This window comes from Lissotriton vulgaris, chromosome 6 (genome assembly GCF_964263255.1).
Source record: "Lissotriton vulgaris chromosome 6, aLisVul1.2, whole genome shotgun sequence".
NCBI classification, from domain to species: Eukaryota; Metazoa; Chordata; class Amphibia; order Caudata; family Salamandridae; genus Lissotriton; species Lissotriton vulgaris.
The window spans coordinates 1,368,434,203-1,368,506,291 of record NC_141694.1 but is presented as its reverse complement, the minus strand read 5'-3'; positions in this window follow the sequence as shown (position 1 = coordinate 1,368,506,291).

The following is a 72,089-nucleotide window of genomic DNA, read 5'->3' as shown; positions in this document are numbered from 1 at the left end:
CCGTGCTAAGATAATATTTTTACATAAAGCTGAGTGTCATCAGACATTGGACATTGAGACCTAGATAACCTAAATTTTCCTTTAGTGGTCCAAAGTATAGATTGAAAAGCTTGCAGCGTATATTCCATTGAGGGAAGGCAAAAAAGTGGATGGGTCTTTTCTATCTTTATAATGGTGAAACTGTCACTCAGGTAAAATGTAAGCTAATTAAAGGCATTTCTGTCAAACCTCATCACATTTTGAAGACGATTGAGTGAGTAATATGCCTACTGTGTCAAATGTTATTGGACTGTAGAGAAGGACTACGATGCAGGGTTCTTCCTTGTACATGATCTTAAATCACTGACAAAATATCGACGTTGAAAATATCGACCTACAGGAATATCGATGCAGAAATATCAAAGGCACGAATATCGACATCCTATCTACAACATGGTAAGTACAAAAATATCGAAAAAAAATATAGATGTTAAAAATATAGATGTTAAAAATATCATTGTTTTCTGTTAAAATATAAATGTAAAATAAAGAAAATACCACTAATAAATAAAATAAACATAGTTAAAAATATCTAATAATGTTTAAAATAATAAATAATACATATATAATAATAAAAATTAATTAAACATACAGAAAATATATAATATATACGCACTTCACAATAAGTTGTAATGATTTTTTTAATAATTTATAAATTAATAAAAAACTATTATAAATTACAAATACATTTACAAACATAAAACATAAACATAAATAAAAAGTAAAGAATTATGTGTAATATATTAAAAAATTAAATATACCTTTCATATTTTTAAAATTAGTTATATACTACATTATCTAAATTGATACAAAAAAATTAAATAACTTAATAAATAAAAATACTATTTAAAATCCATAAGTAAAAAAAAATGTATATAAATGTTGGATAGCATAGAACTTAAAATTACCATTCCCAATCCAGAGAGCACAATAGTAGAGAAATCAATGTATAAGTGTAGAGGTAAAAATTACTATTCCAACTCCAGGGAGAACAACAGTAGGGAAAACATTGGATAGCGGAGGGGTAAAAATTACTATTCAATCTCCAGAGAGTGCAACAGTAGGGAAAGCATTGGATAGAGTAGGGGTAAAAATTACTATTCCCACTCCAGAGAGTGCAACAGTAGGGAAAATGTTGGATAGCGTAGGGGTAAACATTACTATTCCAACTCCAGAGAGTGCAACAGTAGGGAAAGCATTGGATAGCGTGGGGTAAAAATTACTATTCCCACTGCAGAGAGTGCAACAGTAGGGAAACCGGTGGATAGCGTAGAGGTAAAAAATTACTATTCCCACTTCAGAGAGTAAAAAAGTAGGGAAAGCGTTGGATAGCGTAGAAGTTAAATATAACATACTTATAAATAATTGTTGTAAATAAAAAAAATTAAAATTAAAATTTTAAATAACTCTACATCATTTGCAAATTCCCATTAATAATTACAAAAACATAATTACAATTGATTAATTAATTAACAATAAATACCAATAAATATTATTTAAGAAATATAAACTACCATATAATAAATATTGAACACTAACATATTTCTCAAAACAAAAAACATATTAATCATAAAAAATTGATTAACAATTAAAACATTGTAAACTTTTTTTAAAGATTTGTAATGAAAAATTATTTACTAATTAATTAAATGAATTTTCAATTAATAAAAAGTAATTAACAAATAAATATATAAATTACCAATTAAAAAAAATTAATTACCAATTGAAAAATGTAATTACCAAATAAAAAATGTAATTACCAATAACAAACCTTAATTACCAATTAAAAAAATTAATTGCCAGTTAAAAAATGTAATTACCAATAACAAACCTTAATTACAATTAAAAAAATTAATTAGCAATTAAAATATGTCATTACCAATTAATATTTATTTATAAATAAAATAATTATCAATATCAATAAAAAATAAATAATTACTTAATTGCAATTAAATTACTTCCCACCCAATTCCCCTATAAACCCACAACCCGCTGCAGAACTTAAAAGCAAAAATGAATTAAAATTAATTTACAATTACTAAATATTAATAATTAATTTACTATAATTAAATTACTTCCCACCCTATTCCCCTATAAACCCACAACCTGCTCCAGTACTAAAACATAAAATTAAATTAAATATAACATTTCTAATATATAAAAAACAGTACACATATAATTTAAAACAAATAAAAACTTAACAAAAAACATATAACACATACATATAAAATACATATTAAAATACATAACAACAAACAAATATCGATATTAGTAACATCAAAATTAGTAACATCGATACAATTGGTATAGATATTACTAACTTCGATATTACTTACATCGACATAAAAAAATCGATATTACTTACCTTAGGGTCGATTTTCTGTCCAACGATATTCTTGACCTCGATATTCTTCACCTTCCATATTTTTAACTCAATATTAATGTTGGTCGATAATTTGGAATCAATATTTTGACTGTGCACCCATGATCTTAATGGCAGTATCAATCAAAGTTATATTTGATGTTGCTGTGCTGCAAATACAGCCAACATGGCTTTTCAGCAAGTCTGACTTTTTCCTTCCAGACTGGAGGGCAAGTGTTGATTTCATAGCAGAATCGGTTTCCATAACACAACCACATTTGTTAGAGGACCACAAAAGTACCAAGGTCCTAATTTAGTCATGCCCTCCAGCAGTGTGAGGCTGAGTGTAACAAATTCTGCAAGTGTTAATGTTGGTGCACATTTACATGATGGCAGCTTCCTGAAGCTGTATTGTTTTGAATCTAACTTTCTGTCCTAATTGATATCATCTTCAACTATTCTTCCAACATTTCCTAATGTTTTATCCATAAAGGTTAGTACAGTTACTGGTCTGAAGTTATTTATCTGTTCTATTTCACCAGAGTTTGTCTGTAGCAGAGGTTTCACCTGGCCACTTTTCAGACAGCAGGAGAGTATTCCTATTTTGATGGAGCAGTAGATGATCTCTGATTTTGAAAATTATGGTTCCATGGATTTTGTTGAAGAAGAGAATGTAATGTCCTCTTGATGCAAGGAAAGATTTATTTTTCCACGTTTGAGGTTAAATGTCTCCCATATCCATAAATATGTTCCTTATATATGTGGTTGGTATAAGCATCGCCAAGTTTGTTATGTATGTTGCCCCTTAGTCTTTGGGTTTTATATTGGACTGTTCAAAATATTCATATTTTTCATTTAATGTGACTGGAAAAGTGGATTGAGAAGGGTTAGCTATTTTGATGATCACCTGGAAAAGTTTACGTATTTGTATTCCCTTCTTTGTTCAGTTAATTCTGACAAACTTGGCTTTGACTTTTAATACGTTTTGTAGTTGCTTTGTCATTTTTAGTGTTCTTATAATTGGAATTGCTTTTTTCTCTCTTTCATCACAATAGAAGCTGTTTCATTTATGACAGGTGCTGTCATTAATTTGTAAGTAAGTGTTACTTGTGTTAAAAAAGAATATTCATTGAGTTAGAGTTAGTTGAGTTAGAGATTATTTAGCTTCTGCGTTTTCTCCCCAGGTTTTTCTCAATATTTTTAAAGATTCTAGATCTGATTATGGGCAGTTTATTGACTTATTTATGCCATTTTGATGAAAACCATATCAAAAAAATCAAACAGTGATCAGATTAGTCAACACTCACTGGGCCCTTCATAATTAGCTAGCCCTCTGTGATAATTAAAATATCTAGTGTAGCGCCATTTATATGAGTGTAGTAGGTAGAAAATTGAATCATATTATTACTCCCCAAGAATGATGCTGTGTCTTCTCAGTGAATATTGAATTCTAACAGTACATTGTCAGGGAATACCAGATTCTTAAATTCCTAACATGAGAAAATATCTCTAGTTCTTCTAGAAAATTATTATTCTGGCTTGGGCTGTGGGAATGATATTTGAATTGATTGGATTCATGATATTTGGTCTGATTTTTGTTATGAGGAATTGGAATTGTAAAATGTTGAGCAGAGGAATAAACCTGCAGTTGAGCGTGTCTGAGGGACAATTACCACTGTCCCCTGCCACTCTCCCTCTGTCCATTTGATGTATGGTATGCGGTAGCATGACATCAATTAGAGGTTTAAGTATCTGTTTAGTGAAGTTTCTGTGAGACCATCCAGAAGGCATATCTTTGCCAGGAGCATAGATTAAATTTTTCATTTGCTGTAAGGCTGATTTGTAGCTAATAGAGGGAATGTTGAAAATGTACAAGGCCAACTCTGTGTCCCCACTTCTTATAAAAGCGAGATTAGGGGGTTGTATCAACTCCCTTGTATTACAGACAGATGCAAATATGTTCTTAAGAACATGTTTATCCCTTCCACAAAGCTCTCCTTTGTTTATTATACAAGAGGAATTGGGCCAAGGGTATTTGTCAGATGTCTTGTACTTGCAGCCTTTGCTCCTATAGCTTGCTGTATGTCTGAAAACTGAAACTGGGCTCAATCGTCTTTTAAAATATTGGATGTTCTTGATTTTTTTACATAAAATTGTGTGGTTTGTTGTTGAAATATGTCAAATTATGCTTTGATACGCCGGGGTGCCCTGAGATCTTTGATCATCCTGAGATTATTGTTAAAGATGATTTTTTTGTACCAAAAACGCTTATCGCACTAAACATCCATCTCCTTAATTCAGGTCCCACACACAAGGCAGGACATTTACTAGATCCAATCCTAACAAACTTCTCACAACTTACCTGGAAAGACTCTACTCCGGTCGGTTGGTCCGACCATTTTTTAATCAGGTTCACTCTCTTACCACCTACTTCCTCTATTGATCATGAGATTGTACCGACTCAGCCCAAAATAAATTGGAAATGCTTAGATATTTCTAAATTAAACTCTGCACTTGGCTCATATCCGCCTAAAGAACACCACTATGGAGAGCATTGCTAATGCTACTCAATTATGGCTTACCAAGGCAGTAGAATCCTGTATATCCACTCCTAAGCACAAGGGCAAAGTACATCGCCCCCCCGCCCCATGGTACAATGATTCACTGAAAGGGGAAAAAGCTAAATGTAAAGCGCTTGAAAGAGCGTGGCGCAAGGATTTTGACCCTGACAAAAAAGACAAGTATAAGACTGCGAGGAACCTCTACCACACTGCATGTAGGAAAGCACGTGCTACATGCGTTGCTGAAACCATAATAGGAGCAGCAAACAAAGCCAAAACTTTGTTTAACACAGTCAAAGATCTGGCAGGTGGGCAGATTACTGCCCCATCACGCCCTCTTAATGAGAAGCAATGTCAAGATTTAGCTCAATTTTTCTCAGAGAAAATTGACAAACTTATCATTGAGATTGATAAGAACAACTGCAAGATCACCTCTACGGATAATTGGGAATACAACCCCAGTGCTAATCAAACTTTACAAAATTGGCCGCCCATTACAACCAATACCCTCACCTCCCTCCTGAAATCAATCAAATCTGGTTCTCCACGTGACCCCATTCCTGTCAATATATTAAAACTTCTTGAAACCCCGGCACTTAATATTATTGCAGATACCTTAAATTCATCTTTAGAGCTAGCCAGAGTTCCTCCCCTATGGAAACACGCCATAGTGACCCCTCTGTTGAAAAAACCTACAGCTGACCCGGAACAGCCAGCCAATTACAGACCCATATCACTCCTTCCTGTGTTCTCCAAATGTCTGGAAAGACATGTACAAACAGCCCTCACCCGTTTCTCTGACGACAATGCCCTCCTCCACCCCACCCAATCCGGTTTTCGAGCAGGTTTCTCCACGGAAACTGCTCTGTTAGGAATTTCCGAATCCATCAAAAAACTCCTCGACGACGGTCAAACGGTTGCGCTTATTTTACTAGACTTAAGCGCAGCCTATGACACTGTGTCGCACGAGAGACTACTTACCACACTGGAAAAGAATGGAATCGGTGGAATGGCACTGCAGTGGATCAGATCTTTCCTGAGCCAACGTACATACCAAATTGCATCCACCATCGCAAGCTCGGGAAACTTCAACTCCCCTCATGGGGTCCCACAGGGCTCCATTCTTAGTCCGCTTTTCTTCAATTTATATCTGAGACCCCTGGCAGATTTAGTGGAGAAAGCTGGACTTACTTTTATGACATACGCAGACGACTCACAAATTGTCTTTTCACTATCGGAACCCCAATCCTCATCGTCGTCTTCTCTCAAAAATGGTCTTCTGAACATCTTCAACTGGATGTCAACTAACCAGTTAAAATTTAATGGAGACAAGACGGAGATCCACCTTCTGGGCAAACAGCCTGAGCTCTGGAATATAACACACTGGTCTACACAGATGGGTGATCTTCCTACGCCAGTGACCCAGGCAAGAAACTTGGGAGTGATTCTAGACAATACTTTGTCTATGAAGCAACAGGCAAGTAAGGTATTGGGTCTCTGCTTCACCATTATCAAATGGCTCAAAAAGATTCTGTGGATGCTGCCGGTCCCCATGCAAAAAACAGTAGTCAATGCCTTAATCACATCCCGGCTTGACTACGGGAACATCTTGTATTTGGGGGCAAATAAAGCAGTCATAAAAAGACTACAACTAGTTCAAAACACGGCTGCCCGACTTCTCTGCCACATCCCCAAAAACTCTAGGGTGTCTCCTTACTTACGTGAACTGCATTGGTTGAAGGTGGAAAGTCGTATCAGATTTAAGGCTTTGAACTACATGTTTAAAATTAAATCAGGTACTGCCCCGGAATATCTTCAGGCACTGGCACTCCCCTATGTTCCTACAAAAAACCTAGGGTCCCTATCAGCTGAAAAGTTCTGCGTGCCAAGAGTCAGGCTCTCCAGGAGGGGAGGAAGATCCTTTTCCCACCTGGGCCCCACTATATGGAATTCCCTGCCAATTCACATAAGAAAGGAGGGAAATCTCTCAAATTTCCGTAAAGCGATAAAAACCTGGTTGTTCGATCAGTAACCTGAATGCGCCAGCTATACTCGTCCATCTTTGATGCTGTGTTATCAGGCGCCGGGAAACCCTTTTTGGGTAGCTGTTGCGCCATACAAGTTTTTAAAATAAATAAATAAATAAAATAAATCAGATGAGAGAGAATAATATACATTGAAGAAATTGTCAATAAGATCTTACTTTTTGTTAAAATCCTCTTTGTTCGTCAAATCATATCTATTGCACAACCACCAACGATTTCTATTAACTTGTTTTAGGGTGAATATAATTTTTTACTGGCTATTCTCAAGGGGAGATCAATTGATTTTAACCTTATACCATGTAAATGTGACTGTGTTTCTTTTCAGGACACTGTTCACTTTGCTGTGTTCTTCCCTTTATACAAAACCTTGTGGAAGTCTTTTATTCTTTCTCTGCTGGCTGACAGGCATTTTAAAATCAAGCAAGATCTGTGTTGTTGTACTTATAGTTATTATTCGATGTGAATGTTTGTTTTTATATGGCTCAATATTATCGTGGGCTTTCAGACTGAGGAATCAATTGCAAAGTATGTAATGATGTATTGTTTCAATTTTGTTGATGTCTGCTATGGTTTTGTTTGAAACAGAATGAAGATGAATTGAATTGAATTGATTTGAGTCAAGCTTAATAAGTGTCAGTGTGCCTCTAATTTTAATTATCAGTACTGCAATCAATCAACAATTATGTAACATACATTTCAGGGTAACTACTTTTTGTTTCTCTGTTGGTTGCCTGTTTATTTGAATGACTGTTTGGATGGTAAGAGTAGTAATTGGTTGAGGTCTCACTACAAATAATATGAAAGAGTTATAAATGTTAGAGAACATCTTCTGAAGTCCTGTGAATCTTTAAAGATGTTTTGCAAAACTTTAAATTCTCCAGAAAGTAAGCTACATAGATCCCTTTTAAGATTTTGCACAAGAGATCGCAGAATTAAATTTTTTTGAGAAGATAATGAATGCTTTGTTTGGCGAAGCTGTGTTGGATGCATTCCACGGAAAGAAGGCTTCCTTCAGAATATTTGTTCCATACAAGATGGAATTAAGTTTTCCTCTTCCATGATGTGGTAGACATTGTTAGTCTTAGAGGGTATCAAACTAGTCATGCCGATGCCTTTGTATTAGATAGAACCTCCCCACCGGAGAGAGTCTGAGTTGTAAATGTAAATAAATGTAAATGTGGGATTCTTGTAAAGCACACTGTTACTCTACCCGAGTGTCCTGGCACTGTAGACCGCTGGGGAATCTGTCCTGGTTTTCCCTGTGAGATGGTCACTTTCTGGGTATCTTCAGGATGAAACCAGGCATCCCCGGCGTCTGTGGGGTGCCGTTGTAGAGATGAGGCAAGCTTAATACCCAGAGTTACCAAGTGTGTTCCCTGGTTAGAGTAGGCACTGAGGCGAGAATTATCGAGTCAGTTGACTCCTGGTCCACAACCCTGCAGCGTTGGGAATTGAACCCTGGTCCCGGGCCGTTCTCTGCTTACAGGTCTGCCGCCTCTACCTAGTGAGCCACACCTCTCCACTCCAACATCAAGTTTCTGAACATTTAGAGGGCTCTCCTTTACTGCTGATAATGCGCATTCTGTATTAATAGATTTATAGAAGATCTAATTTGGGACTTCAATCTCTTTTTTGCTTGAGAGACTCTTCCTGACATCTGCCCCTGTGCATGTTGATCTTTGTGAGTTGTCATTATCAATGATGGTTAAATGCAGAGGTCATATTTTCTTAACTTCAGAGATACTCATAATGATTGTCTTCACTAAGCATGATGGTTGCTTGATAGTTTACTGGTTAATGTTTTCTTTTTGGAAAAGTTTCTGTTAATACACGAGAGCTTTAATCTCCTTAGCATAAGGGAGGCACTCATTAAATTCCATCCATGAGCATGACGATCTATCTGTGCTGTAATTCTTGCAGATGTCTGTTTGGGTGTTTAATTGCCCTATTTTGATGGTGAGACTCATTGTTTTCCTTCTCCCAGCATGACTATCTAGCAATGGGGTGAGATTTGAGGTTTCACTCTCTGTTGGGTGACTTTAATTGAGATCCTTCCTTGAGCACACTGTTTTTTTCATGTTGTTAATTGTGGATGCAGGACAGTCGAAAAACATTTGTATTTCACTATTTAGTGTGCTCCACAGCAATGTGACAGATTCTTAAGATGGTTTGTTTAGGGGTCTGGCTCCTGGCACATTTTGTGAGGTGTATGCCTTGTAGTGGCTTTCTGTGTTAGAGCCTCTGATGAGCATGATTTCTGAGCTGCTTCTTTAGTTCTAATGATACAATTAGTTTGCCAGATGCAGTGAAGCAATGAGGGAGCTAGGGGTAGACGGCATGCTAAAACCTTAATATGTGTCTTAACGTGAAAAAGTATGGTATGTTGATTAGCATGAAACTAGGTGAATTTTATTGACAGTAAGAGGAATGGATCGAGGCTACTTAAGGATGTGGGTGGGTCTTGCAGTACACCATTGGTAATGCACTGCCCTTGCATCACGAATGGTGTCACAAGGGCAGTGTGAAATTCGTTCTAGAAAGTTGTTCCTTCAATGGTCATAGATATCACTTAACAATATACATCGAATTATTTAAGAAAGGTGACAGAATTATGTAACAATGTTTACTTTATCATAGTTTTTATTTTCATTTAATGCAGTTTTTCATTTCTCTTTTTTATATAAAAAAGGCATAATTCATCATAAATACATTTTTCAAACGGATATTTTTTGCTTTTGAGAACAAACACAATTATTAACGCACCAGTGATTGAAAAATTATACAAAGTTATAGTACACAATTGATTTTTAAGAAAACCACCTGATATTAAATACTCAACTCAATTCACTGACATACACACATACATACCACAATCAACCCACACTACCAAAAAGGGAAAAAGGGAGAAACTAAGTATTAATTGACAGGTTCACAAATTGTCAAATACTAGGGTCTCAGAAGAGATTCGAGACCCCCGCACATGGTCGGTGTGATACTTAAGTCAGATTTACCATGAAACGCAAGGCCACGTTGTGTGAACCTGCATTGCTTGGTAAATATTGAGTAACACAAGGCAGCGCAAGTTGCTGCCTCGCATTATTCTGCCCTGGGAAGGCTTTCCATGGGTGTTCCCACACATCTACCCATGATTTTCGCCTCATGCCCATATTTATCAATACTGGTAAACCTGGAGATGTGGCAAAATGCAAAACCTTCTGAGGGGAGGCGCAACAGGGAGAAATATATCTTTATTGCATTTTGCAGCACACATGGAAAGAGTAAAAAGCCTCTATGAATTGTTTTTATGCAGGAAGGTGTCCCTTCCTGCAGAAAAACAGCCTGCATTAACACTAGGCAGTAGATTGTGCACCAGCACAGACAGAAACAGGAAGGAGCCATGTATTGGTGAATATGGCACATTCCTGCCCTTTCCTTTTCACACAGCACAGCACAAGTTGTCTTTCTGCATTGTGTTGTGTGAAATTACGATAAATCTGACACCAGGTATTTATTTTCTATATTTGGAGCAGTGATGGTGGCACCTTAGGATTGGTAGGAGGCTGGAGGTAGGTGTGGGGGAAGTTATAACTTTGCATTTGGTGAATGGTGGAATTGAGAGTTGCCTGACTCGTGGCTTCTGAATGGTGGTCCTAGCCACCTGTTGGAAGGGCCCCTTTTTCTCCCACCACCTGTATCTTTGAATGTTGCATGTTTAGCATTTTGCAAAGAGGGTGAGGATAAAATAAAACTAATAACATGAAGTTGTGCAAAACTTGTCTCCAAAACATTGCACACCACAAATCAGAAAGATGTTTCCTCTATGGGTCACTAAGTGTTTCTATCCGTTACCACAGCTCGGCCTTAGAATCACGTTGGAGGGGAGGTACATGAGTGGGGAATTCACAGTATTAACAAGCATTTGCAATGCAATAGGTCTCGCATTTGCAGAGTTTATGCTATTGGCTTTGTAAATGACAAAGCTTTTTTTTAATGTTTTTAAAAAAACACGTAAATAAAAGGCATTGTCATTTACATTGCCAATAGCTTACACTCTCGAAAATGTGAGACCTATTGAACTGCAAATGCTCATTTTACTTTGCATTCTGGAACTTGTAGTTCTGTTTAATTAGAACATTAGTGGTGCAAGAATGTAAAACAAATACATGGAATAGAAGACCTAATCATCTACGGGTAAGGAAATCTTGGTTGCTCTGCAACATTTTGTCTCGCCTACTGCTCGTGATAACGAGCTTCATAACTCGTGGTTAAAGTATGCCGTTCCAGGAGAAAGTAGATTAGTTGCTTGTGGATTCAAACTACGCAGATAGATTTGATCAGTTCCAAAAAGTGATGATTTCAATTTCACAAAATACCGAGGATGCAAGCAGTTACCTCGATTTTCTTTTTTAACTTGGTAAAAAATGCAGATTGCCCAGCTAGTTGGTTATTATGGGATGAGAAGAAATCTACAGCACAGAAAACCATAGACACAGAGGACAGACAACGCTTGGCGAAAAGTTCCATCGACGAAACGCCTGCGGAAAGACAAGCTATTACGGCGATCAACATTTTAAATCTTCAATATAATAGTAAGGAACGTAGAAAAATCAAATTCAAATGTTTAATGAAAAGAAAGATCGTGTCTACATCATCAATGGTGGCCGATGTAAATACTCGACTATATATTATTCACAAAGTAAACAAGTGAACAAAGTCCAGGGAAACATAGCAATACTGAAAAAAGCAATATTTCGCAACATCTGGACACTCAACCATGCCCATAAAGCATTACTGTCTTTTAATATAATGGTTGGGTGGGTCACTGATAAGGGGAACAGGTGGGTTGTACCTTTGAAAGGAGTCCGGTTTTCACCCTCCCCAGGGAGAGATTTACCCGTTACACCATTTCCTGCAACACATGATTCTTTACAATGCAAGGTGCTCTCCATTTGTTAAGCTGTACCCTCTCTCAACAATGCTGTGTGTATATCGGAACAAGAAGTGGATGCTCCTAACGCTATGCTTCCGTAAATACAATGTGCATGAGCGAATGATGTGCACCTCTGATAACTGCGCCAGTCATGAACAGAGGACAGTGGGATCCTCCTGCCACTGGGCTCAGTGGCAGTCCAGTATGTGTCCAAGGCCAGTACATGATTCCGAGGTCCATAACCCAGCAATGGGCTGACACACAGTGCTCACTAGGCAACCAGAGGCCGGGCTCTCCCGGGAGAAAGGAGAGGCCTTTCCAGGGCCGGACTGGGAACCACAACCGGCTCTGGCAAAGTGCTTGGCCGGCTGCCCCCCCTCCCCACTCGGCGGGGGGGTGGGGCGTTGGAGGGGCCGCCGAGCTCTTTGCCGGGGCCAGTTTTAGGCCAATTTTGGTACCTGGCCGATTTTGCAGCTATGCTGCAAAAACGGCCCTGTAACAAAATCGGCCCCCAGGGGCTCAAAACCGGCCCCCACTCTTGTGGCGCACCGGGGGATTGCCCCGTGCCCGCTATGCTGCAAAAACAGCCCTGTAATAAAATCGGCCCCAGGGGCTCAAAACCGGCCCCCACCCTTGCGGCGCACCGGGGGACTGCCCCGTGCCCCCTATGATCAGTCCGGACCTGGGCCTTTCCATGTGCCTAGGAGCTGCCATCCCATAATATCTTTTCGTTCATGCACCAGCATGACAGGCCCTTGGGATGGACAGTAGAGGGCAGGCAAAGGTTCACAAACTCAGGCTTGGATTCTAATGAGGCATGTTTGGGGAGATTATCGATCCCTTTAATCTGTTTGCCTTCCGATGACTAATCCATATTTACCTTCATAGATAGGGTAGAACAAGCCATCACTAATAAACAGCATTTGTGTGAATGTGCACTCATCTAGGGGGTACAGAACAGGGGACACTCCTCATAATCCAAATCCACTAGGCAGATCTGATATCCACCAAACGTCTCCTTAAAATGCGTGCAGTGAACAGGAAGGGGTGGGCAGTACCCGTCAGCTTATCTTTCTCCACAGAAGGGTGGATCGCCTCATGTCAGTGGCGCACTTGCAATTTAGCATTTTATGCACCACAAGCGGAATATACTGCGTATTGTCCTATGCAAGAGGTTGTGTGTCTACGCCTCCCACACTCAAGCAGCCCAGAAGAATTCACTGCTTCCAAGTAGACATAACGTACCAAGCTTGTCTTTCTCTTCGCGTGTTAAACAAAGAATGCAAAATATTGTTTTCATGAGGCACTTTTCATGCCGGTTCCCTTGCTACTGCCCTATGCCTCCTCCTCTTCCTCCTCCTCTTTAGAGTGCAGAGACTCTGACTGTCAGCAGCGGCTCTTCTACAATCTCCCAGCTGCATGTACAGTATGCACATAGCCTGCCAGCCCACTTCCTCCTCCTGGGGGGGCCTGGCTCCACCTCACGGGCACCTCCCCCTGCTCCATTTTGCGAGATGTCTCTGCTGGGCACCTGCTGAACTGTAAGTATTTGGTGGGGGATGCAGGAGGGGAGGGTCAGACTGGGAGAGGGTCTGCAAAGTATCTGCTGTCATTATGATGCTCTAAGGGGGTCTGGCGTGGCTTTGCTTTTTTTTATTTAAGTACATATGAAGAGGGGCCATGTGTGGCTTTCAAAACTAAATATTAGGCAGTGTGTATTGAGAGGGGTGTTCTACAGAGGGTCTACAAGGCATACACTGCCACCATAATCTTTCTGAAAAGCGGGACAGCTGCAGAGCTGCTTTTCCGAAGGAAATGTAAAGGAAGGGAGGGTTTGTTTATCAACGCGAAATAATAAAAGCCAGGGGATAGAAGTTGTGCTCATTTATGTGTGTCAAAGTAAATTTGAAAACCTGCCTGCCCTCACATTTGAGATCAATCTGTGGTAGCAATGTTTTTTTTTTTATCTATAGCCTGTGCGCCATGGCTGTCTGCTTCACAGCCCTTGTGAAGAATTTTCGTATCTGCTTGTTAAATAAGCAAATAAGAAAAGTGTTCACAACAGCCGTGAAGCACAAAGAGAAACAGAAACTCTTGCCATCTGTTTTCATTCAGCCGCTTGTATTTGCGTCTAGGCTGAGTGAAAACAGATGTGTTACTCGAGATGGACGTCATTCCAAAACTGCAAGGGTGGTAACAAAATGATGTCCATCCAATTATTAGCCAGAATTAAGCATAAATCAGGATGAGAGCGAATCATAAACGATTCGGACACGTGCGTGGATTGAAGTCCCCTTCTTTCTAGTGTTTACTATAGCTCTCGCAGGCAAGGAGCGCATGCGCGCTCCAATGCCAGGCCGAGACCTAAAAACTACAGGGTGGCTTCCAGCAGAGGGTGTTTTTCACTTTGTGGTTCTGAATAAAATCAAAATTGTTTCTTTAATGTCACTAATATTCGCACAGTAAAAAAACATTCCTATTGTTGATAGTTACCCATCTCCAAAATTATAGATAGAAGTCAGTGCTAAATGTTTTCAAAATATGTATTATATATCTGTAAAATGAGTTTAGCTTGCTAGCATTGTTTTGCCTTGATTTTTCAGAAGTTAGTCTAGGGCTTTGGAATTTCACACTTGAGGGTCCTTGTTGCCCTTTTTCTCAGCCCATACAATTTTAAAAATGGTTTTCTGTATTGCACTTATACAGTGGGGAAATTGTTTGACAGGATAACTTACTTCTACATTTCAGGAGTAAATCACCTGTATTCTTGTACATTTCCTGTTCTTTGTTAATAATGAAACGCGTTATTTCTCTTTTTAAATGTTATATTGTTTGGCTGTATTTCACACAACTGGTGAACATTAGGAAATTACTCTGTGGTATGAAGTATGAGATGTGCTTCAGTTCATGCAAAGTGAGCCTTTTGGAAATTCAGAATTGTTCAAGGAGATTTAACAAATCGTTGCGCGACAGAGTGGTAGCAGGAGAGCACCATGGGCCTCATTTATGAGCCCTTACGTCACTTTTATGCCGCCGGTGCGTCACTTTTTGTGACGCACCAGTGGCGTAAAAAACGCGCCTTTTGCGCCATATTTAAAAAGTGACGCATCTAGGTAGATGCGTCACTTTGTAAACCCCTGCGCCACATTATACCTGCGCCAGGTATAATGTATGCAAGGGGGGCGTATTGACGCATGGAAGGGTGGTAGAAGTGACGCAGTGAAATCTATGAGATTTCACTGCGTCACTTTTAGGACGCTGTTGCGTCAAAATCTTGCGCTTGCCTCACAGCAGGCGTAAGACTAACGCAAGCCCTTTCATATGGGGCTTGCCCCATGTGAAAGGACGCATTGCTGGAGTTGCGTCACTTTTGTGACACAATCCAGCAATGCGTCACTTTTGTGCTTACAGATACGTCTGAAATACTGACGTATCTGTAACTCCTTGCGACAATATGCGTCATACATTAAATATGACGCATCAGGAATGTCGCAAGGAGTGCGCACTGAGAAGTGACATATCGCTGCTTTCACGCAGCGATGCGTCATTTCTCATAAATGAGGCCCCATATTTTCTAAGATATGGCTCTCTCCACCCCTTTCTCTTGCGCCAGCGCTGATTACGGCTGCTGTGTGCCACACTCACACACCTTAGTGCTAAGGTGTGTGTGTGTGAGTCCAGCATATGTTTTGTACAGGAAGGCTACCCTTCAAGAACAACATACTATACCTAGACATGAGGGAAAGCTTTTCCCACTTTGCATCCATGCTGTACGGTGCAGCACGCATGCAAAGTCGGAAAAGGAAGGAGAAATGAAAGCATTTCTCCTTCCTATCGCCTACTTTAAAAGGGCAAACATTTTTTCATGCTAACCCCAATCTACTGTATTTAGTAAATTGGGTTTAGCATGAGAAACCTTGCGTTGTTGCATGGGAACGCCCATGGTGCAGAGTAATGCATTGCGCTGCTTTGCATTACTTTTACGTTATAATGGTAAACAAGTTTAGCGCTGAAAAGTATATTAGGATAAAAAGATTTCACGCCATTTTGCGTCTCTCGTGTGACAAAAACACGGTGCAAAAGTTTAGTAAATCTCCCCCTTCATGTGTATATTTCAGGCTCATGTTTGCTTTAATTATTTCCTTTGAATTAATATGTTTGTAGATGGTACTAATAAAATCAGTAAGTTGTGCTTTGCAGCTTTCACTATCACAGCACTGCATTTAATAAAATACCATTACCAATACTGATATTTTCAAGATGTCATAATGTACAGCACACTTTCCTGCCGGCAAATTATCTCCACAGAAGTTTAAAGTTGAATTATGTCAAAATATAAAATGTTTCGGACTATTTTGGAAACGAGTGCGAAAGTAACTGCAAACTATCCTGTTCGGGACTAGAGTGCGTGTCAGATTGAACGCATCCACTTGTAAATGTAAATTGATACTTGTATAGGCACTACTCACCCCCAAGGGTCTCAAGGCGCTTGTACGAATACCGCTGTAGAACCCATCCTGGCTTTCCCTGTGAGGTGTCCACTCCTGAGCACCCCCCAAGGTGGAGGGCAGGCATCCTCAGCATTGTGGGGACCGTTGTGGAGATTAAGCAAGCTATTGCCCAGAGTTGCAGAGTGGGACTCCATGATTGAAATAGGAACCGAGGCGAGAATTATCAGGTCCGTGGAATTTTGAGCCCAAGACCCGACGAGGCGGGGAATTGAAACCTGGTCCCGGGCTAGACCTCTGCAACAGGGTCTGCCGCTCTAACCGTTGAGCCACACTTCTCCACGTAGACAGTGATCGTGATGCAACAGTGTTTATCTGCATGAATTCTTCATTGATTTTATTTTATTGAAATAATGGCAGACAACAAAAGTTGATGCATGTTAAAAGCAGGCCATCGTGTTGGTTGGAAATAATGCCAAATAGAAATACATTATCATGACGTCAAAGGCAAATCATTTTTTTTTTTTAAAGGGTATTTATAATGTGAACACGGCGCCCAGAAAATGTAAGGAATAGTTCTATTAGTGCTCCTGGTACGGTATTGAGATACAGTCGAGCCATCCGAACTCCAACTTAATAGCGCAAAGGGTGAAGAAAAGGAAACACATTTTTGACAAATTATGAAAGTTACAGAGAGCTCGGTAGCTTTTTTATGTTGCTAAATATTTTCTTCCGGCAGAGTGTGTCTTAATTTGTGAAACACAGAAATCTGTTATTAGAATTTGACCCGGCTGCCTGGCATTGTCAAATGAAATAACGTATCTTTTAATAGTTTTATATCTAGTAAGGGTATACCATATCATTAGTTTAAGTGTATTTGCAAATTACCCCCACCAGGATATTTGTGAACGCTCATGTAAAATTGATGAAATCTTGACATGCTTAAGCACTGTTCATTTAACTGTACTCCTTATGTATAGAAAAACCGAATAAATAATTCCACAGGCACTCACGAGCTGCCACTAGGCATTTTCATATTATCCTCGAACTCAGTCTTGCCTTTAAGCCTTTGCATTTGGCAACCATCATGAGAAACAGTTTCAATAATACTTATTTTTCAACAGATATTCCAAATTATGCGTCCTTTTTATTGTCTCAGAAAGCGTTAATGGAAACATAGGGTCAGTTCTGTTGGTTTTTGCCTGTAAATGTTGATTCATGATTGGAGGTTGTATGGCAATTGCTATTCCATATTTTTACAACAAAAAAACTGACCTTTGACATTCCAATTATTTGCAATGAAACTGAATAACTCGTTTAAAACTGCTCTGTAAATTTAAAAATAATGGTGGGCGCATGGTCTTGTTCACTTCTGCGGGGCATATTATCAAGCACGTTATCGATACTTTTGCGGCACATGTCGCCCAAAAAGCGGCACATTTTTTACCACGAAATTAGGAAGGCCTCACTAACGCTTGTTTTCTTTCGATAGCAGCAGTATTTACATCGCATTGCCCGCCAGCGATTATTATCGCTAATGGCATGAAAAATAGGCGTTTCTGACCTAAACTGAAGTTAAAAAGTCGGTAAAACAACTTTGGCCTATTATCAATGTGGCCCCGGATCCACGAAACAAGACATGGAGGGGCATTTTATCAAGTAGGTTTAGCAGCAATTTTTTTATTGCAGCGCATCACCAGATTTTATCGCTGAGATAACGTGCTATTAGCAACGTTTATCTCAAAAGCGATGAAAATTCCGTGAATATTGCTGAGAATACAGCAATATTCACGCATTATCGCTAACAGGGTCTTAGCCATTATATCCATCTCCCATTGGATATAATGGCTAAGAACTGGTCTGAGCAGGCATTCGTTTTTGGAGATATTCGCGCTTAGCGCGAATATTTCCATCACTACGCCTGTGTTGGTAATAGGCAATAGCGATGTTAGCGACTGCTTTCCGTCGCTAACAGGTTGGGTACGCCCACTTTGCATGTCATTAGCGATAAATATCGCTGACATGCAAAGCGGGCCCCAAACCGCTCGCTATCGCCTACAAGCTGTCGCTAACTGCTGTTAGCGACAGCTTGCTAATAGGGCGATAGAATTATCGCCGCTTAGCGGCCGAAATAAGCCGCTAAAGCGGCGATAATTTCCTATCGCCCCCCCCTTGATAATATGTCCCAAAGTCCCGCTAAGCCCCCTTTAGCTCTGGAATTTAACTCATGATAAAAAACCTGACTTAACCATCTTTCCAATGGGAGGTGGATTGATGGGTTAAGTCCAAACTTGCCTATTAGCAACTTTTTTCTTATCGCAGCAAATTTATCGCATGATTTATGATGCTAATGTTCCTAATCTCCGTCTATCACTGGATTTGACATCGCCTCTGATCAAAGTGTTGCTAATAGGCCCCTAACTCGGCGATGTCAACCCGCGATGGACGGCTATAAGAGAAAACGCGCTAAGCGTGATTTGCGATAATTATCGCATTCTGTAGATAATATGCCCCTGCGTTTTTTCATAAGTATCAGTCTGTGGTTCAGATAAGTATCAGTCTGAACTACAAATTAGTAGACACCAGAGTTGAGGTGAGGAGTAGGCAAGAGAAGTTGTGGTTAGATTTGAACGTTTGTGAATGTCCGAGGTTGTTGACATTTACACCTCTCTTGGGGGCATATTATCAAGCACAGCGATAAAATTATCGCCGCTTTAGTGGCAGAAAAATGCCGCTATAAGCGGCGATAATGGGCTTGATGATATGCCCTTGAGAATTCCAATAGAAGCCCATGTTGACCCCAGAACATGGGATCTATTGGAATTCTCAAGGGCATATTATCAAGCCCATAATCGCCACTTTAGAGGCCGTTTTCTGCTGCTAAAGCGGCGATAATTTTAACGCCCGTCCTTGATAATGTGCCCCTTAGGGGCATACGTCTGATTCCATCTGAAAAGTTAACGCCGCCTAACCCTGATTATTATCGCCATGTTAGGGTAGTATGATCAAGCCAACGCTACATGGCGATAATAACAGGCAATGGTGGAGAAAACAGCCGATAACAATATCGCGTTAGCGTTAGCCGGCGCTACCGGGGGATCAGCACATCAGCGCCAGAAAAGTCCCATCTTCACTCCAGGTGATATTGCCTTGAGTATATGCCCCATTTATAGTTTTGGGTGCTCCCACAATAGTATTTGTAAGGAGATTAGATTTATTTTTTAGGTGATGATTTTTGTAAATCTGCAGCACACTCACGTATGCGTAAAATAAAACACACTCACTGCTGCTTCGTCGATCTTTAATCATAATTCTGTACACTCAAGCAAGCTGCACAAAATGTACTTGCAAGCAACATGTATGTAAAGACACATTGAAAACATAAGAAAGTCACACACACTTTGTGGAGTCTAGCGTAAGTCAGTGTTTAACTTGTAAAAGAATATGTCCTAGGGCTCAAACTTCAGAATGTGGCCGGAGCCATGGAACGTTGGGGTGACAAATGTAATATATGAACTGGCGTAGGCTCCCATTTGCACTTGCTTCACAATCATTTTTTAATCAGTGAATGTGTGCGCACACACTACTGCACAGCAATCCATGGACATACACACGTGTGCATGCAGAGTGCTTTGCAAACTTTACAAACTTTACAAAAACATAGTTGAAACAACTGCCTCCCTCACGTGCCGGAGTCCGCTTCGGCATGTATGGGAGTCCTCAATTAAGCATCAAAGTTCCCAGTGCCAAGAATGCTCTCTGCCTCACTTGTATTGCTGCTCAGTGGGAGGTGACGGCTGGTACTGTAATTTATCAGTGCAGGCCAGGTGGGCGGCCGGGTAGGAGCCAGCTGTTCATATGCACACAGACCCTCTAATGTTGCAGACTGGGAACCACAACCGGCCCTGACAAAGTGCTCGGCCGGCACCCCCTCCCCACTGGGGGGTTGGAGATGCCGCCAAGCTCTTTGCCGGGGCCGGTTTTCGGCCATTTTTGGTACAGGGCTGGTGTTGCAGCATGAAAAACGGCCCGGTAACAAAATCGTCCCCCAGGGGCCCAAAACCGGCCCCCACCCGTGTGGCGCACTGGGGGATTGCCCGGTGCCCGCTATGGCCAGTCCGGCCCTGCCACTCACGTAGCTCAGCAGTTAGGGTTGTGCTGGCTGTTGAACACTGCAGTGCAGCACATACCACCAATAGGCAGTGTGATCTGACCGGAATTGGTTGTGGGTCCCCGGCACAACGATGAGGGCAGACAATGGCCAGCTGGCTTTATTTCCAGCCAGTGAGGCATGCAAAATTATTTTCCTTTTCACGTGTAGTGCCTTGGCAGAAAACTTCGACCTGCATCTGCGCAGCTCTAGCCAACTTCACCCCTGCTTAGCCATGGGAGCCAAGAGGCAGGCCTCACACCCAGACAGCAGTGCTGACTTTACTAACGTGATGATGTACGGTCACCATGATGCCTGGACCAGAGTGGACGTGCCTGTTAAGACACACCAGGCACCCAACCTGAAGGTACATTTATTTTTATTAATTATCGTGCCCCACCACTCATGGAAGAAAAATGTTATAGCCACGGCCCTGTAAAATAAGTGACGGTGCTGAGCACCCTAAACCACCGGCACAAATTAAGCACTGGTGTAAGTGTCCACATGTGCGTTTTCAGTGTGTGCGAGCTCTCTGTTAGTGTGGTAAAGTGTGTGTTTTTGTCTGTGTTTTGTGTTTGCGCATGTGCTTGTCTGTGTAGTGTGCTTCTCTGTAGGTGTGCTTCTGTGTGATTCTGAGTAGGTTCATGATTGTGATTCTGTGCGTGTGTTTCTGTGTATGATTCTCTGTGCTTCTGTTTGTGGATTCCATGTGTGTGTATTTCTGGATGTGTTTGTGTGTGTGTGCGTGCACATCCACTGATAACCGGAGCAGATACTCGTAGCAGGAGAGATTTTATCATCTCTGTTTCTAAACAGTATCCCCTTTAAGCAGCTCCATTAGCCCGCGTGCGAATGTATCCGGCATGTGTCCAGATAGATTGCCTCTAATTGTCAACGGGTTGATTGTCAATTTTTAGGTCTCGCTAGAGCCAGCGCATGCACTGGTCTGGCAAGACATTTAGTGAGTGGCTTTTAAAAGTGCCACCAGAAGCTTTTGCTGGCCACCAGCTTGTGGTTACGCGTGAGAATTCGCAGCCGCCAGCTTTCAGCACCTGATCGCGATCAGTTTCACTTTTGCGCGCACACAGCTCCCGCTTCTCCCCCTCCCCCACCACAGATCGCCTCTCACATGGCCAATGCTTGTTCTTTCAGATACTTATAGTCGTCCCAGGGGAGCCCTGGCGTGTAGCGCTTTGACCGTGCTGGAAGCCTTCCTGGACTTGTTGGCCGGCCCATGGTGTTCCCTGACCCTCCTCGTCTTCCTGAAGTGTGCGGTTCTGCAGACCAGGATCAGCAGCAGCACGAGGGCGAGCATGCGCATCATGACATCCAGCTGGCCCGGCTCATGGCACGTGACAGCTGCAGCAGCGCAAGTGTTGCTTTGAGCCCGAGTTCACTCAGGCGAGGGTGGCTCTGTAGCGATGAGCCACAGCTGGGGCATGAGGAGTCCCTGCACAGGAAAAGAAGCAGGACAGTAAAGTCGAAGCAAGAAACCAAACATTCCCAACAGTTAATTATGTATAGCCGCTTCAACACGTGTGAACAACAAGCTGCCACGGTTCGAGTGTTTTTTAGCTGAGGAGGTCTTTTGCGCTCACCCGTAGCCCCCATGATTCAATTCTAGCTGGCAGACCAAGGTGTAAAACGTCTGCACAAACACAGGGTGTTTGCACTCACCTTGCAAACAGTGCAGTTCACAAAAGGTACTTGTGCATTTGGACATTACGATTGTCAGCATGTGTCTGTTTTGGGCCTCTGAATAGAATGTAGATAGGCACGTAGCACATTGCTGAGGGTTACAACAAGTAAGCCCCTGTGACTAGGAGCTATAACAAGGAGGAGGGAGGGTATGTACTGACCAGTTCGGCACCGACCAGAAGGGTTACAGTTGTGTTAGAACATGCCAGTCGTTGAGAACAGAATAGACGTACTGTTCTACTAATAACTGACAAGCATTGTCCTATTCTGAGGGCATTCACAGTGTATTTCTCTTCCTACAATGACTTTGATCCACCTTCTACATAAACCTCAGAGAGCACTCCGCCAGGAAAAACCCTACACAGCATGGTACCCGTTCTCCTTCCTGTAACAAAAACAAAACTCTGCCTTTCAATAACAATTTCGGAACAACAGTGCGAGGCCTGGTCTTCTCATATTTGGATGGAGGCAACGCTCTGATCGATGGCCTACCTAACAAATGCTGGTTTAAACCCAATGGTTGGCTGTATTCGCCACCTGTAGTTGCTGCTACATCATGTACATGCAATCTAGATCATAAGGATTCAAACACAGGACCATTAAATCGGGTCACTGCAGGAGCAAAACTTGTGTTGTCTTTCACTTTACAAGTTTATCCTTCTTTGTTCTTTTTTTTGCTATTAGTTGCTCAGAGCAGCATATGTTTACATTTTGCAGAGACGTTAAATTACATTTCTGTCCCCGGTACAATAACTAAGTATTTTTTCAATCTTCCTCAAAGTATTCTGAGATTGGAGCTAGAATAGTACATAATCTTTCTGGACTATTTGGGAGAAAGTTACACTTTCACCAATTTATCTAGGGCTGTAGTTAGAATAACAAACAACTTTCCCAGCGTCCTCGAAACATGAGCTGCCACAAGGGTGCAACTGATTAAAAAAAGCTTAAGACAGCGTTTGCTACTGCTCCTGATGTGTGCGCCCTGTGTTATACTGTCTGCTGTCTGGTTGTGGACTGAATGCAGGGTAAGCTCCTGTAGCTGCCTTGCAACTTACTTCCTTCTCTGTGTCACTGTCTGCCTCTCCTGTCTGTGGAAACAGACATACTGGCATAAAAAAATATTTCTTTCACCCAAATGAAAAGGCCCACATGCAGGTGTGACTCCTCCTACACCCTCTTGTAAGTGAACCCTACACACACCACCATTGTAGCCTTACATACAAATAAATGTTTGTACTCCTACAGCAATGGTTGTAGAAACCCGCCTCAACATCATGCGCACAAAACAGCACCAAATCCTTATTGTTGGCAAAGCGCTGGAAAGTCAACAACACCTCTGTGCAGCACACCATGCAAAAGAAGCATACTTATGCCACACTCTGATGCCAAAAGTCTTTGCATCACAAGAAGGCTCTCTGGTTTGTGATGTGTGAATCGATAGAACTGCGCTCTGATGCACAATTCCCAACTGACTCTTCTGAACCCCCAGCCTGTAGTACAGCATCACTGATTAGGCGCTAGACTTACCTCTTGGCGCACATTCCAGCTCTTGGATGTGCTTAACGTTCCCTTTAAATGTAACATAGGCGTGCACATGGGATTATTGTCCAGAACTGCAGATTACCTGTATAGTTTACCTGAAATCACTCAGGCAGCTGGAGGGCCGAGGCAGGGTTTCGAAAGCCCCTTCTGGTCATGCAGCCAATGAAACAACAAAACATTGCCACAGTTAAGAAAATATGAACAACCACACCTGGTGTAAAACCGAAAAAGCATTGGCAAAATGAATAGTTTTGGCGTTAACTGCCTCTGATCACCTTTGTTTTGTCATGTTTTTGTGTGAAACGTTATTGCTGGCCCATCTGCCGGGCCATTGCCAGTCTATACAAAAAATACATTGGCTAAAATCAGAAATATTTTTGGTCTTATAAAGCACACATTGCCATAATATAACCAAAAAGACAGATACTGTGTATGTGGGTATGCTCCTTGTGAAAGAGCAGAATACCATCCTATGCGCCTTAGCTTCAGCTTACAGCACAGGGTAGTAGGCCAGCCACCTTCAGCCCTGGGCTAACTTAACTGACAGGGATGACATTTTGCTTTTGCACATGTGCACATCCACCGAAAAGGCAATTTGGCATGGCAATTGGCATTTTTACGTTTTTCAATTCAGTTTACACTTTTTAATGTAATTGCATATGTTTTCAAAAGAAACAAGCATTGGCATTGCCAATAGGACTCGCTTTTGGGACCTTATAAGTATTTAGTTATGCAGCACAATATCCTTGGTGCAACAACATAAACTTTTGCATGGCTGAACAGGGTCGATCCCGATTCGGGAAAAAGCGCTCCAATTAGCTGTACGCAGCGGTTTTTTTTGTACGAATCGTACACCTTCAACGTCCCCATACGAACAAGCAAGTACGATCCGAACCCAAATCGCCACTCCGTACGACTCGCACCAAACACCATACAACTAGAAAGTACATACGGATTGTATCCGGCTGACGTGGTACACCACGTCCAAACGTAAATAGGCCGCTCTTTCCGGACCAGGAAGAACGATCCGTGTCGACAACACTCCGTACGGCCCTTTTGCTACGAGGGCTGAAAACTGCTGTAAAAGCAGAGTCCGGCCCGAACTGCACCCCGGTACGTGACATACAAGACATGAACCCCATCGTCCGTGTCATCCCTGTCTAAACCGACGATGGCGCAGACGGTGAGTATAACGTACCACAACAAACTAAGTATACCTGTATGGTGCGCCACATGCCCCCCCGACATCACTATTGCAATAGCGAAACATGCCTCATATACACAATCAATGGCGGGGTACGTTGCGCCACACGCACGCCCATATCACCATTGCAGTAGTGATACATGCCGCACATACGCCATTAATGTTGGGGTACGTTGCCTCACACGCATATCACCATTGCAATAGTGATACATACAGCACTTAGGTCATTATTGTCGGGGTACGGTGCGCCACACGCACCTGCATATCACCATTACATTAGTGATACGTGCCGCACATACGCCATTAATGTCGGGGTACGGTGCTCCACACGCACGCGCATATCACAATTGCAATAGTTACACGTGCCGCACATACGCAATTAATGTCGGGGTACGGTGCGCCACACGCTCCCGTATATCACCATTGCAATAGTGCTAAGTGCAGCACAAACGTCTGTAATGTATGTGTACAATGCGTCACATCTGAGTGGTGGGTGCACAGGACTCCCAGCAGTGCCCAGACATAGAAGGGGTGGCTGCATAGGACTCCCAGCAGTGCCCAGACATAGGAGGGGGTGTAGATTGGACTCCCAGCAGTGCCCAGACATAGGAGTGGGTTGTAGATAGGACTCCCATCAGTGCCCAGACATAGGAGGGGTGGCTGGATAGGACTCCCAGCAGTGCCCACACATAGGAGGGGAGTGTAGATAGGACTCCAAGCAGTGCCCAGACAGTATAGGGGGTGGCTGGATAGGACTCCCAGCAGTGCCCAGACATAGGAGGGGTGGCTGGATAGGACTCCCAGCAGTGCCCAGACATAGGAGGGGGGTGTAGATAAGACTCCCAGCAGTGCCCAGACATAGGAGGGTTGGCTGGATAGGACTCGCAGCAGTGCCCAGACATAGGAGGGGTGGCTGGATAGGACTCCCAGCAGTGCCCAGACAGTATAGGGGGTGGCTGGATAGGACTCCCAGCAGTGCCTAGACATAGGAGGTGGTGTGGATAGGACTCCCAGCAGTGCCCAGACATAGAAGGGTGTGTAGATAGGACTCCCAGTAGTGCCCAGACATAGCAGGGGTGGATGGATAGGACTCTCAGCAGTGCCCAGACATAGGAGGGGGTGTAGATAGAACTCCAAGCAGTGCCCAGACAGTATTGGGGTGACTGGATAGGACACCCAGCTGTGCCCAGACATAGGAGGGGGTGTAGATAGGACTCCCAGCTGGCCCAGACACAGGAGGGGTGGCTGGAAAGGACTTCCAGCAGTGCCCAGCAATAGGAGAGGTGGCTGGATAGGACTCCCAGCAGTGCCCAGACATAGGAGGGGGGTGTAGATAGGACTCCCAGCAGTGCCCAGCCAGTATAGGGGGTGGCTGGATAGGACTCCCAGCAGTGCCCAGACATAGTAGGGGGGTTTGGATAGGACACCCAGCAGTGCCCAGACATAGGAGGGGTGGATGGATAGGACTCCCAGCAGTGCGCAGACATAGGAGGGGGTGTAGATAGGACTCCCAGCAGTGCCCAGACATAGGAGGGGGGTGTAGATAGGACTCCCAGCAGTGCCCAGACATAGTAGGGGTGGCTGGATAGGACTCCCAGCAGTGCCCAGACATAGGAGGGGTGGCTGAATAGGACTCCCATCAGTGCCCAGACATAGGAGGGGGTGTATATAGGACTCCCAGTAGTGCCCAGATAGTATAGGGGGTGGCTGGATAGAACTCCCAGCAGTGCCCAGACATAGTAGGGGGTGTAGATAGCACTCCCAGCAGTGCCCAGACATAGGAGGGGTGGCTGGATAGGACTCCCAGCAGTGCCCAGACATAGGAGGGGGTGTAGATAGGACTCCCAGCAGTGCCCAGATATAGGAGGGGGTTTAGATAGGACTCCCAGCAGTGCCCAGACATAGGAGGGGTGGCTGGATAGGGCTCCCAGCAGTGCCCCGACAGTATAGGGGTGGCTGAATAGGACTACCAGCAGTGGCCAGACATAGGAGGGGGTTATAGATAGGACTCCCAGCAGTGCCCAGACATAGGAGGGGTGGAAGGATAGGACTCCCAGCAGTGCCCAGACATAGGAGCGGTGGCTGGATAGGACTCCCAGCAGTGCCCAGCCATAGGGGGGGGTGGCTGGATAGGACTCCCAGCAGTGCCCAGACAGTATAGTGGGTGGCTGGATAGGACTCCCAGCAGTGCCCAGACATAGGAGAGGGGTATAGATAGGTCTCCCAGCAGTGCCCAGGCATAGGAGGGGTGTGTGGATAGTACTCCCAGCAGTGCCCAGACATAGTAGGGGGTGTAGAAAGGACTCCCAGCAGTGCCCAGACATAGCCGGGGTGGATGGATAGGACTCCCAGCAATGCCCAGACATGGAGGGGGTGTAGATAGGACTCCCAGCAGTGCCCAGACAGTATTGGGGTGACTGGATAGGACTACCAGAGTCCCCAGACATAGGAAGGGGTGTAGATAGGACTCCCAGCAGGCCCAGACACAGGAGGGTTGGCTGGAAAGGACTCCTAGCAGTGCCCAGGCATAGGAGGGGGGTGTGGATAGGACTCCCAGCAGTGCCGAGACATAGCAGGGGTGGATGGATAGGACTCCCAGCAGTGCCCAGACATAGGAGGGGGTGTAGATAGGACTCCCAGCAGTGCCCAGGCAATATTGGGGTTGTAGAAAGGACTCCCAGCAGTACCCAGACATAGGAGGGGTGGCTGGATAGGAGTCCCAGCAGTGCCCAGACACAGGAGGGGGTGTAAATAGGACTCCCAGCAGTGCCCAGACAGTATAGGGGATGGCTGGATAGGACTCCCAGCAGTGCCCAGACATAGGAGGGGGTGTAGATAGCACTCCCAGCAGTGCCCAGACATAGGAGGGGTGGCTGGATAGGACTCCCAGCAGTGAGCAGACATAGGAGGGGATGTAGATAGCACTCCCAGCAGTGCCCAGACATAGGAGGGGTGGCTGGATAGGACTACCAGCAGTGCCCAGACACAGGAGGGGGTGTAGATAGGACTCTCAGCAGTGCCCAGGCATAGGAGGGGGTTTAGATAGGACTCCCAGCAGTGCCCAGACATAGGTGGGTGGCTGGATATGACTCCCAGCAGTGCCCAGACATAGGAGGGTTGGCTGGATAGGACTCCCAGCAGTGCCCAGACAGAGGAGGGGTGGCTGGATAGGGCTCCCAGCAGTGCCCAGACAGTATAGGGGTGGCTGGATAGGACTACCAGCAGTGCCCAGACATAGGAGGTGGTTATAGATAGGACTCCCAGCAGTGCCTAGATATAGGAGCGGTGGCTGGATAGGACTCCCAGCAGTGCCCAGCCATAGGGGGGGGGGGGTGGCTGGATAGGACTCCCAGCAGCAGTGCCCAGACAGTATAGGCGGTGGCTGGATAGGACTCCCAGCAGTGCCCAGACATAGGAGAGGGGTATAGATAGGACTCCAAGCAGTGCCCAGGCATAGGAGGGGGGTGTGGATAGGACTCCCAGCAGTGCCCAGACATAGCAGGGGTGGATGGGTAGGACTCCCAGCAGTGCCCAGACATGGAGGGGGTGTAGATAGGACTCCCAGCAGTGCCCAGACATTATTGGGGTGACTGGATAGGACTCCCAGCAGTGCCCAGACATAGGAGGGGGTGTAGATAGGACTCCCAGCAGGCCCAGACACAGGAGGGGTGGCTGGAAAGGACTCCTAGCAGTGCCCAGACATAGGAGGGGGTGTGGATAGGACTCCCAGCAGTGCCGAGACATAGCAGGGGTGGATGGATAGGACTCCCAGCAGTGCCCAGACATGGAGGGGGTGTAGATAGGACTCCCAGCAGTGCCCAGACAGTATTGGGGTGACTGGATAGGACTCCCAGCTGTGCCCAGACATAGGAGGGGGGTGTAGATAGGACTCCCAGCAGGCCGAGACACAGGAGGGGTGGCTGGAAAGGACTTCCAGCAGTGCCCAGACATAGGAGGGGGGTGTAGATAGGACTCCCAGCAGTGCCCAGCCAGTATAGGGGGTGGCTGGATAGGAATCCCAGCAGTGCTCAGACATAGTAGGGGGGTGTGGATAGGACTCCCAGCAGTGCCAGACATAGGAGGGGTGGCTGGATAGGACTCCCAGCAGTGCGCAGACATAGGAGGGGGTGTAGATAGGACTCCCAGCAGTGCCCAGACATAGGAGGGGGGGGGGTGTAGATAGGACTCACAGCAGTGCCCAGACATAGGAGGGGTGGCTGGATAGGACTCCCAGCAGTGCCCAGACATAGGAGGGGTGGCTGAATAGGACTCCCAGCAGTGCCCATACATAGGAGGGGGTGTAAATAGGACTCCCAGCAGTGCCCAGACAGTATAGGGGGTGGCTGGATAGGACTCCAAGCAGTGCCCAGACATAGGAGGGGGTGTTGATAGGGACTCCCAGCAGTGCCCAGACATAGGAGGGGGTTTAGATAGGACTCCCAGCAGTGCCCAGACATAGGTGGGGTGGCTGGATATGACTCCCAGCAGTGCCCAGACATAGGAGGGCTGGCTGGATAGGACTCCCATTAGTGCCCAGACATAGGAGGGGTGGCTGGATAGGGCTCCCAGCAGTGCCCAGACAGTATAGGGGTGGCTGGATAGGACTACCAGCAGTGCCCAGACATAGGAGGGTGTTATAGATAGGACTCCCAGTAGTGCCCAGACATAGGAGGGGTGGATGGATAGGACTCCCAGCAGTGCCCAGACATAGGAGCGGTGGCTGGATAGGACTCCCAGCAGTGCCCACCCATAGGGGGGGTGGCTGGATAGGACTCCCAACAGTGCCCAGACAGTATAGGGGGTGGCTGGATAGGACTCCCAGCAGTGCCCAGTTATAGGAGAGGGGTATAGATAGGACTCCCAGCAGTGCCCAGGCATAGGAGGGGGTGTGGATAGGACTCCCAGCAGTGCCCAGACATAGTAGGGGGTGTAGAAAGGACTCCCAGCAGTGCCCAGACAAAGCCGGGGTGGATGGATAGGACTCCCAGCAATGCCCAGACATGGAGGGGGTGTAGATAGGACTCCCAGCAGTGCCCAGACAGTATTGGGGTGACTGGATAGGACTACCAGAAGTGCCCAGACATAGGAGGGGGGTGTAGATAGGACTCCCAGCAGGCCCAGACACAGGAGGGGTGGCTGGAAAGGACTCCTAGCTGTGTTCAGACATAGGAGGGGGTGTGGATAGGACTCCCAGCTGTGCCGAGACATAGCAGGGGTGGATGGATAGGACTCCCAGCAGTGCCGAGACATAGGAGGGGGTGTAGATAGGACTCCCAGCAGTGCCCAGACAATATTGGGGGTGTAGATAGGACTCCCAGCAGTGCCCAGACATAGGAGGGGTGGCTGGATAGGAGTCCCAGCAGTGCCCAGACATAGGAGGGGTGGCTGGATAGGACTCCCAGCAGTGCCCAGACAGTATTGGGGGTGGCTGGATAAGACTCCCAGCAGTGCCTAGACATAGGAGGTGGTGTGGATAGGACTCCCAGCAGTGCCCAGACATAGGAGGGGGTGTAGATAGGACTCCCAGTAGTGCCCAGACATAGCAGGGGTGGATGGATAGGACTCTCAGCAGTGCCCAGACATAGGAGGGGGTGTCGATAAGAATCCCAGCAGTGCCCAGACAGTATTGGGGTGACTGGATAGGACTCCCAGCTGTGCCCAGACATAGAAGGGGGGTGTAGATAGGACTCCCAGCAGGCCCAGACAAAGGAGGGGTGGCTGGAAAGGACTTCCAGCAGTGCCCAGACATAGGAGGGGTGGCTGGATAGGACTCCCAGCAGTGCCCAGACATAGGAGGGGTGTAGATAGGACTCCCAGCAGTGCCCAGCCAGTATAGGGGGTGGCTAGATAGGACTCCCAGCAGTGCCCAGACATAGTAGGGAGGTGTGGATAGGACTACCAGCAGTGCCCAGACATAGGAGGGGTGGCTTGATAGGACTCCCAGCAGTGCGCAGACATAGGAGGAGGTGTAGATAGGACTCCCAGCAGTGCCCAGACATAGGAGGGGGTGTAGATAGGACTCCTAGCAGTGCCCAGACATAGGAGGGGTGGCTGGATAGGAATCCCAGCAGTGCCCAGACATAGGAGGGGTGGCTGAATAGGACTCCGTGCAGTGCCCATACATAGGAGGGTTTGTAAATAGGACTCCTAGCAGTGCCCAGACAGTATAGGGGGTGGCTAGATAGGACTTCCAGCAGTGCCCAGACATAGGCGGGGGTGTAGATATGACTCCCAGCAGTGCCCAGACATAGGAGGGGTGGCTGGATAGGACTCCCAGCAGTGCCCAGACATAGGAGGGGGTGTAGATAGGACTCCCAGCAGTGCCCAGACCTAGGAGGGGGTGTAGATAGGACTCCCTGCAGTGCCCAGACATAGGTGGGGTGGCTGGATATGACTCCCAGCAGTGCCCAGACATAGGAGGGTTGGCTGGATCGGACTCCCAGCAGTGCCCAGACATAGGACGGGTGGCTGGATAGGGCTCCCAGCAGTGCCCAGACAGTATAGGGGTGGCTGGATAGGACTACCAGCGGTGCCCAGACATAGGAGGGGTGACTGGATAGGACTCCCAGCAGTGCCCAGACATAGGAGCGGTGGCTGGATAGGACTCCCAGCAGTGCCCAGCCATAGGGGGGTGGCTGGATAGGACTCCCAGCAGTGCCCAGACAGTATAGGGGGTGGCTGGATAGGACTCCCAGCAGTGCCCAGACATCGGAGGGGTTGGCTGAATAGGGCTCCCAGCAGTGCCCAGACATAGGAGGGGGGGCTGAATAGGACTCCAAGCAGTGCCCAGACATAAGAGGGGGTATAAATAGGACTCCCAGCAGTGCCCAGACAGTATAGGGGGTGGCTGGATAGAACTCCCAGCAGTGCCCACACATAGGAGTGGGTGTAGATAGCACTCCCAGCAGTGCCCATACATAGGAGGGGTGGCTGGATAGGACTCCCAGCAGTGCCCAGACATAGGAGGGGGTGTAGATAGGACTCCCAGCAGTGCCCAGACATAGGAGGGGGTTTAGATAGGACTCCCAGCAGTGCCCAGACATAGGAGGGGGTGTAGATATGACTCCCAGCAGTGCCCAGACATAGGAGGGGTGGCTGGATAGGACTCCCAGCAGTGCCCAGACATAGGAGGGGGTGTAGATAGGACTCCCAGCAGTGCCCAGACCTAGGAGGGGGTGTAGATAGGACTCCCTGCAGTGCCCAGACATAGGTGGGGTGGCTGGATATGACTCCCAGCAGTGCCCAGACATAGGAGGGTTGGCTGGATCGGACTCCCAGCAGTGCCCAGACATAGGACGGGTGGCTGGATAGGGCTCCCAGCAGTGCCCAGACAGTATAGGGGTGGCTGGATAGGACTACCAGCGGTGCCCAGACATAGGAGGGGTGACTGGATAGGACTCCCAGCAGTGCCCAGACATAGGAGCGGTGGCTGGATAGGACTCCCAGCAGTGCCCAGCCATAGGGGGGTGGCTGGATAGGACTCCCAGCAGTGCCCAGACAGTATAGGGGGTGGCTGGATAGGACTCCCAGCAGTGCCCAGACATCGGAGGGGTTGGCTGAATAGGACTCCCAGCAGTGCCCAGACATAGGTGGGGGGGCTGAATAGGACTCCAAGCAGTGCCCAGACATAAGAGGGGGTATAAATAGGACTCCCAGCAGTGCCCAGACAGTATAGGGGGTGGCTGGATAGAACTCCCAGCAGTGCCCACACATAGGAGTGGGTGTAGATAGCACTCCCAGCAGTGCCCATACATAGGAGGGGTGGCTGGATAGGACTCCCAGCAGTGCCCAGACATAGGAGGGGGTGTAGATAGGACTCCCAGCAGTGCCCGGACATAGGAGGGGGTTTAGATAGGACTCCCAGCAGTGCCCACACATAGGTGGGGTGGCTGAAAATGACTCCCAGCAGTGCCCAGACATAGGAGGGTTGGCTGGATAGGACTCCCAGCAGTGCCCAGACATAGGAGGGGTGGCTGGATAGGGCTCCCAGCAGTGCCCAGACAGTATAGGGGTGGCTGGATAGGACTACCAGCAGTGCCCAGACATAGGAGGGGGTTATAGATAGGACTCCCAGCAGTGCCCAGATATAGGAGGGGTGGCTGGATAGGACTCCCAGCAGTGCCCAGACATAGGAGCGGTGGCTGGATAGGACTCCCAGCAGTGCCCAGCCATGGGGGGGGTGGCTGGATAGGACTCCCAGCAGTGCCCAGACAGTATAGGGGGTGGCTGGATAGGACTCGCAGCAGTGCCCAGACATAGGAGAGGGGTATAGATAGGACTCCCAGCAGTGCCCAGGCATAGGAGGGGGGTGTGGATAGGACTCCCAGCAGTGCCCAGACATAGTAGGGGGTGTAAAAAGGACTCCCAGCAGTGCCCAGACATAGCAGGGGTGGATGGATAGGACTCCCAGCAGTGGCCAGACATGGAGGGGGTGTAGATAGGACTCCCAGCAGTGCCCAGACAGTATTGGGGTGACTGGATAGGACTCCCAGCAGTGCCCAGACATAGGAGGGGGGTGTAGATCGGACTCCCAGCAGGCCCGGACACAGGAGGGGTGGCTGGAAAGGATTCCTAGCAGTGCCCAGACATAGGAGGGGGGTGTGGATAGGACTCCCAGCAGGGCCGAGACATAGCAGGGGTGGATTGATAGGACTCCCAGCAGTGCCCAGACAAGGGAGGGGGGTAGATAGGACTCCCAGCAGTGCCCAGACAGTATTGGGGTGACTGGATAGGACTCCCAGCTGTGCCCAGACATAGGAGGGGGTGTAGATAGGACTCCCAGCAGGCCCAGACACAGGAGGGGTGGCTGGAAAGGACTTCCAGCAGTGCCCAGACATAGGAGAGGTGGCTGGATAGGACTCCCAGCAGTGCCCAGACATAGGAGGGGGTGTAGATAGGACTCCCAGCAGTGCCCAGCCAGTATAGGGGGTGGCTGGATAGGAATCCCAGCAGTGCCCAGACATAGTAGGTGGGTGTGGATAGGACTCCCAGCAGTGCCCAGACATAGGAGGGGTGGCTGGATAGGACTCCCAGCAGTGTGCAGACATAGGGGGGGGGGGTAGATAGGACTCCCAGCAGTGCCCAGACATAGGAGGGGTGTAGATATGACTCCCAGCAGTGCCCAGACATAGAAGCGGTGGCTGGATAGGACTCCCAGCAGTGCCCAGACATAGGAGGGATGGCTGGATAGGACTCCCAGCAGTGCCCAGACAGTATAGGGGGTGGCTGGATAGGACTCCCAGCAGTGCCTAGACATAGGAGGTGGTGTGGATAGGACTCCCAGCAGTGCCCAGACATAGGAGGGGGTGTAGATAGGACTCCCAGTAGTGCCCAGACATAGCAGGGGTGGATGGATAGGACTCTCAGCAGTGCCCAGACATAGGAGGGGGTGTAGATAGGACTCCCAGCAGTGCCCAGACATAGGAGGGTTGGCTGGATAGGACTCCCAGCAGTGCCCAGACATAGGAGGGGTGGCTGGATAGGGCTCCCAGCAGTGCCCAGACAGTATTGGGGTGGCTGGATAGGACTACCAGCAGTGCCTAGACATAGGAGGGGGTTATAGATAGGACTCCCAGCAGTGCCCAGACATAGGAGGGGTGGATGGATAGGACTCCCAGCAGTGCCCAGACATAGGAGCGGTGGCTGGATAGGACTCCCAGCAGTGCCCACCCATAGGGGGGGGTGGCTGGATAGGACTCCCAACAGTGCCCAGACAGTATAGGGGGTGGCTGGATAGGACTCCCAGCAGTGCCCAGTCATAGGAGAGGGGTATAGATAGGACTCCCAGCAGTGCCCAGGCATAGGAGGGGGTGTGGATAGGACTCCCAGCAGTGCCCAGACATAGTAGGGGGTGTAGAAAGGACTCCCAGCAGTGCCCAGACATAGCCGGGGTGGATGGATAGGACTCCCAGCAATGCCCAGACATGGAGGGGGTGTAGATAGGACTCCCAGCAGTGCCCAAACAGTATTGGGGTGACTGGATAGGACTACCAGAAGTGCCCAGACATAGGAGGGAGGTGTAGATAGGACTCCCAGCAGGCCCAGACAAAGGAGGGGTGGCTGGAAAGGACTCCTAGCTGTGCCCAGACATAGGAGGGGGTGTGGATAGGACTCCCAGCAGTGCAGAGACATAGCAGGGGTGGATGGATAGGACTCCCAGCAATGCCCAGACATGGAGGGGGTGTAGATAGGACTCCCAGCAGTGCCCAAACAGTATTGGGGTGACTGGATAGGACTACCAGAAGTGCCCAGACATAGGAGGGAGGTGTAGATAGGACTCCCAGCAGGCCCAGACACAGGAGGGGTGGCTGGAAAGGACTCCCAGCAGTGCCCAGACATAGGAGGGGGTGTAGATAGGACTCCCAGCAGTGCCCAGACAATATTGGGGGTGTAGATAGGACTCCCAGCAGTGCCCAGACATAGGAGGGGGGGCTGGATAGGAGTCCCAGCAGTGCCCAGACATAGGAGGGGTGGCTGGATAGGACTCCCAGCAGTGCCCAGACAGTATAGGGGGTGGCTGGATAGGACTCCCAGCAGTGCCTAGACATAGGAGGTGGTGTGGATAGGACTCCCAGCAGTGCCCAGACATAGGAGGGGGTGTGGATAGGACTCCCAGTAGTGCCCAGACATAGCAGGGGTGGATGGATAGGACTCTCAGCAGTGCCCAGACATAGGAGGGGGTGTATATAGGACTCCCAGCAGTGCCGAGACATAGCAGGGGTGGATGGATAGGACTCCCAGCAGTGCCCAGACATAGGAGGGGTGTATATAGGACTCCCAGCAGTGCCCAGACAATATTGGGGGTGTAGATAGGACTCCCAGCAGTGCCCAGACATAGGAGGGGTGGCTGGATAGGAGTCCCAGCAGTGCCCAGACAAAGGAGGGGTGGCTGGATAGGACTCCCAGCAGTGCCCAGACAGTATAGGGGGTGGCTGGATAGGACTCCCAGCAGTGCCTAGACATAGGAGGTGGTGTGGATAGGACTCCCAGCAGTGCCCAGACATAGGAGGGGGTGTAGATAGGACTCCCAGTAGTGCCCAGACATAGCAGGGGTGGATGGATAGGACTCTCAGCAGTGCCCAGACATAGGAGGGGTGTAGATAGGACTCCCAGCAGTGCCCAGACAGTATTGGGGTGACTGGATAGGACTCCCAGCTGTGCCCAGACATAGGAGGGGGTGTAGATAGGACTCCCAGCAGGCCCAGACACAGGAGGGGTGGCTGGAAAGGACTTCCAGCAGTGCCCAGACATAGGAGAGGTGGCTGGATAGGACTCCCAGCAGTGCCCAGACATAGGAGGGGGGTGTAGATAGGACTCCCAGCAGTGCCCAGCCAGTATAGGGGGTGGCTGGATAGGAATCCCAGCAGTGCCCAGACATAGTAGGTGGGTGTGGATAGGACTCCCAGCAGTGCCCAGACATAGGGGGGTGTAGATAGGACTCCCAGCAGTGCCCAGACATAGGAGGGGTGTAGATATGACTCCCAGCAGTGCCCAGACATAGAAGCGGTGGCTGGATAGGACTCCCAGCAGTGCCCAGACATAGGAGGGGTGGCTGGATAGGACTCCCAGCAGTGCCCAGACAGTATAGGGGGTGGCTGGATAGGACTCCCAGCAGTGCCTAGACATAGGAGGTGGTGTGGATAGGACTCCCAGCAGTGCCCAGACATAGGAGGGGGTGTAGATAGGACTCCCAGTAGTGCCCAGACATAGCAGGGGTGGATGGATAGGACTCTCAGCAGTGCCCAGACATAGGAGGGGGTGTAGATAGGACTCCCAGCAGCGCCCAGACATAGGAGGGTTGGCTGGATAGGACTCCCAGCAGTGCCCAGACATAAGAGGGGTGGCTGGATAGGGCTCCCAGCAGTGCCCAGACAGTATTGGGGTGGCTGGATAGGACTACCAGCAGTGCCTAGACATAGGAGGGGGTTATAGATAGGACTCCCAGCAGTGCCCAGACATAGGAGGGGTGGATGGATAGGACTCCCAGCAGTGCCCAGACATAGGAGCGGTGGCTGGATAGGACTCCCAGCAGTGCCCACCCATAGGGGGGGGTGGCTGGATAGGACTCCCAACAGTGCAAAGACAGTATAGGGGGTGGTTGGATAGGACTCCCAGCAGTGCCCAGTCATAGGAGAGGGGTATAGATAGGACTCCCAGCAGTGCCCAGGCATAGGAGGGGGTGTGGATAGCACTCCCAGCAGTGCCCAGACATAGTAGGGTGTGTAGAAAGGACTCCCGGCAGTGCCCAGACATAGCCGGGGTCGATGGATAGGACTCCCAGCAATGCCCAGACATGGAGGGGGTGTAGATAGGACTCCCAGCAGTGCCCAGACAGTATTGGGGTGACTGGATAGGACTACCAGAAGTGCCCAGACATAGGAGGGGGTGTAGATAGGACTCCCAGCAGTGCCCAGACATAGGAGGGGGTGTAGATAGGACTCCCAGCAGTGCCCAGACAATATTGGGGGTGTAGATAGGACTCCCAGCAGTGCCCAGACATAGGAGGGGTGGCTGGATAGGAGTCCCAGCAGTGCCCAGACATAGGAGGGGTGGCTGGATAGGACTCCCAGCAGTGCCCAGACAGTATAGGGGGTGGCTGGATAGGACTCCCAGCAGTGCCTAGACATAGGAGGTGGTGTGGATAGGACTCCCAGCAGTGCCCAGACATAGGAGGGGGTGTAGATAGGACTCCCAGTAGTGCCCAGACATAGCAGGGGTGGATGGATAGGACTCTCAGCAGTGCCCAGACATAGGAGGGGGTGTAGATAGGACTCCCAGCAGTGCCCAGACAGTATTGGGGTGACTGGATAGGACTCCCAGCAGTGCCCAGACATAGGAGGGGGGTGTAGATAGGACTCCCAGCAGGCCCAGACAAAGGAGGGGTGGCTGGAAAGGACTTCCAGCAGTGCCCTGACATAGGAGGGGTGGCTGGATAGGACTCCCAGCAGTGCCCAGACATAGGAGGGGTGTAGATAGGACAACCAGCAGTGCCCAGCCAGTATAGGGGGTGGCTGGATAGGACTCCCAGCAGTGCCCAGACATAGTAGGGGGGTGTGGATAGGACTCCCAGTAGTGCCCAGACATAGGAGGGGTGGCTTGATAGGACTCCCAGCAGTGCGCAGACGTAGGAGGGGGTGTAGATAGGACTCCCAGCAGTGCCCAGACATAGGAGGGGGGTGTGGATAGGACTCCTAGCAGTGCCCAGACATAGGAGGGGTGGCTGGATAGGACTCCCAGCAGTGCCCAGACATAGGAGGGGTGGCTGAATAAGACTCCGTGCAGTGCCCATACATAGGAGGGTTTGTAAATAGGACTCCTAGCAGTGCCCAGACAGTATAGGGGGTGGCTAGATAGGACTTCCAGCAGTGCCCAGACATAGGAGGGGGTGTAGATATGACTCCCAGCCGTGCCCAGACATAGGAGGGGTGGCTGAATAGGACTCCCATCAGTGCCCAGACATAGGAGGGGGTGTATATAGGACTCCCAGCAGTGCCCAGACATAGGAGGGGGTGTAGATAGGACTCCCTGCAGTGCCCAGACATAGGTGGGATGGCTGGATATGACTCCCAGCAGTGCCCAGACATAGGAGGGTTGGCTGGATCGGACTCCCAGCAGTGCCCAGACATAGGACGGGTGGCTGGATAGGGCTCCCAGCAGTGCCAAGACAGTATAGGGGTGGCTGGATAGGACTACCAGCGGTTCCCAGACATAGGAGGGGTGGCTGGATAGGGCTCCCAGCAGTGCCCAGACAGTATAGGGGTGGCTGGATAGGACTACCAGCGGTGCCCAGACATAGGAGGGGTGGCTGGATAGGGCTCCCAGCAGTGCCCAGACAGTATAGGGGTGGCTGGATAGGACTACCAGCAGTGCCCAGACATAGGAGGGGGTTATAGATAGGACTCCCAGCAGTGCCCAGACATAGGAGGGGTGGATGGATAGGACTCCCAGCAGTGCCCAGACATAGGAGCGGTGGCTGGATAGGACTCCCAGCAGTGCCCACCCATAGGGGGGGTGGCTGGATAGGACTCCCAACAGTGCCCAGACAGTATAGGGGGTGGCTGGATAGGACTCCCAGCAGTGCCCAGTCATAGGAGAAGGGTATAGATAGGACTCCCAGCAGTGCCCAGGCATAGGAGGGGGTGTGGATAGGACTCCCAGCAGTGCCCAGACATAGTAGGGAGTGTAGAAAGGACTCCCAGCAGTGCCCAGACAAAGCCGGGGTGGATGGATAGGACTCCCAGCAATGCCCAGACATGGAGGGGGTGTAGATAGGACTCCCAGCAGTGCCCAGACAGTATTGGGGTGACTGGATAGGACTACCAGAAGTGCCCAGACATAGGAGGGGGGTGTAGATAGGACTCCCAGCAGGCCCAGACACAGGAGGCGTGGCTGGAAAGGACTCCTAGCTGTGCCCAGACATAGGAGGGGGTGTGGATAGGACTCCCAGCAGTGCCGAGACATAGCAGGGGTGGATGGATAGGACTCCCAGCAGTGCCCAGACATAGGAGGGGGTGTAGATAGGACTCCCAGCAGTGCCCAGACAATATTGGGGGTGTAGATAGGACTCCCAGCAGTGCCCAGACATAGGAGGGGTGGCTGGATAGGAGTCCCAGCAGTGCCCAGACATAGGAGGGGTGGCTGGATAGGACTCCCAGCAGTGCCCAGACAGTATAGGGGGTGGCTGGATAGGACTCCCTGCAGTGCCTAGACATAGGAGGTGGTGTGGATAGGACTCCCAGCAGTGCCCAGACATAGGAGGGGGTGCAGATAGGACTCCCAGTAGTGCCCAGACATAGCAGGGGTGGATGGATAGGACTCTCAGCAGTGCCCAGACATAGGAGGGGGTGTAGATAGGAATCCCAGCAGTGCCCAGACAGTATTGGGGTGACTGGATAGGACTCCCAGCTGTGCCCAGACATAGGAGGGGGGTGTAGATAGGACTCCCAGCAGGCCCAGACAAAGGAGGGGTGGCTGGAAAGGACTTCCAGCAGTGCCCAGACATAGGAGGGGTGGCTGGATAGGACTCCCAGCAGTGCCCAGACATAGGAGGGGTGTAGATAGGACTCCCAGCAGTGCCCAGCCAGTATAGGGGGTGGCTAGATAGGACTCCCAGCAGTGCCCAGACATAGTAGGGGGGTGTGGATAGGACTCCCAGCAGTGCCCAGACATAGGCGGGGTGGCTTGATAGGACTCCCAGCAGTGCGCAGACATAGGAGGGGGTGTAGGTAGGACTCCCAGCAGTGCCCAGACATAGGAGGGGGGTGTAGATAGGACTCCTAGCAGTGCCCAGACATAGGAGGGGTGGCTGGATAGGACTCCCAGCAGTGCCCAGACATAGGAGGGGTGGCTGAATAGGACTCCGTGCAGTGCCCATACATAGGAGGGTTTGTAAATAGGAATCCTAGCAGTGCCCAGACAGTATAGGGGGTGGCTAGATAGGACTTCCAGCAGTGCCCAGACATAGGAGGGGGTGTATATATGACTCCCAGCAGTGCCCAGACATAGGAGGGGTGGCTGGATAGGACTCCCAGCAGTGCCCAGACATAGGAGGGGGTGTAGATAGGACTCCCAGCAGTGCCCAGACCTAGGGGGGGGGGTAGATAGGACTCCCTGCAGTGCCCAGACATAGGTGGGGTGGCTGGATATGACTCCCAGCAGTGCCCAGACATAGGAGGGTTGGCTGGATCGGAATCCCAGCAGTGCCCAGACATAGGACGGGTGGCTGGATAGGGCTCCCAGCAGTGCCCAGACAGTGTAGGGGTGGCTGGATAGGACTACCAGCGGTGCCCAGACATAGGAGGGGTGACTGGATAGGACTCCCAGCAGTGCCCAGACATAGGAGCGGTGGCTGGATAGGACTCCCAGCAGTGCCCAGCTATAGGGGGGTGGCTGGATAGGACTCCCAGCAGTGCCCAGACAGTATAGGGGGTGGCTGGATAGGACTCCCAGCAGTGCCCAGACATAGGAGGGGTGGCTGAATAGGACTCCCAGCAGTGCCCAGACATAGGAGGGGGGGCTGAATAGGACTCCAAGCAGTGCCCAGACATAAGAGGGGGTATAAATAGGACTCCCAGCAGTGCCCAGACAGTATAGGGGGTGGCTGGATAGAACTCCCAGCAGTGCCCACACATAGGAGTGGGTGTAGATAGCACTCCCAGCAGGGCCCAGACATAGGAGGGGTGGCTGGATAGTACTCCCAGCAGTGCCCAGACATAGGAGGGGGTGTAGATAGGACTCCCAGCAGTGCCCAGACATAGGAGGGGGTTTAGATAGGACTCCCAGCAGTGCCCACACATAGGTGGGGTGGCTGAATATGACTCCCAGCAGTGCCCAGACATAGGAGGGTTGGCTGGATAGGACTCCCAGCAGTGCCCAGACATAGGCGGGGTGGCTTGATAGGACTCCCAGCAGTGCGCAGACATAGGAGGGGGTGTAGGTAGGACTCCCAGCAGTGCCCAGACATAGGAGGGGGGTGTAGATAGGACTCCTAGCAGTGCCCAGACATAGGAGGGGTGGCTGGATAGGACTCCCAGCAGTGCCCAGACATAGGAGGGGTGGCTGAATAGGACTCCGTGCAGTGCCCATACATAGGAGGGTTTGTAAATAGGAATCCTAGCAGTGCCCAGACAGTATAGGGGGTGGCTAGATAGGACTTCCAGCAGTGCCCAGACATAGGAGGGGGTGTATATATGACTCCCAGCAGTGCCCAGACATAGGAGGGGTGGCTGGATAGGACTCCCAGCAGTGCCCAGACATAGGAGGGGGTGTAGATAGGACTCCCAGCAGTGCCCAGACCTAGGGGGGGGGGTAGATAGGACTCCCTGCAGTGCCCAGACATAGGTGGGGTGGCTGGATATGACTCCCAGCAGTGCCCAGACATAGGAGGGTTGGCTGGATCGGAATCCCAGCAGTGCCCAGACATAGGACGGGTGGCTGGATAGGGCTCCCAGCAGTGCCCAGACAGTGTAGGGGTGGCTGGATAGGACTACCAGCGGTGCCCAGACATAGGAGGGGTGACTGGATAGGACTCCCAGCAGTGCCCAGACATAGGAGCGGTGGCTGGATAGGACTCCCAGCAGTGCCCAGCTATAGGGGGGTGGCTGGATAGGACTCCCAGCAGTGCCCAGACAGTATAGGGGGTGGCTGGATAGGACTCCCAGCAGTGCCCAGACATAGGAGGGGTGGCTGAATAGGACTCCCAGCAGTGCCCAGACATAGGAGGGGGGGCTGAATAGGACTCCAAGCAGTGCCCAGACATAAGAGGGGGTATAAATAGGACTCCCAGCAGTGCCCAGACAGTATAGGGGGTGGCTGGATAGAACTCCCAGCAGTGCCCACACATAGGAGTGGGTGTAGATAGCACTCCCAGCAGGGCCCAGACATAGGAGGGGTGGCTGGATAGTACTCCCAGCAGTGCCCAGACATAGGAGGGGGTGTAGATAGGACTCCCAGCAGTGCCCAGACATAGGAGGGGGTTTAGATAGGACTCCCAGCAGTGCCCACACATAGGTGGGGTGGCTGAATATGACTCCCAGCAGTGCCCAGACATAGGAGGGTTGGCTGGATAGGACTCCCAGCAGTGCCCAGACATAGGAGGGGTGGCTGGATAGGGCTCCCAGCAGTGCCCAGACAGTATAGGGGTGGCTGGATAGGACTACCAGCAGTGCCCAGACATAGGAGGGGGTTATAGCTAGGACTCCCAGAAGTGCCCAGATAGAGGAGGGGTGGCTGGATAGGACTCCCAGCAGTGCCCAGACATAGGAGCGGTGGCTGGATAGGACTCCCAGCAGTGCCCAGCCATGGGGGGGTGGCTGGATAGGACTCCCAGCAGTGCCCAGACAGTATAGGGGGTGGCTGGATAGGACTCGCAGCAGTGCCCAGACATAGGAGAGGGGTATAGATAGGACTCCCAGCAGTGCCCAGGCATAGGAGGGGGGTGTGGATAGGACTCCCAGCAGTGCCCAGACATAGTAGGGGGTGTAAAAAGGACTCCCATCAGTGCCCAGACATAGCAGGGGTGGATGGATAGGACTCCCAGCAGTGCCCAGACATGGAGGGGGTGTAGATAGGACTCCCAGCAGTGCCCAGACATAGCAGGGGTGGATGGATAGGACTCCCAGCAGTGCCCAGACATGGAGGGGGTGTAGATAGGACTCCCAGCAGTGCCCAGACAGTATTGGGGTGACTGGATAGGACTCCCAGCAGTGCCCAGACATAGGAGAGGGGTGTAGATCGGACCCCCAGCAGGCCCAGACACAGGAGGGGTGGCTGGAAAGGATTCCTAGCAGTGCCCAGACATAGGAGGGGGGCGTGGATAGGACTCCCAGCAGGGACGAGACATAGCAGGGGTGGATTGATAGGACTCCCAGCAGTTCCCAGACATAGGAGGGGGGGTAGATAGGACTCCTAGCAGTGCCCAGACAACATTGGGGGTGTAGATAGGACTCCCAGCAGTGCCCAGACATAGGAGGGGTGGCTGGATAGGACTCCCAGCAGTAAATGTACATGTATTTATACTCCCAGCAGTGCCCAGACAGTATAGGGGGTGGCTGGATAGGACTCCCAGTAGTGCCTAGACATAGGAGGTGGTATGGATAGGACTCCCAGCAGTGCCCAGACATAGGAGGGGTGTAGATAGGACTCCCAGTAGTGCCCAGACATAGCAGGGGTGGATGGATAGGACTCTCAGCAGTGCCCAGACATAGGAGGGGGTGTAGATAGGACTCCCAGCAGTGCCCAGACAGTATTGGGGTGACTGGATAGGACTCCCAGCTGTGCCCAGACATAGGAGGGGGGTGTAGATAGGACTCCCAGCAGGCCCAGACACAGGAGGCGTGGCTGGAAAGGACTTCCAGCAGTGCCCAGACATAGGAGAGGTGGCTGGATAGGACTCCCAGCAGTGCCCAGACATAGGAGGGGGGTGTAGATAGGACTCCCAGCAGTGCCCAGCCAGTATAGGGGGTGGCTGGATAGGAATCCCAGCAGTGCCCAGACATAGTAGGTGGGTGTGGATAGGACTCCCAGCAGTGCCCAGACATAGGAGGGGTGGCTGGATAGGACTCCCAGCAGTGTGCAGACATAGGGGGTGTAGATAGGACTCCCAGCAGTGCCCAGACATAGGAGGGGTGTAGATATGACTCCCAGCAGTGCCCAGACATAGGAGCGGTGGCTGGATAGGACTCCCAGCAGTGCCCAGACATAGGAGGGGTGGCTGGATAGGACTCCCAGCAGTGCCCAGACAGTATAGGGGGTGGCTGGATAGGACTCCCAGCAGTGCCTAGACATAGGAGGTGGTGTGGATAGGACTCCCAGCAGTGCCCAGACATAGGAGGGGGTGTAGATAGGACTCCCAGTAGTGCCCAGACATAGCAGGGGTGGATGGATAGGACTCTCAGCAGTGCCCAGACATAGGAGGGGGTGTAGATAGGACTCCCAGCAGTGCCCAGACATAGGAGGGTTGGCTGGATAGGACTCCCAGCAGTGCCCAGACATAGGAGGGGTGGCTGGATAGGGCTCCCAGCAGTGCCCAGACAGTATAGGGGTGGCTGGATAGGACTACCAGCAGTGCCTAGACATAGGAGGGGGTTATAGATAGGACTCCCAGCAGTGCCCAGACATAGGAGGGGTGGATGGATAGGACTCCCAGCAGTGCCCAGGCATAGGAGCGGTGGCTGGATAGGACTCCCAGCAGTGCCCACCCATAGGGGGGGTGGCTGGATAGGACTCCCAACAGTGCCCAGACAGTATAGGGGGTGGCTGGATAGGACGCTCAGCAGTGCCCAGTCATAGGAGAGGGGTATAGATAGGACTCCCAGCAGTGCCCAGGCATAGGAGGGGGTGTGGATAGGACTCCCAGCAGTGCCCAGACATAGTAGGGGGTGTAGAAAGGACCCCCAGCAGTGCCCAGACATAGCCGGGGTGGATGGATAGGACTCCCAGCAATGCCCAGACATGGAGGGGGTGTAGATAGGACTCCCAGCAGTGCCCAGACAGTAATGGGGTGACTGGATAGGACTACCAGAAGTGCCCAGACATAGGAGGGGGTGTAGATAGGACTCCCAGCAGGTCCAGACACAGGAGGGGTGGCTGGAAAGGACTCCTAGCTGTGCCCAGACATAGGAGGGGGTGTGGATAGGACTCCCAGCAGTGCCGAGACATAGCAGGGGTGGATGGATAGGACTCCCAGCAGTGCCCAGACATAGGAGGGGGTGTAGATAGGACTCCCAGCAGTGCCCAGACAATATTGGGGGTGTAGATAGGACTCCCAGCAGTGCCCAGACATAGGAGGGGTGGCTGGATAGAAGTCCCAGCAGTGCCCAGACATAGGAGGGGTGGCTGGATAGGACTCCCAGCAGTGCCCAGACAGTATAGGGGGTGGCTGGATAGGACTCCCAGCAGTGCCTAGACATAGGAGGTGGTGTGGATAGGACTCCCAGCAGTGCCCAGACATAGGAGGGGGTGTAGATAGGACTCCCAGTAGTGCCCAGACATAGCAGGGGTGGATGGATAGGACTCTCAGCAGTGCCCAGACATAGGAGGGGGTGTAGATAGGACTCCCAGCCGTGCCCAGACAGTATTGGCGTGACTGGATAGGACTCCCAGCTGTGCCCAGACAAAGGAGAGGGGTGTAGATAGGACTCCCAGCAGTGCCCAGACATAGGAGGGGTGGCTGGATAGGACTCCCAGCAGTGCCCAGACAGTATAGGGGGTGGCTGGATAGGACTCCCAGCAGTGCCTAGACATAGGAGGTGGTGTGGATAGGACTCCCAGCAGTGCCCAGACATAGGAGGGGGTGTAGATAGGACTCCCAGTAGTGCCCAGACATAGCAGGGGTGGATGGATAGGACTCTCAGCAGTGCCCAGACATAGGAGGGGTGTAGATAGGACTCCCAGCAGTGCCCAGACAGTATTGGGGTGACTGGATAGGACTCCCAGCTGTGCCCAGACATAGGAGGGGGGTGTAGATAGGACTCCCAGCAGGCCCAGACAAAGGAGGGGTGGCTGGAAAGGACTTCCAGCAGTGCCCAGACATAGGAGGGGTGGCTGGATAGGACTCCCAGCAGTGCCCAGACATAGGAGGGGTGTAGATAGGACTCCCAGCAGTGCCCAGCCAGTATAGGGGGTGGCTAGATAGGACTCCCAGCAGTGCCCAGACATAGTAGGGGGGTGTGGATAGGACTCCCAGCAGTGCCCAGACATAGGAGGGGTGGCTTGATAGGACTCCCAGCAGTGCGCAGACATAGGAGGGGGTGTAGGTAGGACTCCCAGCAGTGCCCAGACATAGAAGGGGGGTGTAGATAGGACTCCTAGCAGTGCCCAGACATAGGAGGGGTGGCTGGATAGGACTCCCAGCAGTGCCCAGACATAGGAGGGGTGGCTGAATAGGACTCCGTGCAGTGCCCATACATAGGAGGGTTTGTAAATAGGACTCCTAGCAGTGCCCAGACAGTATAGGGGGTGGCTAGATAGGACTTCCAACAGTGCCCAGACATAGGAGGGGGTGTATATATGACTCCCAGCAGTGCCCAGACATAGGAGGGGTGGCTGGATAGGACTCCCAGCAGTGCCCAGACATAGGAGGGGGTGTAGATAGGACTCCCAGCAGTGCCCAGACCTAGGAGGGGGTGTAGATAGGACTCCCTGCAGTGCCCAGACATAGGTGGGGTGGCTGGATATGACTCCCAGCAGTGCCCAGACATAGGAGGGTTGGCTGGATCGGAATCCCAGCAGTGCCCAGACATAGGACGGGTGGCTGGATAGGGCTCCCAGCAGTGCCCAGACAGTGTAGGGGTGGCTGGATAGGACTACCAGCGGTGCCCAGACATAGGAGGGGTGACTGGATAGGACTCCCAGCAGTGCCCAGACATAGGAGCGGTGGCTGGATAGGACTCCCAGCAGTGCCCAGCTATAGGGGGGTGGCTGGATAGGACTCCCAGCAGTGCCCAGACAGTATAGGGGGTGGCTGGATAGGACTCCCAGCAGTGCCCAGACATAGGAGGGGTGGCTGAATAGGACTCCCAGCAGTGCCCAGACATAGGAGGGGGGGCTGAATAGGACTCCAAGCAGTGCCCAGACATACGAGGGGGTATAAATAGGACTCCCAGCAGTGCCCAGACAGTATAGGGGGTGGCTGGATAGAGCTCCCAGCAGTGCCCACACATAGGAGTGGGTGTAGACAGCACTCCCAGCAGGGCCCAGACATAGGAGGGGTGGCTGGATAGTACTCCCAGCAGTGCCCAGACATAGGAGGGGGTGTAGATAGGACTCCCAGCAGTGCCCAGACATAGGAGGGGGTTTAGATAGGACTCCCAGCAGTGCCCACACATAGGTGGGGTGGCTGAATATGACTCCCAGCAGTGCCCAGACATAGGAGGGTTGGCTGGATAGGACTCCCAGCAGTGCCCAGACATAGGAGGGGTGGCTGGATAGGGCTCCCAGCAGTGCCCAGACAGTATAGGGGTGGCTGGATAGGACTACCAGCAGTGCCCAGACATAGGAGGGGGTTATAGCTAGGACTCCCAGCAGTGCCCAGATAGAGGAGGGGTGGCTGGATAGGACTCCCAGCAGTGCCCAGACATAGGAGCGGTGGCTGGATAGGACTCCCAGCAGTGCCCAGCCATGGGGGGGTGGCTGGATAGGACTCCCAGCAGTGCCCAGACAGTATAGGGGGTGGCTGGATAGGACTCGCAGCAGTGCCCAGACATAGGAGAGGGGTATAGATAGGACTCCCAGCAGTGCCCAGGCATAGGAGGGGGGTGTGGATAGGACTCCCAGCAGTGCCCAGACATAGTAGGGGGTGTAAAAAGGACTCCCATCAGTGCCCAGACATAGCAGGGGTGGATGGATAGGACTCCCAGCAGTGCCCAGACATGGAGGGGGTGTAGATAGGACTCCCAGCAGTGCCCAGACATAGCAGGGGTGGATGGATAGGACTCCCCGCAGTGCCCAGACATGGAGGGGGTGTAGATAGGACTCCCAGCAGTGCCCAGACAGTATTGGGGTGACTGGATAGGACTCCCAGCAGTGCCCAGACATAGGAGGGGGGTGTAGATCGGACTCCCAGCAGGCCCAGACACAGGAGGGGTGGCTGGAAAGGATTCCTAGCAGTGCCCAGACATAGGAGGGGGGCGTGGATAGGACTCCCAGCAGGGACGAGACATAGCAGGGGTGGATTGATAGGACTCCCAGCAGTTCCCAGACATAGGAGGGGGGGTAGATAGGACTCCTAGCAGTGCCCAGACAACATTGGGGGTGTAGATAGGACTCCCAGCAGTGCCCAGACATAGGAGGGGTGGCTGGATAGGACTCCCAGCAGTGCCCAGACAGTATAGGGGGTGGCTGGATAGGACTCCCAGTAGTGCCTAGACATAGGAGGTGGTGTGGATAGGACTCCCAGCAGTGCCCAGACATAGGAGGGGTGTAGATAGGACTCCCAGTAGTGCCCAGACATAGCAGGGGTGGATGGATAGGACTCTCAGCAGTGCCCAGACATAGGAGGGGGTGTAGATAGGACTCCCAGCAGTGCCCAGACAGTATTGGGGTGACTGGATAGGACTCCCAGCTGTGCCCAGACATAGGAGGGGGGTGTAGATAGGACTCCCAGCAGGCCCAGACACAGGAGGGGTGGCTGGAAAGGACTTCCAGCAGTGCCCAGACATAGGAGAGGTGGCTGGATAGGACTCCCAGCAGTGCCCAGACATAGGAGGGGGGTGTAGATATGACTCCCAGCAGTGCCCAGCCAGTATAGGGGTGGCTGGATAGGAATCCCAGCAGTGCCCAGACATAGTAGGTGGGTGTGGATAGGACTCCCAGCAGTGCCCAGACATAGGAGGGGTGGCTGGATAGGACTCACAGCAGTGTGCAGACATAGGGGGTGTAGATAGGACTCCCAGCAGTGCCCAGACATAGGAGGGGTGTAGATATGACTCCCAGCAGTGCCCAGACATAGGAGCGGTGGCTGGATAGGACTCCCAGCAGTGCCCAGACATAGGAGGGGTGGCTGGATAGGACTCCCAGCAGTGCCCAGACAGTATAGGGGGTGGCTGGATAGGACTCCCAGCAGTGCCTAGACATAGGAGGTGGTGTGGATAGGACTCCCAGCAATGCCCAGACATAGGAGGGGGTGTAGATAGGACTCCCAGTAGTGCCCAGACATAGCAGGGGTGGATGGATAGGACTCTCAGCAGTGCCCAGACATAGGAGGGGGTGTAGATAGGACTCCCAGCAGTGCCCAGACATAGGAGGGTTGGCTGGATAGGACTCCCATCAGTGCCCAGACATAGCAGGGGTGGATGGATAGGACTCCCAGCAGTGCCCAGACATGGAGGGGGTGTAGATAGGACTCCCAGCAGTGCCCAGACATAGCAGGGGTGGATGGATAGGACTCCCAGCAGTGCCCAGACATGGAGGGGGTGTAGATAGGACTCCCAGCAGTGCCCAGACAGTATTGGGGTGACTGGATAGGACTCCCAGCAGTGCGCAGACATAGGAGGGGGGTGTAGATCGGACTCCCAGCAGGCCCAGACACAGGAGGGGTGGCTGGAAAGGATTCCTAGCAGTGCCCAGACATAGGAGGGGGGCGTGGATAGGAGTCCCAGCAGGGACGAGACATAGCAGGGGTGGATTGATAGGACTCCCAGCAGTTCCCAGACATAGGAGGGGGGGGAGATAGGACTCCTAGCAGTGCCCAGACAACATTGGGGGTGTAGATAGGACTCCCAGCAGTGCCCAGACATAGGAGGGGTGGCTGGATAGGACTCCCAGCAGTGCCCAGACAGTATAGGGGGTGGCTGGATAGGACTCCCAGTAGTGCCTAGACATAGGAGGTGGTGTGGATAGGACTCCCAGCAGTGCCCAGACATAGGAGGGTTTAGATAGGACTCCCAGTAGTGCCCAGACATAGCAGGGGTGGATGGATAGGACTCTCAGCAGTGCCCAGACATAGGAGGGGGTGTAGATAGGACTCCCAGCAGTGCCCAGACAGTATTGGGGTGACTGGATAGGACTCCCAGCTGTGCCCAGACATAGGAGGGGGGTGTAGATAGGACTCCCAGCAGGCCCAGACACAGGAGGGGTGGCTGGAAAGGACTTCCAGCAGTGCCCAGACATAGGAGAGGTGGCTGGATAGGACTCCCAGCAGTGCCCAGACATAGGAGGGGGGTGTAGATAGGACTCCCAGCAGTGCCCAGCCAGTATAGGGGGTGGCTGGATAGGAATCCCAGCAGTGCCCAGACATAGTAGGTGGGTGTGGATAGGACTCCCAGCAGTGCCCAGACATAGGAGGGGTGGCTGGATAGGACTCACAGCAGTGTGCAGACATAGGGGGTGTAGATAGGACTCCCAGCAGTGCCCAGACATAGGAGGGGTGTAGATATGACTCCCAGCAGTGCCCAGACATAGGAGCGGTGGCTGGATAGGACTCCCAGCAGTGCCCAGACATAGGAGGGGTGGCTGGATAGGACTCCCAGCAGTGCCCAGACAGTATAGGGGGTGGCTGGATAGGACTCCCAGCAGTGCCTAGACATAGGAGGTGGTGTGGATAGGACTCCCAGCAGTGCCCAGACATAGGAGGGAGTGTAGATAGGACTCCCAGTAGTGCCCAGACATAGCAGGGGTGGATGGATAGGACTCTCAGCAGTGCCCAGACATAGGAGGGGGTGTAGATAGGACTCCCAGCAGTGCCCAGACATAGGAGGGTTGGCTGGATAGGACTCCCAGCAGTGCCCAGACATAGGAGGGGTGGCTGGATAGGGCTCCCAGCAGTGCCCAGACAGTATAGGGGTGGCTGGATAGGACTACCAGCAGTGCCTAGACATAGGAGGGGGTTATAGATAGGACTCCCAGCAGTGCCCAGACATAGGAGGGGTGGATGGATAGGACTCCCAGCAGTGCCCAGACATAGGAGCGGTGGCTGGATAGGACTCCCAGCAGTGCCCACCCATAGGGGGGGTGGCTGGATAGGACTCCCAACAGTGCCCAGACAGTATAGGGGGTGACTGGATAGGACGCCCAGCAGTGCCCAGTCATAGGAGAGGGGTATAGATAGGACTCCCAGCAGTGCCCAGGCATAGGAGGGGGTGTGGATAGGACTCCCAGCAGTGCCCAGACATAGTAGGGGGTGTAGAAAGGACCCCCAGCAGTGCCCAGACATAGCCGGGGTGGATGGATAGGACTCCCAGCAATGCCCAGACATGGAGGGGGTGTAGATAGGACTCCCAGCAGTGCCCAGACAGTAATGGGGTGACTGGATAGGACTACCAGAAGTGCCCAGACATAGGAGGGGGTGTAGATAGGACTCCCAGCAGGCCCAGACACAGGAGGGGTGGCTGGAAAGGACTCCTAGCTGTGCCCAGACATAGGAGGGGGTGTGGATAGGACTCCCAGCAGTGCCGAGACATAGCAGGGGTGGATGGATAGGACTCCCAGCAGTGCCCAGACATAGGAGGGGGTGTAGATAGGACTCCCAGCAGTGCCCAGACAATATTGGGGGTGTAGATAGGACTCCCAGCAGTGCCCAGACATAGGAGGGATGGCTGGATAGAAGTCCCAGCAGTGCCCAGACATAGGAGGGGTGGCTGGATAGGACTCCCAGCAGTGCCCAGACAGTATAGGGGGTGGCTGGATAGGACTCCCAGCAGTGCCTAGACATAGGAGGTGGTGTGGATAGGACTCCCAGCAGTGCCCAGACATAGGAGGGGGTGTAGATAGGACTCCCAGTAGTGCCCAGACAAAGGAGAGGGGTGTAGATAGGACTCCCAGCAGTGCCCAGACATAGGAGGGGTGGCTGGATAGGACTCCCAGCAGTGCCCAGACAGTATAGGGGGTGGCTGGATAGGACTCCCAGCAGTGCCTAGACATAGGAGGTGGTGTGGATAGGACTCCCAGCAGTGCCCAGACATAGGAGGGGGTGTAGATAGGACTCCCAGTAGTGCCCAGACATAGCAGGGGTGGATGGATAGGACTCCCAGCAGTGCCCAGACATAGTAGGGGGGTGTGGATAGGACTCCCAGCAGTGCCCAGACATAGGAGGGGTGGCTTGATAGGACTCCCAGCAGTGCACAGACGTAGGAGGGGGTGTAGATAGGACTCCCAGCAGTGCCCAGACATAGGAGGGGTGTAGATAGGACTCCTAGCAGTGCCCAGACATAGGAGGGGTGGCTGGATAGGACTCCCAGCAGTGCCCAGACATAGGAGGGGTGGCTGAATAGAACTCCGTGCAGTGCCCATACATAGGAGGGTTTGTAAATAGGACTCCTAGCAGTGCCCAGACAGTATAGGGGGTGGCTAGATAGGACTTCCAGCAGTGCCCAGACATAGGAGGGGGTGTAGATATGACTCCCAGCAGTGCCCAGACATAGGAGGGGTGGCTGAATAGGACTCCCATCAGTGCCCAGACATAGGAGGGGGTGTAGATAGGACTCCCAGCAGTGCCCAGACATAGGAGGGGGTGTAGATAGGACTCCCAGCAGTGCCCAGACATAGGAGGGGGTGTAGATAGGACTCCCTGCAGTGCCCAGACATAGGTGGGGTGGCTGGATATGACTCCCAGCAGTGCCCAGACATAGGAGGGTTGGCTGGATCGGACTCCCAGCAGTGCCCAGACATAGGACGGGTGGCTGGATAGGGCTCCCAGCAGTGCCAAGACAGTATAGGGGTGGCTGGATAGGACTACCAGCGGTGCCCAGACATAGGAGGGGTGACTGGATAGGACTCCCAGCAGTGCCCAGACATAGGAGCGGTGGCTGGATAGGACTCCCAGCAGTGCCCAGCCATAGGGGGGTGGCTGGATAGGACTCCCAGCAGTGCCCAGACAGTATAGGGGGTGGCTGGATAGGACTCCCAGCAGTGCCCAGACATAGGAGGGGTGGCTGAATAGGACTCCCAGCAGTACCCAGACATAGGAGGGGTGGCTGAATAGGACTCCAAGCAGTGCCCAGACATAAGAGGGGGTATAAATAGGACTCCCAGCAGTGCCCAGACAGTATAGGGGGTGGCTGGATAGAACTCCCAGCAGTGCCCACACATAGGAGGGGGTGTAGATAGCACTCCCAGCAGTGCCCAGACATAGGAGGGGTGGCTGGATAGGACTCCCAGCAGTGCCCAGACATAGGAGGGGGTGTAGATAGGACTCCCAGCAGTGCCCAGACATAGGAGGGGGTTTAGATAGGACTCCCAGCAGTGCCCACACATAGGTGGGGTGGCTGAATATGACTCCCAGCAGTGCCCAGACATAGGAGGGTTGCCTGGATAGGACTCCCAGCAGTGCCCAGACATAGGAGGGGTGGCTGTATAGGGCTCCCAGCAGTGCCCAGACAGTATAGGGGTGGCTGGATAGGACTACCAGCAGTGCCCAGACATAGGAGGGGGTTATAGATAGGACTCCCAGCAGTGCCCAGATATAGGAGGGGTGGCTGGATAGGACTCCCAGCAGTGCCCAGACATAGGAGCGGCGGCTGGATAGGACTCCCAGCAGTGCCCAGCCATGGGGGGGTGGCTGGATAGGACTCCCAGCAGTGCCCAGACAGTATAGGGGGTGGCTGGATAGGACTCACAGCAGTGCCCAGACATAGGAGAGGGGTATGGATAGGACTCCCAGCAGTGCCCAGGCATAGGAGGGGGGTGTGGATAGGACTCACGGCAGTGCCCAGACATATTAGGGGGTGTAAAAAGGACTCCCAGCAGTGCCCAGACATAGCAGGGGTGGATGGATAGGACTCCCAGCAGTGCCCAGACATGGAGGGGGTGTAGATAGGACTCCCAGCAGTGCCCAGGCAGTATTGGGGTGACTGGATAGGACTCCCAGCAGTGCCCAGACATAGGAGGGGGTGTAGATAGGACTCCCAGCAGGCCCAGACACAGGAGGGGTGGCTGGAAAGGATTCCTAGCAGTGCCCAGACATAGGAGGGGGTGTGGATAGGACTCCCAGCAGGGCCGAGACATAGCAGGGGTGGATTGATAGGACTCCCAGCAGTGCCCAGACATAGGAGGGGGGGTAGATAGGACTCCTAGCAGTGCCCAGACAATATTGGGGGTGTAGATAGGACTCCCAGCAGTGCCCAGACATAGGAGGGGTGGCTGGATAGGACCCCCAGCAGTGCCCAGACAGTATAGGGGGTGGCTGGATAGGACTCGCAGCAGTGCCCAGACATAGGAGAGGGGTATAGATAGGACTCCCAGCAGTTAAGCATGAGCGAATTTTGCGGATCTCGCGTTCGCGAATTTTGCGGATTTGCGGATTCGCAATCCGCAAAATCCGCGAATTCCCGCGAATTTGCGGATTTTTTTTTTTTTTGTGTTCGCCCGTGTTTCTGCCAGTTCGCGAGGGTTTTGTACACTTTCGCAAATTGCGAACTTACCTGTCGGGTCGCAAGTTTCGCGAACTTGTTGTTTCTACGTGTCCAGCCTGTTTGGGACACTCTTCTTCATCACTGCCACTCTCTGTCACCACTGCCACTCTCTGACTACTCATGCCACCCTCTGGCCCACCCATGCCACCCTCTGTTTCATCACCACACCCTCTGGTTGTCCAGTGTACATTATTTTCGGCAAAGCAAAGCACACCTTCCCTGCCTCAAGTGACCTGAATTAATTTGGGGCTGATTAATGTGTCACAGAATATTTTTTTAGCTGGCACCTGCTTCCTTAGTGCGCCCTGATTAGTGATCTTTTGCACTTGCTAAGTGCTTTCATTGTTGCAAAATTAGTTACAACACCTGCCCTGCCCCAACTGACAATAATGAATTAGGGGCTGATTAATGGATTTTAACTTCCAGCCTGGCTCCTGCTTGTCTCCCTTAGCTGTAATTCAGGACCTTTGTGGCATATGTGTAACTATTCTGAGGTTCAGAGCAGGGTCACATAATAGTTTCAACTGGCAACTGAACTCTGGAGGGGCCCCTCAGGAAGCACTACAGGAAATGGCTACTAATGATGAGCCTGAACTTTTGAACCTGGTAAGTAGTTACTTTCAGTTTTGCTAAGATCGTATTTCTGCAATTTTGCACTTATTCGCGGGGCGCGAACTCACGCGAACTCACGCGAACAGTGCGAGCAGTGCGAGCAAAATCCGCTGCTCGTGGATTTGCGGATTTTGCGGGAGATTCGCAAATCTCGCGGATTGCGGATTTCCCGAAAATCCGCAAAATCCGCGAGCGGAACGGATTTTCCGCCCATGCCTACCAGCAGTGCCCAGGCATAGGAGGGGGGTGTGGATAGGACTCCCAGCAGTGCCCAGACATAGTAGGGGGTGTAAAAAGGACTCCCATCAGTGCCCAGACATAGCAGGGGTGGATGGATAGGACTCCCAGCAGTGCCCAGACATGGAGGGGGTGTAGATAGGACTCCCAGCAGTGCCCAGACATAGCAGGGGTGGATGGATAGGACTCCCAGCAGTGCCCAGACATGGAGGGGGTGTAGATAGGACTCCCAGCAGTGCCCAGACAGTATTGGGGTGACTGGATAGGACTCCCAGCAGTGCCCAGACATAGGAGGGGGGTGTCGATCGGACTCCCAGCAGGCCCAGACACAGGAGGGGTGGCTGGAAAGGATTCCTAGCAGTGCCCAGACATAGGAGGGTTGGCTGGATAGGACTCCCAGCAGTGCCCAGACATAAGAGGGGTGGCTGGATAGGGCTCCCAGCAGTGCCCAGACAGTATTGGGGTGGCTGGATAGGACTACCAGCAGTGCCTAGACATAGGAGGGGGTTATAGATAGGACTCCCAGCAGTGCCCAGACATAGGAGGGGTGGATGGATAGGACTCCCAGCAGTGCCCAGACATAGGAGCGGTGGCTGGATAGGACTCCCAGCAGTGCCCACCCATAGGGGGGGGTGGCTGGATAGGACTCCCAACAGTGCAAAGACAGTATAGGGGGTGGTTGGATAGGACTCCCAGCAGTGCCCAGTCATAGGAGAGGGGTATAGATAGGACTCCCAGCAGTGCCCAGGCATAGGAGGGGGTGTGGATAGCACTCCCAGCAGTGCCCAGACATAGTAGGGTGTGTAGAAAGGACTCCCGGCAGTGCCCAGACATAGCCGGGGTCGATGGATAGGACTCCCAGCAATGCCCAGACATGGAGGGGGTGTAGATAGGACTCCCAGCAGTGCCCAGACAGTATTGGGGTGACTGGATAGGACTACCAGAAGTGCCCAGACATAGGAGGGGGTGTAGATAGGACTCCCAGCAGTGCCCAGACATAGGAGGGGGTGTAGATAGGACTCCCAGCAGTGCCCAGACAATATTGGGGGTGTAGATAGGACTCCCAGCAGTGCCCAGACATAGGAGGGGTGGCTGGATAGGAGTCCCAGCAGTGCCCAGACATAGGAGGGGTGGCTGGATAGGACTCCCAGCAGTGCCCAGACAGTATAGGGGGTGGCTGGATAGGACTCCCAGCAGTGCCTAGACATAGGAGGTGGTGTGGATAGGACTCCCAGCAGTGCCCAGACATAGGAGGGGGTGTAGATAGGACTCCCAGTAGTGCCCAGACATAGCAGGGGTGGATGGATAGGACTCTCAGCAGTGCCCAGACATAGGAGGGGGTGTAGATAGGACTCCCAGCAGTGCCCAGACAGTATTGGGGTGACTGGATAGGACTCCCAGCAGTGCCCAGACATAGGAGGGGGGTGTAGATAGGACTCCCAGCAGGCCCAGACAAAGGAGGGGTGGCTGGAAAGGACTTCCAGCAGTGCCCTGACATAGGAGGGGTGGCTGGATAGGACTCCCAGCAGTGCCCAGACATAGGAGGGGTGTAGATAGGACAACCAGCAGTGCCCAGCCAGTATAGGGGGTGGCTGGATAGGACTCCCAGCAGTGCCCAGACATAGTAGGGGGGTGTGGATAGGACTCCCAGTAGTGCCCAGACATAGGAGGGGTGGCTTGATAGGACTCCCAGCAGTGCGCAGACGTAGGAGGGGGTGTAGATAGGACTCCCAGCAGTGCCCAGACATAGGAGGGGGGTGTGGATAGGACTCCTAGCAGTGCCCAGACATAGGAGGGGTGGCTGGATAGGACTCCCAGCAGTGCCCAGACATAGGAGGGGTGGCTGAATAAGACTCCGTGCAGTGCCCATACATAGGAGGGTTTGTAAATAGGACTCCTAGCAGTGCCCAGACAGTATAGGGGGTGGCTAGATAGGACTTCCAGCAGTGCCCAGACATAGGAGGGGGTGTAGATATGACTCCCAGCCGTGCCCAGACATAGGAGGGGTGGCTGAATAGGACTCCCATCAGTGCCCAGACATAGGAGGGGGTGTATATAGGACTCCCAGCAGTGCCCAGACATAGGAGGGGGTGTAGATAGGACTCCCTGCAGTGCCCAGACATAGGTGGGATGGCTGGATATGACTCCCAGCAGTGCCCAGACATAGGAGGGTTGGCTGGATCGGACTCCCAGCAGTGCCCAGACATAGGACGGGTGGCTGGATAGGGCTCCCAGCAGTGCCAAGACAGTATAGGGGTGGCTGGATAGGACTACCAGCGGTTCCCAGACATAGGAGGGGTGGCTGGATAGGGCTCCCAGCAGTGCCCAGACAGTATAGGGGTGGCTGGATAGGACTACCAGCGGTGCCCAGACATAGGAGGGGTGGCTGGATAGGGCTCCCAGCAGTGCCCAGACAGTATAGGGGTGGCTGGATAGGACTACCAGCAGTGCCCAGACATAGGAGGGGGTTATAGATAGGACTCCCAGCAGTGCCCAGACATAGGAGGGGTGGATGGATAGGACTCCCAGCAGTGCCCAGACATAGGAGCGGTGGCTGGATAGGACTCCCAGCAGTGCCCACCCATAGGGGGGGTGGCTGGATAGGACTCCCAACAGTGCCCAGACAGTATAGGGGGTGGCTGGATAGGACTCCCAGCAGTGCCCAGTCATAGGAGAAGGGTATAGATAGGACTCCCAGCAGTGCCCAGGCATAGGAGGGGGTGTGGATAGGACTCCCAGCAGTGCCCAGACATAGTAGGGAGTGTAGAAAGGACTCCCAGCAGTGCCCAGACAAAGCCGGGGTGGATGGATAGGACTCCCAGCAATGCCCAGACATGGAGGGGGTGTAGATAGGACTCCCAGCAGTGCCCAGACAGTATTGGGGTGACTGGATAGGACTACCAGAAGTGCCCAGACATAGGAGGGGGGTGTAGATAGGACTCCCAGCAGGCCCAGACACAGGAGGCGTGGCTGGAAAGGACTCCTAGCTGTGCCCAGACATAGGAGGGGGTGTGGATAGGACTCCCAGCAGTGCCGAGACATAGCAGGGGTGGATGGATAGGACTCCCAGCAGTGCCCAGACATAGGAGGGGGTGTAGATAGGACTCCCAGCAGTGCCCAGACAATATTGGGGGTGTAGATAGGACTCCCAGCAGTGCCCAGACATAGGAGGGGTGGCTGGATAGGAGTCCCAGCAGTGCCCAGACATAGGAGGGGTGGCTGGATAGGACTCCCAGCAGTGCCCAGACAGTATAGGGGGTGGCTGGATAGGACTCCCTGCAGTGCCTAGACATAGGAGGTGGTGTGGATAGGACTCCCAGCAGTGCCCAGACATAGGAGGGGGTGCAGATAGGACTCCCAGTAGTGCCCAGACATAGCAGGGGTGGATGGATAGGACTCTCAGCAGTGCCCAGACATAGGAGGGGGTGTAGATAGGAATCCCAGCAGTGCCCAGACAGTATTGGGGTGACTGGATAGGACTCCCAGCTGTGCCCAGACATAGGAGGGGGGTGTAGATAGGACTCCCAGCAGGCCCAGACAAAGGAGGGGTGGCTGGAAAGGACTTCCAGCAGTGCCCAGACATAGGAGGGGTGGCTGGATAGGACTCCCAGCAGTGCCCAGACATAGGAGGGGTGTAGATAGGACTCCCAGCAGTGCCCAGCCAGTATAGGGGGTGGCTAGATAGGACTCCCAGCAGTGCCCAGACATAGTAGGGGGGTGTGGATAGGACTCCCAGCAGTGCCCAGACATAGGCGGGGTGGCTTGATAGGACTCCCAGCAGTGCGCAGACATAGGAGGGGGTGTAGGTAGGACTCCCAGCAGTGCCCAGACATAGGAGGGGGGTGTAGATAGGACTCCTAGCAGTGCCCAGACATAGGAGGGGTGGCTGGATAGGACTCCCAGCAGTGCCCAGACATAGGAGGGGTGGCTGAATAGGACTCCGTGCAGTGCCCATACATAGGAGGGTTTGTAAATAGGAATCCTAGCAGTGCCCAGACAGTATAGGGGGTGGCTAGATAGGACTTCCAGCAGTGCCCAGACATAGGAGGGGGTGTATATATGACTCCCAGCAGTGCCCAGACATAGGAGGGGTGGCTGGATAGGACTCCCAGCAGTGCCCAGACATAGGAGGGGGTGTAGATAGGACTCCCAGCAGTGCCCAGACCTAGGGGGGGGGGTAGATAGGACTCCCTGCAGTGCCCAGACATAGGTGGGGTGGCTGGATATGACTCCCAGCAGTGCCCAGACATAGGAGGGTTGGCTGGATCGGAATCCCAGCAGTGCCCAGACATAGGACGGGTGGCTGGATAGGGCTCCCAGCAGTGCCCAGACAGTGTAGGGGTGGCTGGATAGGACTACCAGCGGTGCCCAGACATAGGAGGGGTGACTGGATAGGACTCCCAGCAGTGCCCAGACATAGGAGCGGTGGCTGGATAGGACTCCCAGCAGTGCCCAGCTATAGGGGGGTGGCTGGATAGGACTCCCAGCAGTGCCCAGACAGTATAGGGGGTGGCTGGATAGGACTCCCAGCAGTGCCCAGACATAGGAGGGGTGGCTGAATAGGACTCCCAGCAGTGCCCAGACATAGGAGGGGGGGCTGAATAGGACTCCAAGCAGTGCCCAGACATAAGAGGGGGTATAAATAGGACTCCCAGCAGTGCCCAGACAGTATAGGGGGTGGCTGGATAGAACTCCCAGCAGTGCCCACACATAGGAGTGGGTGTAGATAGCACTCCCAGCAGGGCCCAGACATAGGAGGGGTGGCTGGATAGTACTCCCAGCAGTGCCCAGACATAGGAGGGGGTGTAGATAGGACTCCCAGCAGTGCCCAGACATAGGAGGGGGTTTAGATAGGACTCCCAGCAGTGCCCACACATAGGTGGGGTGGCTGAATATGACTCCCAGCAGTGCCCAGACATAGGAGGGTTGGCTGGATAGGACTCCCAGCAGTGCCCAGACATAGGCGGGGTGGCTTGATAGGACTCCCAGCAGTGCGCAGACATAGGAGGGGGTGTAGGTAGGACTCCCAGCAGTGCCCAGACATAGGAGGGGGGTGTAGATAGGACTCCTAGCAGTGCCCAGACATAGGAGGGGTGGCTGGATAGGACTCCCAGCAGTGCCCAGACATAGGAGGGGTGGCTGAATAGGACTCCGTGCAGTGCCCATACATAGGAGGGTTTGTAAATAGGAATCCTAGCAGTGCCCAGACAGTATAGGGGGTGGCTAGATAGGACTTCCAGCAGTGCCCAGACATAGGAGGGGGTGTATATATGACTCCCAGCAGTGCCCAGACATAGGAGGGGTGGCTGGATAGGACTCCCAGCAGTGCCCAGACATAGGAGGGGGTGTAGATAGGACTCCCAGCAGTGCCCAGACCTAGGGGGGGGGGTAGATAGGACTCCCTGCAGTGCCCAGACATAGGTGGGGTGGCTGGATATGACTCCCAGCAGTGCCCAGACATAGGAGGGTTGGCTGGATCGGAATCCCAGCAGTGCCCAGACATAGGACGGGTGGCTGGATAGGGCTCCCAGCAGTGCCCAGACAGTGTAGGGGTGGCTGGATAGGACTACCAGCGGTGCCCAGACATAGGAGGGGTGACTGGATAGGACTCCCAGCAGTGCCCAGACATAGGAGCGGTGGCTGGATAGGACTCCCAGCAGTGCCCAGCTATAGGGGGGTGGCTGGATAGGACTCCCAGCAGTGCCCAGACAGTATAGGGGGTGGCTGGATAGGACTCCCAGCAGTGCCCAGACATAGGAGGGGTGGCTGAATAGGACTCCCAGCAGTGCCCAGACATAGGAGGGGGGGCTGAATAGGACTCCAAGCAGTGCCCAGACATAAGAGGGGGTATAAATAGGACTCCCAGCAGTGCCCAGACAGTATAGGGGGTGGCTGGATAGAACTCCCAGCAGTGCCCACACATAGGAGTGGGTGTAGATAGCACTCCCAGCAGGGCCCAGACATAGGAGGGGTGGCTGGATAGTACTCCCAGCAGTGCCCAGACATAGGAGGGGGTGTAGATAGGACTCCCAGCAGTGCCCAGACATAGGAGGGGGTTTAGATAGGACTCCCAGCAGTGCCCACACATAGGTGGGGTGGCTGAATATGACTCCCAGCAGTGCCCAGACATAGGAGGGTTGGCTGGATAGGACTCCCAGCAGTGCCCAGACATAGGAGGGGTGGCTGGATAGGGCTCCCAGCAGTGCCCAGACAGTATAGGGGTGGCTGGATAGGACTACCAGCAGTGCCCAGACATAGGAGGGGGTTATAGCTAGGACTCCCAGAAGTGCCCAGATAGAGGAGGGGTGGCTGGATAGGACTCCCAGCAGTGCCCAGACATAGGAGCGGTGGCTGGATAGGACTCCCAGCAGTGCCCAGCCATGGGGGGGTGGCTGGATAGGACTCCCAGCAGTGCCCAGACAGTATAGGGGGTGGCTGGATAGGACTCGCAGCAGTGCCCAGACATAGGAGAGGGGTATAGATAGGACTCCCAGCAGTGCCCAGGCATAGGAGGGGGGTGTGGATAGGACTCCCAGCAGTGCCCAGACATAGTAGGGGGTGTAAAAAGGACTCCCATCAGTGCCCAGACATAGCAGGGGTGGATGGATAGGACTCCCAGCAGTGCCCAGACATGGAGGGGGTGTAGATAGGACTCCCAGCAGTGCCCAGACATAGCAGGGGTGGATGGATAGGACTCCCAGCAGTGCCCAGACATGGAGGGGGTGTAGATAGGACTCCCAGCAGTGCCCAGACAGTATTGGGGTGACTGGATAGGACTCCCAGCAGTGCCCAGACATAGGAGAGGGGTGTAGATCGGACCCCCAGCAGGCCCAGACACAGGAGGGGTGGCTGGAAAGGATTCCTAGCAGTGCCCAGACATAGGAGGGGGGCGTGGATAGGACTCCCAGCAGGGACGAGACATAGCAGGGGTGGATTGATAGGACTCCCAGCAGTTCCCAGACATAGGAGGGGGGGTAGATAGGACTCCTAGCAGTGCCCAGACAACATTGGGGGTGTAGATAGGACTCCCAGCAGTGCCCAGACATAGGAGGGGTGGCTGGATAGGACTCCCAGCAGTAAATGTACATGTATTTATACTCCCAGCAGTGCCCAGACAGTATAGGGGGTGGCTGGATAGGACTCCCAGTAGTGCCTAGACATAGGAGGTGGTATGGATAGGACTCCCAGCAGTGCCCAGACATAGGAGGGGTGTAGATAGGACTCCCAGTAGTGCCCAGACATAGCAGGGGTGGATGGATAGGACTCTCAGCAGTGCCCAGACATAGGAGGGGGTGTAGATAGGACTCCCAGCAGTGCCCAGACAGTATTGGGGTGACTGGATAGGACTCCCAGCTGTGCCCAGACATAGGAGGGGGGTGTAGATAGGACTCCCAGCAGGCCCAGACACAGGAGGCGTGGCTGGAAAGGACTTCCAGCAGTGCCCAGACATAGGAGAGGTGGCTGGATAGGACTCCCAGCAGTGCCCAGACATAGGAGGGGGGTGTAGATAGGACTCCCAGCAGTGCCCAGCCAGTATAGGGGGTGGCTGGATAGGAATCCCAGCAGTGCCCAGACATAGTAGGTGGGTGTGGATAGGACTCCCAGCAGTGCCCAGACATAGGAGGGGTGGCTGGATAGGACTCCCAGCAGTGTGCAGACATAGGGGGTGTAGATAGGACTCCCAGCAGTGCCCAGACATAGGAGGGGTGTAGATATGACTCCCAGCAGTGCCCAGACATAGGAGCGGTGGCTGGATAGGACTCCCAGCAGTGCCCAGACATAGGAGGGGTGGCTGGATAGGACTCCCAGCAGTGCCCAGACAGTATAGGGGGTGGCTGGATAGGACTCCCAGCAGTGCCTAGACATAGGAGGTGGTGTGGATAGGACTCCCAGCAGTGCCCAGACATAGGAGGGGGTGTAGATAGGACTCCCAGTAGTGCCCAGACATAGCAGGGGTGGATGGATAGGACTCTCAGCAGTGCCCAGACATAGGAGGGGGTGTAGATAGGACTCCCAGCAGTGCCCAGACATAGGAGGGTTGGCTGGATAGGACTCCCAGCAGTGCCCAGACATAGGAGGGGTGGCTGGATAGGGCTCCCAGCAGTGCCCAGACAGTATAGGGGTGGCTGGATAGGACTACCAGCAGTGCCTAGACATAGGAGGGGGTTATAGATAGGACTCCCAGCAGTGCCCAGACATAGGAGGGGTGGATGGATAGGACTCCCAGCAGTGCCCAGGCATAGGAGCGGTGGCTGGATAGGACTCCCAGCAGTGCCCACCCATAGGGGGGGTGGCTGGATAGGACTCCCAACAGTGCCCAGACAGTATAGGGGGTGGCTGGATAGGACGCTCAGCAGTGCCCAGTCATAGGAGAGGGGTATAGATAGGACTCCCAGCAGTGCCCAGGCATAGGAGGGGGTGTGGATAGGACTCCCAGCAGTGCCCAGACATAGTAGGGGGTGTAGAAAGGACCCCCAGCAGTGCCCAGACATAGCCGGGGTGGATGGATAGGACTCCCAGCAATGCCCAGACATGGAGGGGGTGTAGATAGGACTCCCAGCAGTGCCCAGACAGTAATGGGGTGACTGGATAGGACTACCAGAAGTGCCCAGACATAGGAGGGGGTGTAGATAGGACTCCCAGCAGGTCCAGACACAGGAGGGGTGGCTGGAAAGGACTCCTAGCTGTGCCCAGACATAGGAGGGGGTGTGGATAGGACTCCCAGCAGTGCCGAGACATAGCAGGGGTGGATGGATAGGACTCCCAGCAGTGCCCAGACATAGGAGGGGGTGTAGATAGGACTCCCAGCAGTGCCCAGACAATATTGGGGGTGTAGATAGGACTCCCAGCAGTGCCCAGACATAGGAGGGGTGGCTGGATAGAAGTCCCAGCAGTGCCCAGACATAGGAGGGGTGGCTGGATAGGACTCCCAGCAGTGCCCAGACAGTATAGGGGGTGGCTGGATAGGACTCCCAGCAGTGCCTAGACATAGGAGGTGGTGTGGATAGGACTCCCAGCAGTGCCCAGACATAGGAGGGGGTGTAGATAGGACTCCCAGTAGTGCCCAGACATAGCAGGGGTGGATGGATAGGACTCTCAGCAGTGCCCAGACATAGGAGGGGGTGTAGATAGGACTCCCAGCCGTGCCCAGACAGTATTGGCGTGACTGGATAGGACTCCCAGCTGTGCCCAGACAAAGGAGAGGGGTGTAGATAGGACTCCCAGCAGTGCCCAGACATAGGAGGGGTGGCTGGATAGGACTCCCAGCAGTGCCCAGACAGTATAGGGGGTGGCTGGATAGGACTCCCAGCAGTGCCTAGACATAGGAGGTGGTGTGGATAGGACTCCCAGCAGTGCCCAGACATAGGAGGGGGTGTAGATAGGACTCCCAGTAGTGCCCAGACATAGCAGGGGTGGATGGATAGGACTCTCAGCAGTGCCCAGACATAGGAGGGGTGTAGATAGGACTCCCAGCAGTGCCCAGACAGTATTGGGGTGACTGGATAGGACTCCCAGCTGTGCCCAGACATAGGAGGGGGGTGTAGATAGGACTCCCAGCAGGCCCAGACAAAGGAGGGGTGGCTGGAAAGGACTTCCAGCAGTGCCCAGACATAGGAGGGGTGGCTGGATAGGACTCCCAGCAGTGCCCAGACATAGGAGGGGTGTAGATAGGACTCCCAGCAGTGCCCAGCCAGTATAGGGGGTGGCTAGATAGGACTCCCAGCAGTGCCCAGACATAGTAGGGGGGTGTGGATAGGACTCCCAGCAGTGCCCAGACATAGGAGGGGTGGCTTGATAGGACTCCCAGCAGTGCGCAGACATAGGAGGGGGTGTAGGTAGGACTCCCAGCAGTGCCCAGACATAGAAGGGGGGTGTAGATAGGACTCCTAGCAGTGCCCAGACATAGGAGGGGTGGCTGGATAGGACTCCCAGCAGTGCCCAGACATAGGAGGGGTGGCTGAATAGGACTCCGTGCAGTGCCCATACATAGGAGGGTTTGTAAATAGGACTCCTAGCAGTGCCCAGACAGTATAGGGGGTGGCTAGATAGGACTTCCAACAGTGCCCAGACATAGGAGGGGGTGTATATATGACTCCCAGCAGTGCCCAGACATAGGAGGGGTGGCTGGATAGGACTCCCAGCAGTGCCCAGACATAGGAGGGGGTGTAGATAGGACTCCCAGCAGTGCCCAGACCTAGGAGGGGGTGTAGATAGGACTCCCTGCAGTGCCCAGACATAGGTGGGGTGGCTGGATATGACTCCCAGCAGTGCCCAGACATAGGAGGGTTGGCTGGATCGGAATCCCAGCAGTGCCCAGACATAGGACGGGTGGCTGGATAGGGCTCCCAGCAGTGCCCAGACAGTGTAGGGGTGGCTGGATAGGACTACCAGCGGTGCCCAGACATAGGAGGGGTGACTGGATAGGACTCCCAGCAGTGCCCAGACATAGGAGCGGTGGCTGGATAGGACTCCCAGCAGTGCCCAGCTATAGGGGGGTGGCTGGATAGGACTCCCAGCAGTGCCCAGACAGTATAGGGGGTGGCTGGATAGGACTCCCAGCAGTGCCCAGACATAGGAGGGGTGGCTGAATAGGACTCCCAGCAGTGCCCAGACATAGGAGGGGGGGCTGAATAGGACTCCAAGCAGTGCCCAGACATACGAGGGGGTATAAATAGGACTCCCAGCAGTGCCCAGACAGTATAGGGGGTGGCTGGATAGAGCTCCCAGCAGTGCCCACACATAGGAGTGGGTGTAGACAGCACTCCCAGCAGGGCCCAGACATAGGAGGGGTGGCTGGATAGTACTCCCAGCAGTGCCCAGACATAGGAGGGGGTGTAGATAGGACTCCCAGCAGTGCCCAGACATAGGAGGGGGTTTAGATAGGACTCCCAGCAGTGCCCACACATAGGTGGGGTGGCTGAATATGACTCCCAGCAGTGCCCAGACATAGGAGGGTTGGCTGGATAGGACTCCCAGCAGTGCCCAGACATAGGAGGGGTGGCTGGATAGGGCTCCCAGCAGTGCCCAGACAGTATAGGGGTGGCTGGATAGGACTACCAGCAGTGCCCAGACATAGGAGGGGGTTATAGCTAGGACTCCCAGCAGTGCCCAGATAGAGGAGGGGTGGCTGGATAGGACTCCCAGCAGTGCCCAGACATAGGAGCGGTGGCTGGATAGGACTCCCAGCAGTGCCCAGCCATGGGGGGGTGGCTGGATAGGACTCCCAGCAGTGCCCAGACAGTATAGGGGGTGGCTGGATAGGACTCGCAGCAGTGCCCAGACATAGGAGAGGGGTATAGATAGGACTCCCAGCAGTGCCCAGGCATAGGAGGGGGGTGTGGATAGGACTCCCAGCAGTGCCCAGACATAGTAGGGGGTGTAAAAAGGACTCCCATCAGTGCCCAGACATAGCAGGGGTGGATGGATAGGACTCCCAGCAGTGCCCAGACATGGAGGGGGTGTAGATAGGACTCCCAGCAGTGCCCAGACATAGCAGGGGTGGATGGATAGGACTCCCCGCAGTGCCCAGACATGGAGGGGGTGTAGATAGGACTCCCAGCAGTGCCCAGACAGTATTGGGGTGACTGGATAGGACTCCCAGCAGTGCCCAGACATAGGAGGGGGGTGTAGATCGGACTCCCAGCAGGCCCAGACACAGGAGGGGTGGCTGGAAAGGATTCCTAGCAGTGCCCAGACATAGGAGGGGGGCGTGGATAGGACTCCCAGCAGGGACGAGACATAGCAGGGGTGGATTGATAGGACTCCCAGCAGTTCCCAGACATAGGAGGGGGGGTAGATAGGACTCCTAGCAGTGCCCAGACAACATTGGGGGTGTAGATAGGACTCCCAGCAGTGCCCAGACATAGGAGGGGTGGCTGGATAGGACTCCCAGCAGTGCCCAGACAGTATAGGGGGTGGCTGGATAGGACTCCCAGTAGTGCCTAGACATAGGAGGTGGTGTGGATAGGACTCCCAGCAGTGCCCAGACATAGGAGGGGTGTAGATAGGACTCCCAGTAGTGCCCAGACATAGCAGGGGTGGATGGATAGGACTCTCAGCAGTGCCCAGACATAGGAGGGGGTGTAGATAGGACTCCCAGCAGTGCCCAGACAGTATTGGGGTGACTGGATAGGACTCCCAGCTGTGCCCAGACATAGGAGGGGGGTGTAGATAGGACTCCCAGCAGGCCCAGACACAGGAGGGGTGGCTGGAAAGGACTTCCAGCAGTGCCCAGACATAGGAGAGGTGGCTGGATAGGACTCCCAGCAGTGCCCAGACATAGGAGGGGGGTGTAGATATGACTCCCAGCAGTGCCCAGCCAGTATAGGGGTGGCTGGATAGGAATCCCAGCAGTGCCCAGACATAGTAGGTGGGTGTGGATAGGACTCCCAGCAGTGCCCAGACATAGGAGGGGTGGCTGGATAGGACTCACAGCAGTGTGCAGACATAGGGGGTGTAGATAGGACTCCCAGCAGTGCCCAGACATAGGAGGGGTGTAGATATGACTCCCAGCAGTGCCCAGACATAGGAGCGGTGGCTGGATAGGACTCCCAGCAGTGCCCAGACATAGGAGGGGTGGCTGGATAGGACTCCCAGCAGTGCCCAGACAGTATAGGGGGTGGCTGGATAGGACTCCCAGCAGTGCCTAGACATAGGAGGTGGTGTGGATAGGACTCCCAGCAATGCCCAGACATAGGAGGGGGTGTAGATAGGACTCCCAGTAGTGCCCAGACATAGCAGGGGTGGATGGATAGGACTCTCAGCAGTGCCCAGACATAGGAGGGGGTGTAGATAGGACTCCCAGCAGTGCCCAGACATAGGAGGGTTGGCTGGATAGGACTCCCATCAGTGCCCAGACATAGCAGGGGTGGATGGATAGGACTCCCAGCAGTGCCCAGACATGGAGGGGGTGTAGATAGGACTCCCAGCAGTGCCCAGACATAGCAGGGGTGGATGGATAGGACTCCCAGCAGTGCCCAGACATGGAGGGGGTGTAGATAGGACTCCCAGCAGTGCCCAGACAGTATTGGGGTGACTGGATAGGACTCCCAGCAGTGCGCAGACATAGGAGGGGGGTGTAGATCGGACTCCCAGCAGGCCCAGACACAGGAGGGGTGGCTGGAAAGGATTCCTAGCAGTGCCCAGACATAGGAGGGGGGCGTGGATAGGAGTCCCAGCAGGGACGAGACATAGCAGGGGTGGATTGATAGGACTCCCAGCAGTTCCCAGACATAGGAGGGGGGGGAGATAGGACTCCTAGCAGTGCCCAGACAACATTGGGGGTGTAGATAGGACTCCCAGCAGTGCCCAGACATAGGAGGGGTGGCTGGATAGGACTCCCAGCAGTGCCCAGACAGTATAGGGGGTGGCTGGATAGGACTCCCAGTAGTGCCTAGACATAGGAGGTGGTGTGGATAGGACTCCCAGCAGTGCCCAGACATAGGAGGGTTTAGATAGGACTCCCAGTAGTGCCCAGACATAGCAGGGGTGGATGGATAGGACTCTCAGCAGTGCCCAGACATAGGAGGGGGTGTAGATAGGACTCCCAGCAGTGCCCAGACAGTATTGGGGTGACTGGATAGGACTCCCAGCTGTGCCCAGACATAGGAGGGGGGTGTAGATAGGACTCCCAGCAGGCCCAGACACAGGAGGGGTGGCTGGAAAGGACTTCCAGCAGTGCCCAGACATAGGAGAGGTGGCTGGATAGGACTCCCAGCAGTGCCCAGACATAGGAGGGGGGTGTAGATAGGACTCCCAGCAGTGCCCAGCCAGTATAGGGGGTGGCTGGATAGGAATCCCAGCAGTGCCCAGACATAGTAGGTGGGTGTGGATAGGACTCCCAGCAGTGCCCAGACATAGGAGGGGTGGCTGGATAGGACTCACAGCAGTGTGCAGACATAGGGGGTGTAGATAGGACTCCCAGCAGTGCCCAGACATAGGAGGGGTGTAGATATGACTCCCAGCAGTGCCCAGACATAGGAGCGGTGGCTGGATAGGACTCCCAGCAGTGCCCAGACATAGGAGGGGTGGCTGGATAGGACTCCCAGCAGTGCCCAGACAGTATAGGGGGTGGCTGGATAGGACTCCCAGCAGTGCCTAGACATAGGAGGTGGTGTGGATAGGACTCCCAGCAGTGCCCAGACATAGGAGGGAGTGTAGATAGGACTCCCAGTAGTGCCCAGACATAGCAGGGGTGGATGGATAGGACTCTCAGCAGTGCCCAGACATAGGAGGGGGTGTAGATAGGACTCCCAGCAGTGCCCAGACATAGGAGGGTTGGCTGGATAGGACTCCCAGCAGTGCCCAGACATAGGAGGGGTGGCTGGATAGGGCTCCCAGCAGTGCCCAGACAGTATAGGGGTGGCTGGATAGGACTACCAGCAGTGCCTAGACATAGGAGGGGGTTATAGATAGGACTCCCAGCAGTGCCCAGACATAGGAGGGGTGGATGGATAGGACTCCCAGCAGTGCCCAGACATAGGAGCGGTGGCTGGATAGGACTCCCAGCAGTGCCCACCCATAGGGGGGGTGGCTGGATAGGACTCCCAACAGTGCCCAGACAGTATAGGGGGTGACTGGATAGGACGCCCAGCAGTGCCCAGTCATAGGAGAGGGGTATAGATAGGACTCCCAGCAGTGCCCAGGCATAGGAGGGGGTGTGGATAGGACTCCCAGCAGTGCCCAGACATAGTAGGGGGTGTAGAAAGGACCCCCAGCAGTGCCCAGACATAGCCGGGGTGGATGGATAGGACTCCCAGCAATGCCCAGACATGGAGGGGGTGTAGATAGGACTCCCAGCAGTGCCCAGACAGTAATGGGGTGACTGGATAGGACTACCAGAAGTGCCCAGACATAGGAGGGGGTGTAGATAGGACTCCCAGCAGGCCCAGACACAGGAGGGGTGGCTGGAAAGGACTCCTAGCTGTGCCCAGACATAGGAGGGGGTGTGGATAGGACTCCCAGCAGTGCCGAGACATAGCAGGGGTGGATGGATAGGACTCCCAGCAGTGCCCAGACATAGGAGGGGGTGTAGATAGGACTCCCAGCAGTGCCCAGACAATATTGGGGGTGTAGATAGGACTCCCAGCAGTGCCCAGACATAGGAGGGATGGCTGGATAGAAGTCCCAGCAGTGCCCAGACATAGGAGGGGTGGCTGGATAGGACTCCCAGCAGTGCCCAGACAGTATAGGGGGTGGCTGGATAGGACTCCCAGCAGTGCCTAGACATAGGAGGTGGTGTGGATAGGACTCCCAGCAGTGCCCAGACATAGGAGGGGGTGTAGATAGGACTCCCAGTAGTGCCCAGACAAAGGAGAGGGGTGTAGATAGGACTCCCAGCAGTGCCCAGACATAGGAGGGGTGGCTGGATAGGACTCCCAGCAGTGCCCAGACAGTATAGGGGGTGGCTGGATAGGACTCCCAGCAGTGCCTAGACATAGGAGGTGGTGTGGATAGGACTCCCAGCAGTGCCCAGACATAGGAGGGGGTGTAGATAGGACTCCCAGTAGTGCCCAGACATAGCAGGGGTGGATGGATAGGACTCCCAGCAGTGCCCAGACATAGTAGGGGGGTGTGGATAGGACTCCCAGCAGTGCCCAGACATAGGAGGGGTGGCTTGATAGGACTCCCAGCAGTGCACAGACGTAGGAGGGGGTGTAGATAGGACTCCCAGCAGTGCCCAGACATAGGAGGGGTGTAGATAGGACTCCTAGCAGTGCCCAGACATAGGAGGGGTGGCTGGATAGGACTCCCAGCAGTGCCCAGACATAGGAGGGGTGGCTGAATAGAACTCCGTGCAGTGCCCATACATAGGAGGGTTTGTAAATAGGACTCCTAGCAGTGCCCAGACAGTATAGGGGGTGGCTAGATAGGACTTCCAGCAGTGCCCAGACATAGGAGGGGGTGTAGATATGACTCCCAGCAGTGCCCAGACATAGGAGGGGTGGCTGAATAGGACTCCCATCAGTGCCCAGACATAGGAGGGGGTGTAGATAGGACTCCCAGCAGTGCCCAGACATAGGAGGGGGTGTAGATAGGACTCCCAGCAGTGCCCAGACATAGGAGGGGGTGTAGATAGGACTCCCTGCAGTGCCCAGACATAGGTGGGGTGGCTGGATATGACTCCCAGCAGTGCCCAGACATAGGAGGGTTGGCTGGATCGGACTCCCAGCAGTGCCCAGACATAGGACGGGTGGCTGGATAGGGCTCCCAGCAGTGCCAAGACAGTATAGGGGTGGCTGGATAGGACTACCAGCGGTGCCCAGACATAGGAGGGGTGACTGGATAGGACTCCCAGCAGTGCCCAGACATAGGAGCGGTGGCTGGATAGGACTCCCAGCAGTGCCCAGCCATAGGGGGGTGGCTGGATAGGACTCCCAGCAGTGCCCAGACAGTATAGGGGGTGGCTGGATAGGACTCCCAGCAGTGCCCAGACATAGGAGGGGTGGCTGAATAGGACTCCCAGCAGTACCCAGACATAGGAGGGGTGGCTGAATAGGACTCCAAGCAGTGCCCAGACATAAGAGGGGGTATAAATAGGACTCCCAGCAGTGCCCAGACAGTATAGGGGGTGGCTGGATAGAACTCCCAGCAGTGCCCACACATAGGAGGGGGTGTAGATAGCACTCCCAGCAGTGCCCAGACATAGGAGGGGTGGCTGGATAGGACTCCCAGCAGTGCCCAGACATAGGAGGGGGTGTAGATAGGACTCCCAGCAGTGCCCAGACATAGGAGGGGGTTTAGATAGGACTCCCAGCAGTGCCCACACATAGGTGGGGTGGCTGAATATGACTCCCAGCAGTGCCCAGACATAGGAGGGTTGCCTGGATAGGACTCCCAGCAGTGCCCAGACATAGGAGGGGTGGCTGTATAGGGCTCCCAGCAGTGCCCAGACAGTATAGGGGTGGCTGGATAGG